At 44.2% G+C, this 71742-nt stretch overlaps 2 protein-coding genes across 2 annotated transcripts; one reads left to right on the top strand and one right to left on the bottom strand.

The window, feature by feature from the left end:
- Positions 1–695: 695 nt before the first annotated feature.
- On the bottom strand, positions 696–1184 carry LOC127210687 (40S ribosomal protein S23-like). The gene has a single exon (XM_051170414.1). The coding sequence runs from the start codon at positions 1182–1184 to the stop codon at positions 753–755; it is 432 nt and encodes a 143-aa protein (XP_051026371.1). The 3' UTR covers positions 696–752.
- Positions 1185–12617: 11433 nt separating this feature from the next.
- On the top strand, positions 12618–17445 carry Nkx6-1 (NK6 homeobox 1). The gene is made up of 3 exons (XM_051170804.1): positions 12618–13290; positions 14938–15110; positions 17194–17445. The coding sequence occupies exons 1-3, from the start codon at positions 12618–12620 to the stop codon at positions 17443–17445; spliced, it is 1098 nt and encodes a 365-aa protein (XP_051026761.1).
- Positions 17446–71742: the final 54297 nt, after the last annotated feature.

Below are 71742 nucleotides of genomic sequence, written 5' to 3'. Positions count from 1 at the left end.
GTGTGCCACCTTGCCTAGCTGTTTTCTTAGGTTTTTATTTGGTCCCAGGTCCCTCTCTACATGTATCTTTGTGCCCTGCCCTTCAAACTTCCTGGGCCACCCAGTCTCAGGTGAAGACAATAGTGTGTTCTGCTAACAGAACACACCTTAGTCTTGTATCTGTATGCTCAGTCCTTTTATGAAATCCCATTTCTCTCTCTCTCTCTCTCTCTCTATATATATATATATATATATATATATATATATATTTTTTTTTTTTTTTTTTTTTTTCTAGACAGGGTTTCCCTGTGTAGCCTTGGCTGTCCTAGACTCACTTTGTAGACCAGGCTAGCCTCAAACTCACAGTGATCTGTCTGTCTCTACCTCCCAAGTGCTGGGATTAAAATCATGCACCATTTTTTTTTTCATATTCCATAAAATTCTCCAATTACTAAGCACACAGTTCAGGAGCTTTTACTAAATTCACAGTTGTGCAATTATAACCCAATTGTCCTGTACCCCCAATAGAGAGTCACCCACAGCCCTCACCACGCCTCCCAGTAGCCACTAGTTAGTTGACATTAGAATCTTCCTCAGCCCCTCCTTTCTGATCTCTGGAAACATGGTTGGGTCACCATACCCACCCAGTATTTGTTTCTCTGGTCTTTGCTTGCACAGCAAATGTTTTAGTCACTGAGCATTTCCTTGGGCTTTCATTCTTTTTTTTTCTTTCAGAATATGAAAGTTTATTACTGTGTTTGCATTGTCAAAATTTATGATCTTGGTCTTTCCTTCTTGCCTTTGTACAAGGCCAAAAGAGACACATTGGCTACTTTAACAACCTTAAATCGGACTCCAGGAATATCACCTACAGCATGGCCTTTTCGACCAAATCCAGCACCCAGAACTTCATCGTTTTCCTCAATGAAGTTCAAGCAGCCATCACTGGGCACGAACGCCGTAATCTTCTTTCCATTCTTGATGAGCTGCACCCTCGCACACTTCCGGATAGCAGAATTTGGCTGCTTGGCTTCAACCCTTCCTTTTTCCAGCACAATTCCCTTAGCATGAGAGGCACCTCCAAAAGGATTGGCCTTCAGGGCTGTGCCCAAGTGGGCTTTCTTGTATTGCTTATCATGCTGCTTCGGGTCACATTGGTGACTGCGGAGCTTCCTGGCAGAACGGAGATCACGACACTTGGCCATCTTGCCGGCGCCACGGGCCCGAGAGAAAGAGAGAGGTGATGCAGGCGGGCTTTCATTCTTTTTTTTCTGAGTAATGTTGACTGCAGCTATATTCACATTGTATCTGTTCATGCATTGGTTCATGACTTCTCCGGCTGCTTCCACCTGTCTAGTCCATGCTATGAGCTGTCATGTGAGTTAGTCCACCTTCATTCCCAACGTTTGAGACAGATGGGTCTGTGAGATGACGAACATAGGCTGCGGTGACTTTGGGTTCACACATCAGTGGTTGGAGTTAAGTTTCTGAGTCAACGAAATGACTAATGATGTTCTTGTCACATGTTTTGGGAATTAAATAGGATGCTATGTGCTGCGGGGGGGGGGGGACTTAAAACTCTATGATATGAGATGTCTCAGTGAAAGCATGTGCTACTCTGAGGGTATATTTCCCTGCTCAGCTCGGTTAGGGCTGTATCAACAGTTAACAGTCAGAGTAATGGCCAGGAGACCAGATGTCTGCACTATATGTCCTACAAAAAAAGTGAACTTTTCAAGTTTGCCAGTGGACATTTATATATGGAGCAAACATTACTATTGAGCCCAGAATTTACTATTTTACATACAACCAGAGCTACATGGTTTTTATAAACATTGAACTATCCTGGCAAGTAACTTCAGTGTACATTAAGAACATTATGCACATTATTCATAGATGGTACCTCTCAGCTGGTGGCGTCCATCTTTGGATCTCCACAGCCAGCCAGCGTGAGTAGCTACAGTGTTTGTTGTGATGCTGCGGATGAGTGTAGCTAGTGCACACTTATGTATAGACCTGGGTGATATTACAGCTTGTCTTTCTGTTAGTGTTTCTCCAATAGTCGAGGCTCTCTATAGCTGTCTCTTCACTTTTATAGCAGTAGTTTGTATTACTATAAATGCCTATCAGGGGCCAAAGGACCCTTAGCACATATTCATTGTATAAAGGTGGCCTTCTGGGGCTGAGAACAACTTTTCTAGGCTGGTTTGGTCCTTGCTATCCTTATGTTTGCAGAACTCTCTGAACTCCATCGATACATACTCTCTGTTGTAGTGAAAACCACACAAATAGTGACTTCACACAGCCTAACAGTGCTCTTTCCTAAGGTAGAGAGAAGTGGACCTGACAGCCAACCTAGATGGCCTAAAAGGTTTTCCCTATAACATCCAGGTCCATATATAGAGACATTGGGTTCTTTTTTTGCTCTCCAGAAGAAACTACTAGACCGTGCTAGAACATTGACACAAGCCTTGCTAACAGCACAGGGGAAGCAATGTGGAAAATGAGCATCACCGGCTGAAATGAACTCCCTGTGAGGAGTTCTCCTTCCTAGATTAGGTTTTGCCTCTGCCTGCTACCTCACCCATTAGATCTCTACTGTGCAGAGCAACCTGGGAGTCCCGAGGTCCCAACTGAGAGAAAGAACAAAGGAGAGAGAATTGGTGGCTCTGTCTTTGAAGCATCTTCTTCCTTCCTGAGGACAGGCTCTATTACAGATGACAGGCACCAGGAAGTCTTGGTTCCTCTGAGAGAATTTCACCTTTTTATCATACAGGGGTCTTGTTTTTTTGTTTGATTTGTTTTGGGTTCTTGATTTTTCAAGACAGGATTCCTCTGTGTAGCCTTGACTGTCCTGGACTCACTTAGTAGACCAGTCTGGCCTCGAACTCACAGAGATCTGTCTGCCTCTGCCTCCCGAGTGCTGGGATTAAAGGCATGCACCACCACGCCCAGCCCACACAGGGGTCTTTCATAGCTCCCAGCCATCTCTGTGAAACAGCTCCACGCAAAGATACCGAAAGCAGAAAGCAAACATCTTTTCAGAAGAGCGGCTGACTTATTAGCCTGACAAAGTACTAATTTTAAACAGAGTAATTAACCCATCTGAGGTCACAGCTGGGAAGGTGTGCATCAGCAACAAGAAGCAGAAAGATTTCTTTCTACTTAAAACTTCAGGCAGGTAAACAGTATGTCTGGCTGGGCGTGTTGCACACCTGTGACCCTACGTAACAGTACATCTAGCTGGGCATGGTGCACACCTGTGACCTTCGGCAACAGTAGGTCTAGCTGGGCATGGTGCACACCTGTGATCTTAGTACTTAGCAGGCTGAGACAGGAGAAACACAAGTTTGACACAAGGCTTGTCTCCAAGACAAGTTTGACACTCTGAGTTCAAAGCCAGGCTGGGCTACATCAAAAGATGACATCTCAAAACAAGCCATCAGAAAACCAAACAAGACAGCCATGCATCTTTTTCAACAGCTAGGGAATCCCTTCCAGTTAGTGGATACGTGTGCAGGGCTCCTTTGGACTGGTTGATACTTGTGTAGAACTGACTGACAAATGGCTTCGATATGGTGCTTACTCAAATACTCATAACTCCATTGCCTGAAATGAGCAACTGAAGATCTTCTTGGTAATCAGTGGGTCACAGTGAATTTTTTTTTTTTTAAGGTTGATTATTTTGAAGGTACCTGACTCTTGAATGGCATTTTGAGAGCCAATCTAGATTCCTTAAGCAGCTCTATGATTAACTGTCCAGGTGGATTTAAAGAACAATGATTTGGGGGTGGACGGGAAGGGGCTCCCCTTTCCTGAGGAATAGGGGAGGGGGAGAGGGGAGAGGGAGGGCGGGCAGGTGTTACTGGGAGGAGAAGAGGGATGGGGCTACAGCCAGGACGTAAAGTGAATAAACAAACGAATAAACATTTTTAATTAAAAAAAGAAAAAAAGATGTGAATCTGGCTTGTGTGTATTTAGAAGGAAAACGGTTTAAAAGGGCCAGAAGTGGCAGTTCATACCTATGTTCTAGAACATAGGACGGTGAAGTAGGAAAACCACTGAGAACATCTGAGAGTTCAAGGCCAGCCTCAACTGCAGATGAGACCCTGTTTTTATTTTTATTTATTTATTTTTTTCAACTTAAAAAGTTATTTATTAAATAATTTAAATACAACTAAAAGTACATTTAAGGGCCGGGCGTGGTGGTGCACGCCTTTAATCCCAGCACTCGGGAGGCAGAGGCAGGCGGATCACTGTGAGTTCGAGGCCAGCCTGGTCTACAAAGTGAGTCCAGGAAAGTCAAGGCTACCCAGAGAAACCCTGTCTCAAAAAAACAAAAAAACAAAAAAGATAAAAGGACATTTAAAAGTCCAGCATTATTAGATCCCATTTGAAATGTTTATTCTGAGATCAAGAATTTAGCCAAACATTTGTGACAAGGGAAATGATAAAAACTGAATAGATATGAAAACATTTTTTTTTAAAAAACATAGAACCTGGTAAATTCAGAACAAAAAAAACCAAAGCCAAAACAAAACAAACCACAGAACTATTAAAATATGAAACCAAAGCACCGCACACCTGTCTTAAACTGCAGCTGGTAGACTCCGGTGTGGGCCAGATTCTCTATGTCCAAGCTAGTAAACAACAGAGAAACACACCTTTTCAAAATACTGAGGTTGCTCTATAGAGTAACTTTTGTTACTTGCTTTTTTGATAGGGAGTCTCATGCATCTCAGTCTGGTCTTCAATGATCCTCCTGTCTCTACCTCCCAAGTGCTGGGATGGCAGGCATGCTCCACCAAGCCTGGCTTATGTCCAGGGTCATTTTAGAAATAGTATATGTTTGTTGTGTGTAAATTATCCACATTCATCAGAACATATTTTTCATATGAAAACATCCACTTGCACTTAGCGGAGGCAAAACAAAGCGTAATTTAGACATCTTGGTTTGAGGATAAGGGTGGCTCTGACGGTTCTGCTACACCGCAACATCACGATCACCAAGTGTACTATCAAAAGATAGTTACTTTAAATTTTTTAAAAAATAATTTTGTTCAAAATGTTTTTATACTTTAGGGTAAAAGGAAATATAAGATTCTTGCCCATAAACGATGCTGCTTAGTTTCTATGCTAACACAAAAAGCAGGTGAGAGGGAGGAGTCCCACAGAAGAGCCCTCTGGGGTCCAGCAATTCCAAGTGGTGTCACTGAGCACTTCCTGGGAATGCTGGGCACTACAGATCTGGCAGTTGCTTCTGTTGAAAAATGCCCTTCTGCCCATGACAGCCAGCAAAGGCTCTCGAGCAGCTCACCTGACTTTGGCAGTCCATAGCAGGCCAGCAAGTGAATGAGTCTGCAGTAGAGATGAAGGCTTTTATAAAAAGAAGTCACTCTGTGTTTTCAGGAAGAATCGAGGGACGACGCGGTTCACCCAGAACCAAAATACGCATTGCTATTTAGATCCCAATTGTACAAATAACAGGAACCGAATGCAGAACTCCAGCTTACCCTAGTCTCTCCATAGTCCCTGCTTGTGAGACCCTATTTTTAAAATAATAAAAATTAAAAATAGATCTCTTGAAAGCCTGGACTGAGAACATAGCTTAGTGGGGAGGCAGAGGCAGGCGGATCACTGTGAGTTCGAGGCCAGCCTGGTCTACAAAGCAAGTCCAGGATAGTCAAGGCTACACAGAGAAACCCTGTCTTGAAAACCAAAACCAAAACAAAACAAAACAAAATTATGACAAAATTAAAATTATTTTAAAATTTAGACACTTGACTTGTGTATAAGTCAAAATCAGAGCTTATTTTCAGAGCTTAATTTCTTATTTTAGATGGTCCAAAATCTTTTTTCCTACATGAGACATGACAATTTGCAGTATTTAAGTTGCTTTCCCATGCCTTTTTAAAAAACATGACAATTTGCATGTTTCAAGCATTCAAGTTGTTTTCCCATGCTTTTTTTTTTAAAGCTGGGCATGGAGCCCAAGTCTTTGAGTGACAGGCTGGGTAAGTGTTCTACCTTTAAACTACAGCCCCGCATACATTTAGACTTATCCTTAAGGCAGAAAAACAGATAATATACCAATTACAACCATGGATGGTTCTGGAGGCAGATTGAAGTGTGTGTGTGTGTGTGTGTGTGTGTGTGTGTGTGTGTGTGTGTGTGTGCGCGTGCGCGCGCGAGAGAGAGAGAGAGAGAGAGAGAGAGAGAGAGAGAGAGAGAGAGTAAAAATTCCAGTATTCCTATTTAGCAATCTTGACAAGAATTCTTAAACATCTCTGTTCTACAAACTTCATTCCATATGCAGATGTTTATTTTGCCTAATTTGTAGACTTATTGAATTGGGGCCATAAAATACTTAGAACACTAAACACTTATTGCTGCTGTACCTGTTACTGTGTCACAGCGTGCTGAGGAGTAACAGTTAGTAGACGGGGTTGATGGTAAATGGAAAAAATCAAGAACGGGACCTGACACTGGAGTAATCACCAGACAAGATTACTTACTGTCTGCTAAAGTGAGCTGAGCCCAGGCCTTCCTAAGTCAGCTCTGACTCTGCTTCCACAAGTAAATAAAGGCAATAAAAATGAGCTTAAATGTGCAACTCTATCTACTGCTGTATGATCTCAGCAGTAAGACCAGAGAAGAAAACAAGGAAATATGCCGATCGCGGCGTTGCCTGCGAAGATAGGTTTGCGGCGTGCTGCGTTTGGCCGTATGTGCGCATGTATGTCCTCTGAGCTTTCCAAACGTGCCCAATGAACAGGTTAGAAAAGAAAAGCAGAAAGCCAACACAATTCTGATCAAGGTGATAATGAAGCCAAGTAGCAGCCAGGCGGTGGTGCAGGACTTTAATCGCAGCACTGGGGAGGCAGAGGCCTGCAGATCTCTAATTTTGAGGCCAGCCTGGTCTACAGAGCGAGCTTCAGGACAGCCAGGACTGCAGCAAGAAACCCTGTCTAGAAAAACCAACCAACCAAACAAGTAAATAAATGTTCATTCTCGATCGCTACACAGGGATACCTTGTATCTGAATTGAAGCTGACAAACTCATCCTTCACATCATGAATTTGGCGATTTATTTAGAAATGAAGCAAATACTAAGGAATAGCACAGTTACACACAGGCGGGCTGTGCCCCCTGAAAACCGAAGGGAATGGCCGCCTCTTCTTCCTTGGCGTTAGAGAAATGCTAAGAATTTTTTTTTCCACAAGAGGGCGATAACTGCACAGGGTTTCACAAGAGCCTGTAGGCCAAGCGGCTTTGCGGGAAAAATTAACTTTTTCCTCTTCCGTCTGGACCAAGGAGTAAGAAGCTGCACTGGGGAGACGCCGGCGGCGAGGACTAACACCCACCCACTCAGGCGCGCGCTCCCACGAGAGAAACCGGTTTACGGAGTCTATTAAAAAGCACGCTTCTTGCTCATACTTAAATATGAAAACTTGTCTATCATAACTGTTCACATCAGATCAAATTCGAGGCATCAGACAGGTCTAGCATTTTCTTCTGTGTGTTAACTCTGGAAACCAACAGACATTAAAAAAAAAAAAAAAAGCGTATGACTCTCCACCTGTTCCCATATTCCAGAAGATATACCAAGGTTGTGAACCAAGGGTTGCAAACAGGCGGGGGGGGGGGGGGGGGGGGCAAGAAGAGAGGTGATTTTCATTTGAAAAGTGATGTCTTTGCATTCCTACGTAAATCTACTTTGTCGCAGATACTTCTAGATACTTTGAGGTTTGATATTTCCCATCTTCTAGGGCTTTTTAGAATCCTTTCTTCGGGCGCTCCAGTTCTGGTTCTCAGGGGCTAGCGTGCTGCAGCTGTTTTGTAGGCTGTGGGTTGCCAGGAGGGTTGCCCCCTAGAAGGCTGAAGCAAGTCTGGGAGAGGAGTTCTGAGTGGTTTGGTAGAAACACACGCTGTGCATCTGCTGGCGCTTCCTCACAGGCGAGCACGGAGGGAGTGCTGAGTCCCCCCATCCCCCCCCCCCCCCCCCCCCCCCGCGCCCACCCCCCGCCAGGGCCTTCCGTCCTTCCTGGGCGAGGGTTGTCTGTTTCCCTTTTGCCAGAACTTCGGTCCAGCTCGGATTCCCACCTCTCAACACTTAGGCACAGCAAAGAGACCAATGTATATGGTTCCTCTTCCCAATCTGCTCCTGAGACGAGTCTGGACCAGCTTGGGGGACATTCCTGTATCTTCCTTGTATTTCTACGCAACCGGCTTTGTTAACATTGACTTAAAACTAATCGTCCTCTTATTCAGCCAGAACAGGCCTCAATCCTCAGCGAAGTGGAGTGGTTAAAGTCTTCCAGAGGGTTTGACAAAACAAATGCTGAAGACACTTTGTGTTGTTGTTGTTGTGTGTTTAAATTGTCGGTTGTTTGCTCGAAACACCCACACTCTCCCCTTTCTCCTCTCCCTCTTTTTATAGCTATATCCTTCCTACAGCACCCTCGAGCACCCCGACATTTGACACTAATATATCCGGGGCAGAACTAGTGGCTTCTTTGCCTAGTCTAAGTACAGTAGGCTGAGGTTTCGTTCTCATTCTTCCTGTTTGTCACCCTGGATTTAATGATGGTTCCTTTCTCTTACAGCAGAAGTATTAGTCGCGCATGGCGCGGGCTGCGTCAAATGTCAAGGAAGAGTTTGGAGTCCAGAGGACCCCACAAGCTGCAGAGGCCGGGAGCATGCTGCAACTGGAAGCTGGGTACCCGAGCGCCACTGTCTCTCAGGCTCAAAATTCAAGGGGTGCACCACCTTCCTCACAGCTATCCTGTAAACCCTTTCTGCAACCTCGGAGTTGCCAAACAGCTTGCATTTATTTTAAATTAAAATGCAAACCATTCGCTTTCAAGCACAGCCTTGCCCTTTCCGAGAAATATCTGTATACATATAGAAATATAGCGTTGCAACGTGCGGGGACATTGCTTCATCTGCTACTTGTTTGGAAAAGCCTGGCTTTATTAGGAAGTGTGCGAAAAGAACTTGGAAGCCCCGGGGAGAAAAAGGAATCTGGAATCCCCAGAGCATTTGAAAGCAGCAAACACTGAGCCAACCAGGCAGCCCAAGCACATCTGCTGACCCCCATCCAGGAGTGGAGGGCAGGGTGATCTCTACCCGATTGAGCCCAGCAGCTCATTCTCCTGGGATGCTAAGGGCATGTCCGGGACACAGCACTCCTCTTTTCAGAGGCCCGCAGAGTTAATCCGGAAAGCATGCGGCTGCAGCTAAAGGACGTGGGCACCTGGATTCACTCCTCAGGGATCAAGGTACATGGGCCCCATAATTTTTTATTGTTACAATTAAGAATCATACTATTTTAATCACTACAACATAAATGACACTTATAGACTCAACAGATGAGGTGGCTTTGCAACTACGGAACACAGTTGACCAATCTCTCTCTCTCTCTCTCTCTCTCTCTCTCTCTCTCTCTCTCTCTCTCTCTCTCTGTGTGTGTGTGTGTGTGTGTGTGTGTGTGTCCTTTTGTTTTTCTCTCCGGTCTCTTTTTAAAACTACCCCTCCAATACCAGATACTAAATTCTCAAATGAGAATATGATCAATTCTAAATGATCGATTCTAAAACTACCAACTCTTTCACAGTTACAGCATTTACAAAGGTAGATACTCTTGGAGCAGCGAACTTGGAAGACCAGTAGGTTAGTTTTCTCAGTTTCCTACCTATACCCTGAGAATGCCCTTCCCAGAGGACCTGAGCCGATTGCCCAAGGCCCAAAATTCAGTGCAAGCTGACCGTGTGCCACCAAAGAAATGCTGGGAGTATTTTGTGAGGGAGCCAGAGCCATCGAAATTCCAGCGCCAGAGACAGAGCCCGGGAACCACTGCTGCTGTCGCCTCTGAAGCCTCCCCACGAATTTGGCTGGCTGCTCTTCTTGGGTTTAGGCATCAGAGGCAGTCCCGGCTTGGAAGAGCAGACAGCACATCTGCTCTCTTTAGAGCCTAGAGGCTGGCTTAGCATATCTCTCATCCACGCAGGACCCCACCTTTCCTAGGGTCAGATCCTAAAGTCTATGAAAATGATGGTGTTAACTAAGTCTTGAAGTTAATAAAGGCTGGGAAAGCCAGAGGAAGACAAATACCATTTCCCCGACTCAGAGTGAATGAAAGGAGCAGAAGACGATTAACCCGTCAGCTTTGCTCCCACAGCTCAAACACAAGCCCAGGTTGCCACCCGTAAAACACTCACGCTTGGAAAGGTGAGCGGACAGGATTAAGGCCGCCTGCTTGGACGGCGCCTTGACATTCAGAGCCAAACTCCCCGGTGCTACTCAGTTTTCATTCTTGGGTCACTTACTGCGTCTATTTCTGTTTTCTGAACCTTACATTTGGACTCAATGATCTCATGCAAATCTTGTTCTGACACTTTCTACCCTCCGCACTGCTGTATCAACTGCTCGATTTCTCAAGGTGCAAGTTTTTTTGTTTTTTTCTGTTAGGTCAACCTTGACCAGAATTTAAAGACCAGACAGAGGGAGCAAATGCCTTTTGACTATTGCTCCTAATCCCAGCCTAGAAGTCGGGGCATCTCTAGCTTTCTCAACAACCCAGAGTTGAAAACTTGCCCAGACGCTCCTTGGCCAATTCCAACAGCTTCCTGTCTACCTCTGTCTAAAGTTTCCCGTGAATTTTAGTCATCCTGTCTCTTGGAAACCCAACTAATAATAATTGAGAAGGTTATTTTATTTTTTAAAATAATTACCTCAGTCCTCCTAGGTTTAGACACTAAGCAAGAGATAAATATTCTCATTAAGCTGGTTTCGTCGCCCAGAGCACTGAGACACCCCCCTCTCACAAGTGATAATGAGAGGGGAGGGCGGTGGGAGCGCGGAGAGGGCTCAGGAATGAAATCAAAATGAGAAGAAACAGAGAAAAGCAGGAGATGTAAAGATAGGAAAGAATGACCCTCAGGCCTGCGAAGGAATTTAAGGACATCTATAAGCTTCAGGAGCAACAAATTAATTGACACAATTCTGGAAGAGCCCAGGTGGCCTTTAATTAATCCCTTCAAAAGAAGAGACCCGGCCTGGGATGTGCCGCCTGCCTGTTCCATTAGCTCCTTTTCGCAAGGGTCTAGACGCTGTTCGAGGTGAGGCGCCTAGAGCTGGTGGGGGAAGTGTGGGAAGATGACGCGAGCTGGCGTGGGCGGAAGGGACGAACACTGTTTTTTCCATAAAAGGGCTGCCTTTTCATTATTCCTCTCTTTAAAAAGTAATACCCTCTTCGTCCCTGCTCCCTCCTCCTCCTCCTTTCCATCTTATTTTGCACAATTAATTGAACCCGGCCTCCGGCCGGGGGCTGGAACTAGTCTTTTCTCCAGGCCCCTCCCCTTTTAGTTCCGCCCAAGGGACGCTCTGAGGGCGGGGATTAGGCAGGCGCGGCCTCACGGCTCCCCAACCTCAACCAATCATAAAGCGTGGCGCCCCAGGATGGGCGTGCCCTCGGAGCGACGCCTTGCAGAAGCTGAGCTCTATTGGAGGCGGTGGTTGCGCCCTAGACCCGCGCCCCGCTCCTCAGTCCCGCCCCGCCGAGCCGCCCGGGAGTGACGTCCTGAAAGTTCTCATTTTGGCCCCCCACCGCCCCTCCCTTGCGTCCCCCAGCTAAAGAGCGGCAGGGAGGGGGGCAAATGTTTTATTACCTTTGAGAGCTTCATCCGAACTGTCAGGCCCGGAGGGAGAGGAGAGAAGGGAAGAGCCGCCGAGAGGGTCAGTTTGGCCAGAGGACAGGGCTTAGAAGAGCCAAGCCTGGAAAGCCAAGGAGAAATGCTAGAAAGGCCAGAGAAAGGCGGAGAGTGAGAGAAGGAAAGGGTTCCGGGGGGTGGGGCGGGGGTCTCCCGGTCTGCTTGCAGAAACGGACGGACGATCAGAGCCGGAACCTAACCGGCAGACTTTTCACACATAAGGTTTTTTTCTCCCCCTCTTTCTTCCTTTTCCTTACGGCTATTCCGGTGCCGCGTGGCCCAGAGGGGAAGCAGGCGCGTGGGCGCGCCAAGTCCCCAGCTGCCGGAGCGGTGGCACTGCCCTTTCTGGCGCAGTAGCAAGGGGCCCGCGGAGGTGGCGGGCTGTGCTCCGTGCCTCGAGTGGCGAGTGCGAATCAGCTGCGCAGCGTCCGAGAGGGCCAGGCGTCCGAGCGAGTTCAGAGGCGCGCACTCGGCGGAACGCGGCTCCCTTTGAAGCTCCCCAAAGCAAGCAAGCCAGCCCCTATTCTCCTACATCAAAGTGAACGCTCGGTGGCTCCCAACCTTGTTGCAAACTCTCGAGGGCTGTCCCGGGTTTGTTTTGCTGATTTCCCGCGGGGGTGGAGAAGATGAGAAGTAGTGCACTCTGAGCCGGGAGCGAGGGACAAGCACTGGGATCGAAGCCGGGACTCTCGGAGCCAAGGCAGCGCCGAATCCGCCCCGGCTCCCGCCGCCTCCCGCGGGGCGCTTGGACATTTCTGCTGCGCAGCTCCGACAGCGGCTCCCGGCGTCCGCTGCCCCGGCTCGATTGGCAGGTCCTCCGAGTAAGCAGAGCCGCACTTCGCTTGCGCGTCCCGGGTGTCTCGGGCTCTTCTGAGGCCCGGCGGGGCCACCGGCCTGCTCGGCTGCGGGTTCGGGCCTGGCTGTGGGATGTTAGCTGTGGGGGCGATGGAGGGCCCCCGGCAGAGCGCATTCCTGCTCAGCAGCCCGCCCCTGGCCGCCCTGCACAGCATGGCCGAGATGAAGACCCCGCTCTACCCTGCTGCCTATCCCCCGCTGCCCACCGGGCCCCCCTCCTCCTCGTCCTCGTCCTCCTCGTCCTCGTCGCCCTCCCCGCCTTTAGGAGCCCACAACCCAGGCGGTTTGAAGCCCCCGGCCGCGGGGGGCCTCTCGTCTCTGGGCAGCCCCCCACAGCAGCTTTCGGCCGCCACTCCGCACGGCATCAACGACATCCTGAGCCGGCCCTCCATGCCCGTGGCCTCGGGGGCCGCCCTCCCTTCCGCCTCGCCCTCGGGGTCCTCTTCCTCCTCTTCTTCGTCCGCCTCCGCCACCTCGGCCTCTGCGGCCGCCGCCGCCGCTGCTGCCGCCGCGGCCGCTGCCGCCTCGTCGCCCGCAGGGTTACTGGCCGGCCTGCCCCGCTTCAGCAGCTTGAGCCCGCCGCCGCCACCTCCTGGGCTCTACTTCAGCCCCAGCGCCGCGGCCGTGGCCGCCGTGGGCCGGTACCCCAAGCCCCTGGCCGAGCTGCCGGGTCGGACGCCCATCTTCTGGCCTGGGGTGATGCAGAGCCCACCCTGGAGGGACGCACGCCTTGCCTGTACCCCCCGTGAGTACTACCGCTAGCCCGGGTCCCTGCTTCCTAAGTCTGCTCTCGGGTAGCGGCCCCTAGTGTGCCTGCGGGTCCGGGTGGGTGCGTCCTCCTGACCGCTTTGGTAGTTTGGAAGTGCCAGAATAGCACGAGGTTGGCAGGGCCCTGGGCGTCTAGCGAGGGATTCAGTCTTTCCTGAGATCGCCGAGGCTCAGGCAGGCCTGTGCTCCGCCGGAAAGCATGTGTCTGGATAGAACACAGCTCAGTGGGCGAGTTTTTGTCTGGGCTGTTCTTGAGACTGACCGGGTTAGAGATATGGAAAGCGGGAAAAGGCCTCTGCACCCTGGCTTTCCTGGTTCTTTCGTGCTAACCAGCCCCACTCCCGAGCTTTCAGAGTCTGACCCGTGTTTTCCGCAAACCGGAGGGTAGGCAGGGTAGCTCCCCACCGTCCCAGGAAAAGCAGGCACACGCTCGCACACATCCTCCCTAGACGTCTTCAGCCCAATTTTTGACATCTCCCTCTCCCATCCCCGACCTTGTCCACAGCTAACAAGCCAGTGCCGAGGTCCTCAGAACTGGACGAGGAGCTTCAGGCCGCTTTCGCGGTAGACCTGGGCTTTCCTACTCCTGGGTCCCATGGTCTTGGGCATGTTGGAACTAGGTGTATTGAAGAGGCATTTTTAGCGCTTAATAGTCTAACGCAAGAAAGAGAGAGAGAGAGAGAGAGAGAGAGAGAGAGAGAGAGAGAGAGAGAGAGAGAGAGAGAGAGAGAGAGAGAGAGAAATAGGACATGTGACGGGACACAGACCAGCAAAATGTAGCGCCCAAAGACTTTGTCTGGGCCAACTCAGTTGTTCCAAGATCTGGCCAGTCTTCTGGTTAGTGAACCAAAGCTCCTAGAAGGCTCCTAGCCCCCAGATGGCGTTCAGGACCCAGCTCGGCTCCGTTTCTCGCTCTGTTTTTGCAGGTGACCAAATCCCTGAAGTTAGTCCGAGTCCCTGGACCTTTCTGCCCAAAGCTTAGCAGCATTAACTAAGCGAGGCTCTCGCATGAGGCGACTCTTGGGGCTATAGAGGTGTGAGGGAAACACTATCCTATCGGTTTTGATCGGTGTTGATCGTAGGGGTCGCTAAAGCCATTGTCCCTTTCCGCTTCTTCCTCAAGCCCGCAGCGGCCTCAGACCAGGGATGAATTAGCTCTCAAGCGTGCAAAACACAAGGAGCCTTTTGTTGCCCAAAACGGGTTAGGGAAGTGGCCAAGGAAAACAAAACGAAATACAATATAAAAATTTAAAAGTTAGTTACCTTCATGTCAAACTACGTGTCTTCCATCCGCACAGGGACTGACCCTGGAGGTGAGCTAGGGTGACCTTTCTCACGCATTCCTGCCTAGTCTAACAGGGTGTCCCATTTCTGCCGTGTACTCTTTAGCAGTGGTCTAACTAGCTATTTGGCAGAAAGTATTTACTGCTGTTCCAGCTGCACCTGGCTTTGACAAAAGTAGCTGGCAAAAGAAAGCGAGGGGTGCTCTCTGGCGCGCAGGCCACAGATCACAGCTCTTTTTACTATCAAGGCATAGCTTTGCTAAGTCGCTCCCAGCTCCCGCCCCCAGCTGAGCACTGTAACGGATTGTTTCTTCCTTCCTTTTGTTATTATCCTCTCTCAGATCAAGGATCCATTTTGTTGGACAAAGATGGGAAGAGAAAACACACCAGACCCACATTTTCTGGCCAACAGATCTTTGCCCTGGAGAAGACTTTCGAACAAACGAAGTACTTGGCAGGACCGGAGAGAGCCCGCTTGGCCTATTCTTTGGGGATGACAGAGAGTCAGGTCAAGGTGAGTGGACCTTTGACACCTCCAGGGATGGCTTACCCGGACCTGCGTGTGTATCCACGCACACGCGCCTGTATATTCTCCCTCTCCAAACTAAGAAACCAGGTGGAGGTGGGGGTGCGCTCCGCGGAGCCTGGGGAGAAGTGGAGAGCAAAGGAGAGGGGTGGAGGTTGCACAGGCCCTGGGGTCTTCTGGAGGCAAACTGTTGATGAACAAAAGAAATCAAGTCCCCGCCTTAGAAATTAGGCTAATCTAGACAGCAGCCTGTGCTGGGGGGACTCGCTTTTTATCAGAGAATAAAAGCATTTAAGGAAATATCTCGGAGAACAGATCGAGCCGATTAGAAAGCTTGGTTTATTTTATTTGTAAAGACACTCAAGCTTTTGTTTGTCCATTCAGGCTCCACTAGATATAAAATTCCCTAATGGGGAGCAGCAGTATAGTGTTTCTATATTAATTTGTAGATAAAGAAAAGTAAATGAATCCAGAGGAATTTAACGCCGATAAAAACTTGCTGTGGGCTTAGATAAGGATGATCATTTTGAAACAGTACTTTTCCAAAGGAGCTGACAAGATTATGTATTATAAGACTAAATTCTGTTTAAAGCAAGTTTGTCTGCAGAATTAAACTGTTGCACTTTATGACAACAATTTATAATTAAGATGTCACTTTGCTTATAATTGAGTTGCATTTCTAGGGAATCAAATTTTAGAAATCTCTCCCTGAAAATAAAAGGATTGAGCCAGCTGGGTAAATTTAAGCTAAGCTGATGGTTTCCTAGTTTTCTCTGTTCTCTACCGTGGATTTCAGTTTGTTACATTTGTTCCTTTTGCATGTGGGTGGGTGGATGGGGGGGCTGTGCCTTTAGTTAAGTCGTGTGTTGCTCATTAAGGAGCAATTTTATTAAATCTTCTACTAAAGGTTTACTTTCCTGCTAGCCAAGCACTACACAATATATTTTGGCCGAGATTTTTCACCTGGCCATTAGAAAACCATCACATTTGAAATTATTTTTGCAGTGGGTGGCAAGAGAGCCGACCACCTTAATCTGGAGGTCTTCATTTGTCACCATAAATATGCCCCTCTGGCCAGAAGTGAATTATGATAGCAATATAAAGAAAATCACGTTCTTAACAATTCTGGTTCTCTGGATAAAATACAGAACAGATGAGAAACATAAGCAGAGGGCAATTCAACATCTTTGGAACGTGTTTACTGCTGTTCTTCAGATTAAAATCCATGTGCCAGACCCATTTCAAACATCACAGGTTGAACATATGTGTATTTCAAATGAACGTCTTAGGCGGGAGCAATATTAAGCTAATATTTGAAAGAATAGGCAATATAGTAATAAAAAAATAACGTAAATGGCAACCTTTTGATTTAAAAGCAGCAAATGGTGATATTTCACCTTGGGTTTCATGAACAACCTTGAGGGTGGAGATGAAAGAAGCTCAAAGCGCTAGCCCCACCGTGGTAACAATTCTGACTGAGCTGTTAAATATTTCCATGCCCTTGTATCATCACGTCAGTGGGGTGAGGCTTTTATTATATCAGAATACTTTAGATCATGTGTTTTAACTGCTGTGGAGAGGAAACGGGGATTTACCAAGGAAGGGTTCGGGCCTGAAATGAGCGAAGAGTCAGGTGTCCAAAAATGAGAAACAGAGATAATCAGATTTCATGTTGTGCTCTCCCGTAAAATCACAAGGCACTGTAGTTGTTTTAAAACTTTTTAATCTACGAGTACAATTAAAGACTGAACCCCACCGCAACAGGAAAACAAAGCAAGTTTTCCGTTTCCAGTTGGGACATAAGAAAAGCAAGTTTATTTTTTAGGAAAACTCGTTCCAAGTCTTGTTTTTACTCTGTCCTAGAAATGCTTTACTGGTGGCCTCAATGCTCTTGTGTTACTATCGCTATGGTAACGGCGGTAGGTTAGTGAGGCCACCAGACTGACTTTGACGCCGCCGCCTGGACCAGAGAGGCCCGCGAGGGAGGGTGGCGAGGTGGGAGCCAGGGGCTTCCAGCACTCAATTCTTCCTCGCCTGCTTCTCCCTTCCCCTTCCCTCTTTCGTCTCTCAGGTCTGGTTCCAGAACCGTCGGACCAAGTGGCGGAAGAAGCACGCCGCCGAAATGGCCACAGCCAAGAAAAAGCAGGACTCGGAGACCGAGCGGCTCAAGGGAACTTCGGAGAATGAGGAGGAAGACGACGATTACAACAAGCCTCTGGACCCGAACTCTGATGACGAGAAAATCACCCAGTTGCTGAAAAAGCACAAGTCCAGCAGCGGCGGCCTCCTGCTGCACGCGTCGGAGGCTGAGGGCTCGTCCTGAGCGCGGCCGGCACCCGGGTGATCCCGGTCACCCCGACCGAGCCCCACAGCCGGTCCCCCCAAGCCCCTGCTGTTCGCCGGGCCTTTACTATTTTCTAAGATGTACATATCTATTTTTTTAACCTAGAAATTGTGGCGGGGGGTAGGGTGGGTGGGGGCGGAAAGGCGCGTTGATGAAGAGGAAGGGAGCCCCCCAAGTGTATGGCGCAAAACAAAAACAAACATACAAACAAAAAATAAAACAAACCCGCAGCCGAACCCACATCTCCGTGGCTCCCCAGTACCCTTCCCACCCTTGATGTCAGGGTCCTCCCGCCCCCAGGCTTGGTCCCTTGCTCTGCTGTCCCTGAGCGAGCTCCAAGTCCTGTTTCTGAAAGGTCTTCAGCCACTGCCTGGTGGGAATCTCTGGGCCACGAGGGCATCCTCCACCTAGGGAAAAGGGACGCTCCCCACGCCCAACTACTCTACGGACCAAGTAACCTGTTGAACGCTCTATGTAAATAAATCGTGAGTCACACTGACTAGAAGTTACTTTATTGTGAATATTTAAAATGTCAAATGCTTTTTGGAATTTGGTATAAAGAGATGGACCTTTTCTCCCGTTGGTTTAAGATATATCCACACCACTTGGCCGCCTTTCATTTTAACTTGGAAATCTCAGAAAATAACACCACCATCATCACCCTCTTGAGACACCTCCCGACACTTCTGAGACACCTCAGGCTCTGGATCGTTCTGAACCGCTTTTCTCCTTCACTGATTCTCGCAGTGACGGCAGATCTTGCTGGGCCCCCCGGGCACCCCCAGCCACCACCCCACCCTCCCCGCCCCAGGACTAGAAGCCTGAGATCCCGGGACCCGTCAGCATCTCACACTAGCCTCTGGGGTCCCCTCCGAAATTGCACAGTCGTTTGTTGCTATTTATTAGTGATTTGAAGGAAATATTGGGGAGGGAGGGGCTACAATGTCTTGTATTTAATTTAACTCCTTTCTGATAAAAGTGCGTGTTAAAAGTAGATGGTGGGAATTGTTACAAGCGCTCTGGCTCCGAACATAAAAATTTCATTTAGTTGCTGTAATTGAATTCGAAGTGTTTTGTATCATAAGAATACTATAGAATATGTAAATTGTTTTCTTTTAAAGCTAATAACGGTGATATATTAGACTCTTTAACATTTATTAATTTATACGAGAAATTCGGTTTGTAAAGAAAAGGCAGCCCCTTTGTGACACCCATGAAATGTAATGCACTTTCTGTTTCAAAGGATAAAACGAATTAAAAAAGGCAGCAACAACAACAAAATAGTTTGAAGTCTGTTGCCTCGAATGAATGGGTACAGGTCACCTGACTTCATCAGATCTCAAATAAAATTCAAGAGTGCACACACACGTTAAATCAGCTTCCTGGTGAAAGAGCTGTTGCTCCTCCTCCTCCTCCTCCTCCTCCTCCTCCTCCTCCTCCTCCTCATCATCATCATCATCATCATCTCCATCACTTATATGAAGTCACACCTATCCCCTCAGCGTGGAAGAATGAAGAGACAGCCATGTTCTCAGTGCTTAACTGGGACTGTCTAGCGGGGAGCTCCTGATTTCTCTGCTAAATTCCACCCACCCCCTCGCCCCCTTTGCTAGGAAGCCCCTGGGGGGATCTAGGAAGACCTCGCCTCCTGCTATTGGAGGCAATAGCTCGGCCAACCCCTGATTTAATTAGCTTAGGAGAGGCTGGGAGCTGGGAGCAGCCCCTTTGCATTTGACCAGAGCACTTTCTACAGTCACCTAGCGGACTGTAGAAAAGTCAGGAGGCCCGAATTTGGCAGACACTACAATGAATGCAAAAGAAAGCTTCCTTAAAGTATCCTGGCAGCCTTTCCCGTTCCAGACACAATGCCCTGAGCTTCTCCAGTGAGAAAGTGTGTTAAGGGTTAGAGTTTGGGGAGTTACTTCCTTGACTTTTTGAAAGGGTGTGTGTGTGTGGGGGGGTATAATCTGTATTTTGTTTTCACTCAGTTATAGGTCCAAGGACATACATTTTCTCCTTAGTGGTGCAGGTTAATGAGTTTGAGTCCAAAGAAGACAGATCAGTGAAACCCCATTCTTTAGTGCAGGGAAAGCAAGTGTGGGAGTTGTTTGGTTTCCTGGAGAATGCATGTTTTAAACACTATTTCCCCCTTCCAGAATGGAATAGCTAACAGGAATTCTTGTGGCGTATATTCCTGATGGCAGGGTTCATTGGAAAAGAAAGAAGGAAATCATTTCCATTTGTTGTCTCCAGTTTGCAAAGTTCTCTTCAAGTTTCAAATCCATTTTGGTTACTGTGTTCATAGCGAGACTGAAGCATTCCTCTGGTAGAGAGGCAGCTGGATTGCTGAGAACACTTTATTCTGTGGGAGGGACAGAAGCTTAATACTGAGAGCAAGCAGGAACCCTTTTCTCTTCTTTTCAGTATTCTTCCTTCTTTCTTCCTTTATGCTTTCTCCCTACTCCACTCTTTCTTCTTCTTTCTGTATTTTCCCCCTCTCTAACCTATCAATTTCCCCTCCTCTGTCGATTTCCCTCCCTCCTTTCTTTCTCCCCTCTTCCTCAACCTCCTTTACTCTTTTCTTTTTGAAAAAGGGCACACGCTTGCTACTTTGCAACTTTATTACAACAAATAAAAACCCCCTTTCCACTTTACTCTTGTCAACTTTTAACCTTTCTGCTGCCCTTTGGAAAAGCCAGGAAAGAAAAAGGAGAGAGAGAGAGAGAGAGAGAGAGAGAGAGAGAGAGAGAGAGAGAGAGAGAGAGAGAAAATCACGCTACAACTAAAAACATTGTTTCTGAATAATGATTATAACAGTAACTAATACTGGGAGAAATGACATATTAATCAGAGCCATAGAAAACTTTTGAGTAAGATGGAATGTGTTTCTCAGGAAGTAAATCACCTGAAGGCTGACAGTGTTTATTTCAGGTTAGACATGTGGAGAGAGGCCTGCCAGATCCTTTAGAAAGCTTTCTCTCTGTGCTCTGGTCCTTAAGTTGTGAACACATGGAGGGGGCTATGGCCTCCATTGCGCCCCCACCCTCCAAGTTGGCTGTGGTGGCAAGGAGGTTCTTCAGGGAGCTGAGCAGGCAGCCCTAGGCTCTGGGGCCAAGCCACACCAGCATACACTCTTTTTTTTTTTTTTTTTCCAGTTGACTGCAGCAGTGACTTCAGGTTTCCAGTTAATTTACTTCCATCCCAAACTCCAGCTGGCCACCAGTTACCACTGGCCCCATACAGCTGGTAGGAAGGGAGAAGTGGCTAGGAAGGTACCTCTTCTAAGTCCCTTTGTCCCTTTGTGGGTTTGGGTTCTTTCTAAGTCTGCAAAAACACCAGCTCTTCCTAACAGCCTGATGGGGAAGCTGAGGAGGCACTTTCTTGCAAAGCAGCTAAGGAGAAGAATCATTTGGGGTTTATGTTCGGCTTGTTTTTGTTTTTGTTTTTTTCATCTTGGCTTAATCTTTTTTTTTTTTTAAATAAACATCTGATGAAGGCTGCCAAACTAGCCTTTACAGCAAGAGTTTCATGATTGAAAGGAAAAAAAAAAGTCACAAGAGACTTGACAGACCACCACTTTTATAACTGAAAAAAAAAAAAAAAAAAGAGGTGTGTGTGTGTTGTGCTTGAAAGAGATGGAATGGCGTTTTGATTTTGTTGTGGGTGTGTTTCTTTGCCTAAAAAGAAAGGCAATGAAGAGGCCCGAGGGATGGGGACACGAAAGGGAAAGGAATAAGCCATGCTCCAGGATTCACTGCTCTTGCTACATTCTCTGCCACAAGAGCTCACTTTTACCATGCAGTGATGAATTTTCCCCTTTGGTACACATTCAGGATTCTGAAGTCAAGCCCATATGCTTTCCTTCCAGAAGCTGGGGGTGGGGGTTATTGGATGTTTCCAAGCTTGTGAACATTTGAATCCACGTTTCTTTTCCCTACTTGAGGACAGTGGGGAAGACAGAGGACTCAGGGTACAGGCAGTTTGTTCTGGAGGTCCTGCCCTTTTTGGATGTGCTCTATGCTCTGTGTCGCAGAGACTAAGGGATGGCACTGAAATCTTCTGTGGTCTAGGGTCAAGAGATGAGGGTGGCGTGAAGCCTGCACTAACTTCCTCCCCTTTAGGGTGGTGGAGAGGACTAGCAACACACACACACACACACACGAGAGAGAGAAGAGAGAGTAGAGAGATTAGAGAGAGAGAGAGAGACAGAGAGAGACACAGAGTTAGAGACAGAGACAGGGAGAGACAGAGGAGCTGATGAGAGAGAGAGAAGAGGAGAGGAGAAGAGAGAGAGAGAGAGAGAGAGAGAGAGAGAGAGAGAGAGAGAGAGAGAGAGAGAGAGAGGAGAAGAGAAGAGAAATTCCACTTGGGAACTCCTAGCACTGAATAGCTTAAAGAGACAGTGGCTCCTTTGTTAATGCTCAACAATGGGATGGTGTAACAACAGAGGTAAGTGTTGATTTCATCTATAAACTCTATTTTAGACTAATTTGAACAGCTTTCTCTGCTTTCAACACTCCCTCCCCCTTTAACACACACACACACACACACACACACACACACACGTGCAAGGAATCCTTATCCCCCTTCCTCTGAAACATTTTTTTTTCCTTTTAAGCCTAGTCTTCAGTGTATTTCTTCCCTTTTCCTCAGGAAAGTGGTATTTTGTTCTGAAGCTTTTAGATGGCTACTTCAGAGAGCTGATGCATCTTCTCTGGTAAGAGATTTCTCCCCTCCCCACCCCACTACCCCCTGCTTTCCCCTCATCTGTACAACCCTTCCCTTCCCTATTTCTTTTGCTTCTCTCCTAACTTCCCCTCTTTTCACAGTCTAGTCCCTCCCGACCTTCCCTCCCCCTCCTTTCTCCTTCCTTTCCTTTGAGGCCCTCTTCCGCTGGTCTCAAACTGGAGATTCTCTGGTCCCCCTCCACAGGAGTGCCCGCCCCTCTTAAAACACAGTGCCACAACCCTGCCTCGTTTATTAATGGACAGTTAATGGAGAGAAAGGGAGCTGTGGCCAGCACGAATGACTGCCGGGTTAGGAGGGGCTGAGACTGGCTTGAAGTTGATCTGCAAACTGGGGAGTTGGTCATGGTGTCTGAGCCCACTCTCTGCCTTCCCATCCAGCCCCAGGGACCGGAAGGTGAGCTGTCTAGATGTGCACCTGTTTGCTTTGAGGCGGTTGGAGCAGGACTGAGTAGCACACTGAAGACTCTGAAAAGCATCACCTTCTCATGGTGTTTGGTATGTGCTGAAGCTCACCTGAAGTAGGAGCCAGGATATCCGCTTTGATCTGAAGGGCTAGTCTAGTTCAGAGGAGGATTCATTGAAGGTCAGATCCTTTCTCCTTTGCAGGGGGAGTTAGCTACCATGCAGTGTAGACGGGTGAATATTATCGTCGCTATAGACTCTATAATGTAGAAGATGCCTAAGATTTCTGTAATGCTACTGCCTTCACATTGCCCGAGAAGGAAATGTTGAGGCATGACTACACTATTTGGCACATACAGAAAGTTCAGAAAGAAAGGCGGTGAAGAAGCGCTTCTCATCTCTGTGCACAGAGTTTTGTTTGGTCAGGGTACATAAATAGTGAGAAGGGGAAGTCAGGTATTGTGGTGGGGGAGGGGTGTGGGGGGGAGACAAACGTTCTTGTATTACCAGAATGTTAAAGTTCCTGGGAGTTCATTCACTTAGTTGTTTTTTTTTTGTTTGTTTTTGTTTTTGTTTTTGTTTTTGTTTTTTTTTAACCATAATGCATAGGGAAGGCATAGTCATCTTCAGGCAAATGCCCTTGATGAGCTTTGGGTCTCTCTTTGGAGCCTCACACACTGTTGCCCCTCAGTCGTGTCCCTAATCACCAGTGGCAGTTTTGGTTTTTGTACTTGATGGTATGAGTAAACCACCTCTTCCCTGGGGTTTCCTTCACTTGATCTACAAGGGGTTGTCAAGTTTTCTCCCCAAATCCAATGAATTCAAGAGACTGGACGGGGCGTATGCTAAGAGCTTTCTTTTTTTCTTCTTCTTCTTTTTTTTTTAAATCTTTGCCACAACCACAGGATTATACACTGTATGAAAGTCTGGTTAGGGGCGAATCTTATCACAGACGGCTGCTACTCTGACTGGTTGTACAGTATTGTTTAAATGATTTGTACTTTCCTTCCCTGTGCCTCAGTGTTCTTGACTCTACAATAGGGGTGACGATTGCACCATCCTCCTAGAGCTGTTGGGAGAATGAAATGTGTCAGTTGATAGGAAGCTTGCACTTGCGACAGAGCCTGACACAGGTAAGCCAAGGAAGCCAAACACTTATCATCACGGACCTCACCATTTTCATCACCAGAAGCAGCTGCGGCAGCACCAAGAACTGTGTGGCCCACGGTGACTTTTGATGATCTAGGATTCTGTCTTGAGGCAGGACCTCCATGGAGTTTAGCCTGACTCTCCTGCTTTTCTGCTTCCTAATGCTAGGAATACAGACCAGCACCACAAAATGCTTTATGCAAGTTTGAGAATCAAACCCTGACTGGCAGGCAAGCCCTCTACCAGCTACATCTTCATGCCAGTGCTAAGGCCCAGCCCATAATAGTTATAAGGAGTATAGCCCCTCCAGCTCAGGGACAGCCAACATCTGGATAGCAGTGCTCTTTGAGCCCCCAGGTCCTGGATTCCTGACCCACAGACAGTATGCCAGACAATAAAGGCTTATTGTTTTAATCCATGATTTTTTTTTTTTTTTTTGGGTAGTTTGTTATACAGCACAGATAACTAAGTGTCTGGCAGATTTATTTTTTGTTCTTTAGATAAAAAGGAGAATCTTGAAAGAAAAGACTTGGGGCATCATGACCACTTAAAGCTGTTTGAGCTGCAGAATGGGGTGAAAAGGAAGAACCGCTTAATTTCACTACAACAGCATTGGAGAGCCAGGGATCTTTATTTCCTTTTCTTTGCTTTTTTGAAAAAAAATATTTATTTTATGTGTATGTGCGTGAACCTGAGTGTATCTACAGATGTCATCACATCCAATCTCTCTTTTTTTCCTCCCTGCACAAGAATGGCCTCACAATGTTGTGAAACTTCACTACGTTGCTTCCTGTAATACTGTGTGCAGTCTGGCTATGTGCAGGATAACATTTTCATCACGAGAGCCCAGGCACGGAAAGAAGCAGGCTGGCTTTGTAAGCTTGGGGTTATAGGAAAAGATCAAAGATATATTTTCATGGGCTGGAGAGATGGCTCAGAGGTTAAGAGCACTGTCTGTTCTTCGAAAGGTCCTGAGTTCAATTCCCAGCAACCACATGGTGGCTCACAACCATCCATAATGAGATCTGGTGCCCTCTTCTGGTATGTAGGCACATGCAGGCAGAGCACTGTATAAATAACAAAAAATTTTTTTAAAAGAATGTTTAAAAAAGAGATATATTTTCATTTATTCTTGCTTGGTTAGAATCTGAGGAACACACACACACACACACACACACACACACACACACACACACACACACGAAAATAAGCCTGACTTTTAAGTTGGGACTCAATGTTTGCAAGTCCCCCACTCCCTTACCTTGCTTTCCTAAGTAGAGGGCAATGAGGAGAGAGAAGAGTGGGAGAGCCTTGTTTCCTGAGAAGAAGTGAAGGGAGGGAGGCAGCAAACTCCCAGGAGAACAAAAGACCTAGCTGTGAGGCTGGAGAGATGGCTCAGAGGTTAAGAGCACTGTCTGCTCTTCCAAAGGTCCTGAGTTCAATTCCCAGCAACCACATGGTGGCTCACAACCATCTGTAATGTGATCTGATGCCCTCTTCTGGTGTGTAGGCACATGCAGGTAGAATACTGTATAAATAATAAATTAATCTAAAAAAAAAAAAAAAAAAGAACACAAGTCTCTCTAATGCTCCCTCCTTTTACAGGAGCACTAACTTGTCTACTTGTTGCTGATTGGCTCTACTTTGTAATTTGATTTTTAAAAAGTGTAAAAATAAAAGAAAACAAATTGATAAAATTATTCATGATGCGTTCTTGCTAAGTGGCCCAAACTAGGCTGAACTCAGGAGTCTCCTGCCTCAGCCTCTGGAAGGGCCTAGCTCATACACTCTAGAGCTACACTCCACTCCCAACAAAACAAGCATTGAGCAGTATGTATGGGGGAGGGGGTGGGGGGGGCTAGGAAAAGAGTAATGCCAGCAAGGCACAGCTAAGGGCTTGCCTTCATCAAAGAAGCAGTCCCTGTATCTGCCCAGGGAGTCTGTGGAAGATGATTACACTGAGAAAGGGGTCTAGAGGGGTAAATATGATACCAGCACGTGGTCATGATCCTCTATTAGACAGACTGCAAGGCACAAGTGTGAGTGCAAGGGTCACAATCAGGGCCCTTGCTTTCAGCACACTTAAGGTGACCGACAGCCAAAGATTCATGCTCCACCTGAAAGGGGTTTGATGGCTTCCGGGTGGACAGGGTTTTAGTTTTACGTTTTCAGTTTATCTGTGTGTTACCTCACTAGGGAGACAAATGTGCCTCAGACTAGAAAGGTCACAGTGTGTAGCAGCTTGGGTGGCACAGAAACATCAGTACCCACTTGGAAAACAGAAACCTGGAGTCGTCACTCTGCCAGGACAGGGGATTATATGGTGCTTGTTGACTATTGTGTGGGTCTCATGTACTTCGGGTTGGTTTCAAACTTGCTATGGGGGTCTCCCTGCCTCCACTTGCCTAGGGCGCACCCCACATCCAGTTTTATGTGATGTTGGGACTAAGTCTAGGGCCTACACAAGCACCCACTAACTGAGCTACATCCTCAACCCAAGGAACATATCTTGATCTTGTATACACACACACACACACACACACACACACACACACACACAATCACACACACACACAACACTCACACAATCACACACACCCTCACACACATATTATGTACTCACACGCACAATCATACACACACACACTTATACACATATACTTACACATATACTCACACACACACACACACAGACACACATGCACGTGTGCACCCCGACCCCTACCCCCACACACTGGGATGAAAAGTCACAAGGAGTGTTGCATTCTCCTGAAGGTTTTAGAGAAAATGAGAGAAACTTTAGTGCAGCTCTCGTCCCTCCCATCCTGGGAAGGAAGTACCATTCAGGCCCCTGAAGTCTCTTCTACAGCTTACTGCATTTATACATAGCAGACGAGTTATTGTAAAAAATGAGACGAGGTAATGAGTTCATTGTGAAGGTGTTCCCAGGGAGAAATGGAAGATCAAGAAATGGGACTTTGACTCATTCAGAGTTACTTTAAAATAAAAGTTGCAGCAGGGCCATTTTGTAGTATATTTAGTACTCTTCAAGTCACATGGGTTATGATTGCACAAAGGACAACAAGGCAGAAGGAGGAAGCCCCCCACTCCCACAACCCCCCCCCCACTGTGAGAGCCATGTCTCACTTGGTGACCCAGGAGAGTGTTTGAAAGGGCAAACTTTGATTTCCTGTAATATTTTCTTTTTCGGACCAAAAGCTGGAATACTAAACAGTAGCACACCTAACTAATCTCTGCAAGTTCTAACTACAGGTCCCAATTCCTGCTGAATCTTCGCTGGGGACATTTATCTAAGCCACCCTCCGAGTCGGCCACAGGCAGTTCTAGTGCCTAGAAATACCAGGAAGCTGTGGAGAGCTCTGTGGAAGACTCATATGTTGAAGGATTCTTGAGGCTCAGGAGACCTGAACTCAGAGGCAGTCCTGGTAGGCAGCTGAAGATGACTCCCTTCAACCTGCTGGCCAATGTCCCAACACTAGAAAGGCCCACAGCATCATTCTCTGGCCTTCAGGTAAACTTAAGAGTAACTGTGCCCACACAGGGTGTGTGTTTTCCCACACGTGATGGATTAATCTTTCAGTTATTTTTCCTTAGGCACATTTCTATCAAGCTAGCTTACGGTAACAGCCACCTTGCTCTGGAGGGAAGCCGAGAAAAAAAAGAAAGAAAGCCCTGAGATAGAAAGGTCAGGAGGAAGCTGAGAGCCTGGCTCTCTAACAGACCATAAAGGAAATGAGTGCTGGTGTGTCTTCCTGGCTCACTCACACAACTAGAATCAGGGCTGTCACCTTCCTTTAAAGAAGTTGTTTCCCTATCCTGTTCCTCTGACCAGAGATTGTCATGAATAAAGCCAAGAGGGATAAAAAAAGCAAAGAAAGGGAAATCATTTCCTTTGGTCCAACAGAGGGGCTGGCGTATCTCATGTGGGAGGACTCCCTCCATCATTGCTTTCATAATTTGGGGTATCTCTTGATGTCTCAAGGACAGGGGTGCCAACACACTTTCTCTGGTGGCTGAGGACGGATGCTGGACCTTTTCTTCCAGGGAACAGAGAACTGGGAAGGCTCTATGCCATGCTGGGAAGGCGCAATAGGTTGAGCCTGGCCCAAGCAAGTCTGGGATTCTACCCAGAGCCCCATCTGGCAGCATCTGGTTGCACGGATTCACAGAGAAAAGGGGATTAGAGTGGCCAGAGTAGAACTGGGTACAGTAAACCACCTTCCTTGGTTTAGCCTTACACCCCAGCACTCCCTTTGGATTCAGGGCGCGCCCCCTGCAGGCCTGGAGGACAGTGCAGTTACCTGAGTCTGGAGCCCTTCTAGTGCCTGCTGTGCACACTGAGGCCGCGGGTGTCCACACTGTTCCCTCTAGATCAAGGTCTAAATCGCACCCTCGACATGGCCACCTCCCATGCCATCGTCCCTGCCTATCTCTGGGAAGGATTAGTGCTCTGGAACTTCCCAAGGTCCCGCAGCTCTGGCTTGGGGACCACCGCTGCGCATCTTCAAGTACCAGACCCTAGCCGGTGTTCCGTGAGCTGCTGCGACACAATACATCCACGTGTCCGCGCGCTCCTTGAGGAGTTTCTAGCCTTCCCCTCCCCCCCTTTTGCTTGTTTCTACACCGGGTAGTAAGGGCGAGATCAGCTAAACTGGCTCCTACCGTTTCTCACGCCGTAAATGACACAGAGGAGTGTGTACACAGAACACGCTTGTTAATTCGTCCTCTGTGGGGTCCTTCCTTCTCCTCTGCAGCTCCCACCAGGTTTGTTTTTAGAACAGATGCATGTTGCTGGCGCCGTCCACCAGCTGTCGCGAACATAAGTTACAAATCTCCGAGAGGGACAAAAAAACATCTGCTCTGAGGGGGTTGGGACTCGAGGCGAGGCGTTCGGTATCCAGCAAGACCCGCCCGCGCCGCACTTTGGGTGCTGGGTCGCAGGTGCCTGCGTCAAGCCCAGAGGCTCAACCTCGGTCCTCAACCTCACTCCTTTTCTTAGGTTCAGGAGGAGGACTTGTGCCTCCAATCTCTTTTTTCCCCTGCTGTGTGACCATTTGCCTCTGTGGCTATAGCGGACGCAGCCGGCTGGCGCGTGAGGAAGAGACAGGCATCGAGCGACGGCGCGCTACTTGCGTCTCTACCTGAGAAACCCGCGAGCCAAGACCCAGAGCCGGAGGAAGCGAGTCTGGGCGGCCTTCAACTTTTAATCAATTCAGTGTTTCTGTTTATTTTAGGTAGGTCGTGTACATAGTGGGGATACATACAGTAGGATGCACACAAAGCGGGCGTTTGCAATCCGCAGGGGCTTTACCTAAAGTCTCACCCTCCGAGCTAGGTATACACAGTCCCTAGTGCATCCCCAAGTTATCCACGCCGCCGCTCAGCGCTTGGCACGCAGTTTGAGGGTGGGGAGGAGATAGACTTTCCTGTCCACTTCAAGTCGCATGTAGCCAACTAGAGGTTTGCTGGTATCAAATGCTCATTATGACTACCTTCAAATTTAATGTGGATGAGGGTATATAGTAGGGCCTCATTTTTCTTTTCAATTCTCGATCCCATTTACAGCTAACGTTACTAATGGTTAATAAACTGTGGTTTGCGATCGTAATATCGGTTCAGCGTGGTCACAATAAATGTCATCATATGCAAGACAGCAAAAGTACCTTACGGTTGTGCGCCGAACTATATCGTTCCGGGCTTTAGCCCCGGGTGCACTAAAATAACCTGTTGACACACCAAAGTGCATCCCTGTAATAACCTTCTCCGTCATTTATTAAAAGTCGTGTCAAGCAGGCTCGTATAATTCATCTCTATGCAAATACATCAATGTCAGGCCATTAGTGTATTGCTCAGGTTTTTATTAAAGTGCATTCTTTTTAATTCAGCCCCGTAAAATACGAGCCCCATTGCTCAAGAATTATAGCAACTATTAGAGTAACATATGGGCGACACGCACTCAGAAAATAAAAGGCAACAGATAAAGTGGCAGGGTCACACTGCGGAGCAAACACTTAACAAAATGGCAATAGGTAATAGATTTTGTTTCCTCCGGGGCCTTTGGTGAGAGGGTGTCATAGGCACGGACACCTCCTCCGAAAAGGCAGACTTCAAGTCATTTTTTCTCTTCCGGTTTAATCCCAGAGCCTGCCAGCAAGGAATCCGGATCCTGTGAGCAAGCCAGGGAAGCAGTAACTAACTTAACTAACTTTCTCTCTGTGGATTGCTTTTCGTTCTTACCCGAGATTTCCGAACCCACCAGAGAATACTTCTGTGTTTCTTAAAGGAAGAAAAAAAAAAAAAAAAAGCAAAAACAAACAAAAAAACAAACAAACAAACAAAAAAACACAAAACCCTCCAGATTTCAGTGCTCAATCTGCAGGAGACACCTTTGCTCTCTAACCACTCCGAAATCTCGTCTTTAAGGTGGCAAAACCTTCTGGAGAGGCTCTGGGATTTCCCTCCCCACCTGCACTGCGGAAAGAGACGGAAAGAGGATGCCCCAATGAGCTTTCCTGTAAATGTTTCTCTCCTGTGTTGAAGGCCCGAGTAAGGGGTGGGGGTAGGGTGGGGTGGTGGTGTTCCACGGGAATTACTCACCTATAGTTGAAAAAGAAGCCTGTGTTTTAGCTACCTGCCCTCTGCCTGTTTTCCCTCCGTGCTCCAGGCCAACCCAGGTGTCATCAATGAGGAGAAAGCACCTGGTCCTAGAGCAGTGAGGTTATTTTACATACTAAGGTCAAAGGAAGGCTGCTGTATAGGATTGGAGGGGGGGGCTGGGCCCCATTTTAGCCTGCTCTGGGGTGGGGGAGGAGGGGATAAGGAAGAAAGGGGGGGGAGGGAAGAGGAGAGGGAGATGGAAAGAGCAAGAGGTCACTACAAGTTAAAAAAAAAATTTAAATTGTGATTACAGCAGTTTTCAAAACCTTTCCACCAATGCCACTTAAATTCAAAAACTGCACAGAGCACACCCAGAAAAACTCCCGAAGAACAATCTTCCAGATTTAATGAGAGAGGCCCACACCCTCATCACCCCAGCATGGTAATTGAGCAGATCTATTAACTTGTTACACTAGATTTGTTTAAAGAGACTATTACACAGTCATTTAATCAATTTGTTACACTGGAGGTCCTGACTTATGAGACACTTGCCTTATGATTCCTTAATGACTGAATTAATTTGTTTTAATAAAACCAACATTGTGTACAAGCACATTTCTAGAAATGTAATTTTGGAGATGGAGCAGTCCAATGCTTCATCCGATTAGGTCCCTCTCTATGCTTTATCGGAGTCTGTACTTTCTGACATAGCTGTGTGTGTGGAGTATTTTTCTTCTTTATAGCGCCATTAATTTAATATGGATCATTAGTTCTTTATACACATGCATGTTCTGACAAATGTACCCAATGAATAATGCAGCTAATGTGCTTAGGCCCAAATGCATCACATCATAAACAGAGGCCTCTGTAAAAATAACAACAATGAAATAAAGCCCAGGCTGCAGGCTCGGTGGTCATCGTCTGGGTAGCATTCTGAGTTACATTAACGTCTTGTTTTGCAGAACAAGACATACTTGGCCCCAGGATTATATCAACATCACCAACTGGGCCTAACTACGCTAGTGAACACAAATAGATTTATGGTGAATTAAGGTTGTCCTGAGAGCAGACACAAGACAAGAAAATCGGTTTGGCTCTTGATGGAAACTGACGTGTGTGGAATAAAATGTAAATAAACAGAAAGTCTCCCAGAAAAAAAGGCCTTGATGTTATTGATTATGTAGAATAATTAGGACATTACAAATGGTGATGCTCTCCAAATAACTGGCCTTTAAAACTTCATTTCTACAAGAAGAAACGGCCAAGGATCTGAGACAGCACAGGAAGAATGGGGCATGGTCCAGGGCAATCAAAAATTAATAACAGAGTGGCTGGCATGATCAGCTTGTAAGCAGTAAGTAATATAAATGGTAACAGAATAAGCCAACAGTGGAGTCAAACATTTGAATGTGGAGAAATATAAGCCAGAGTGATGGCCTTTCCTGAGAACTAGTGGCCTCAACGTAGGCACAAAAGCTAAGTATTGATTAAGTAAGTAGCTTAACAATTATTACGGGGAAAGGGGGAGAGCTGCAGATATTTTCAATAAAAAGAGGCCTTTCACATATTTCTTAACAATGTCGGACAGGCAGGCATTTGAGCTTGATTTCAGCACGAGGAAAGACTTCAGACTGTGCACACATTAACAGTGCAGCTGAGTGCTTTGGTGCTTCCCATGTGCCTCTCAACTGGAAATAAACATGTGGTTTTGATGAATGCAATTTATAGATTAAAAAGATATGGCTACCTCTGTATCAGAAACAATTAAATTCTAACATGCCAGTGAGGCTCGCACAGAAAAAATTCATAAAGTAATAACAAACAAACAGACCCACAATCTACCAAGACTGCAATGGAAGGCGCAGAAATCAGGTGGGCTGTGTCTTGGCCACGGTTAAAGTCATGCAGTGTTATTTATGGTTGTGACTCTGTTTTGAATCGAATCTCTCAAACATGGTTCTGTTGATAAAATAGGCCTGGTCATTCATCCTAAAGTCTGAATAGCATGAAAGATATCGCTGGAGTTTTGGGTTTTGAAGTGCGAACATTTTAATACGAGAAGGAGTTTTTTTTTTTTTTTTTAGGAATCAGACAGTCACTCAGTCCTGGCGTTTCTACATTCTGCATTTATCTTTTCCGTGTTGTCCTGGCTCGGTGATTTCTCTGCCTGGGACAGGGATACTGACGATGATAAATCAGTGCTGCTTAATTAGATCTGCCTTTACTTTGTTTTAATGTGAGCTGGAAATGTATTTCTTTAGTTTATAAAAAGGAATAATTTAATCTCTTCATAGAATAACATAAGTGGTGTGAAATCAAAGATCAAGGCTAGACCCCTTTAAAAAATTAAAAAAAATTTTTTTATCTTACCCTAAAACATTTGTGTAATCTCTTACCTTCTTGTTTTGGCAAATGAATTATATGCACTTCTTCTTATTTATAAGTAGCGAATGCCAAACGTGTTGTCTATTTATTGCTAAGTAAATGAATTTGACCCTTTGCCCATTTCTCCAGATGCTATTTTTGACCATCCTAAAAAGCCCATTTAAAGTCAACAACATTAAGCATTTGAGGTGGCAAGACCCACTCAAGGTCACCTTAATACTGGCAAAAGGTTAATTAGACACTGTGTTCAGCAGGGATGACTTTCTTACTCAGGCCATCAGAGTAAGCAGGGACACTTTCCGAACTTTCCAACTTTCTTTCTTCTATCTTTTTTTTTAAATTAAAGATTTATTTATTTATTATTTATACAGTGGTACTCATATACACCTGCAGGCCAGAAGGGGGCATCAGGCTACATTATAGATGGTTGTGAGCCAACCCTGTGGTTGCTGGGGATTGAACTCAGGACCTCTGGAAGAGCAGTCAGTGCTCTTAACCTCTGAGCCATCTCTTCACCCCCCTTTCCAACTTTCTAGGTTTCTTTATTTCTTAAAACAAAACAACAACAACAAAACCCCCAAAGTTTTGTAAATATAAATTAATTTCAGCTTTGAGCTTCTTCCTACCAATTTTAGTAATACTTTCCATTGATTTGGTGCTTGCCATGCTTCACGTGTCATGTAATATGCTTCACAGCATCTCATGGGACCTCTCAGCAGGCTCCTGAGATAACCATGTTCCCACTCTGCACACGGGGCTCCCGAGGCTCCAGGCCAGCAGAGGCATTGCTCAGATGTACATTCAGGCCCGAACTGCTGTCCTGTGCTGCCGCCTTCGTGAAACCTGGCACACACGGCATGAAAGAGCATAACTACCGTTTCACCTTATTTTCCAGTTGCTGTTTCCCACAGTTATTTGTTTTTATTTTTGATATTTTCAGTATGGGAGCGATCTAGTGCATGCTAGACAATCATTTTTACCATTGAGCTATACTTCCAGCCCTTCTGTAGTTTCACGTGATGGAAGAAAGGTGGCCTAGGAAATATTCGCAGCTATGTACCTTGGTTCTCAGAAAAATGAAGTGAAGATGTGTACTCACCCAATGCTAGACTTCAATACGTATTGAAAACAATGATAAAAAGCACTGCTAATGACAACTGGTCCATGGTGTGTATGGCAGCAAACACAGTCTTCAATCTCCATGGTTAAATCAAGACAATCCTCTCAGCAACTAGGAAGCCTAAGGACACAGGCTGGCTGTCTCTTAGCCCCTGGAAAAGGTAATTTGGGACATAATCCCTAGTGGCTCCTGAACATAACCAATTATGCTCAAGGATGGTGTCTCACCAGGCGCCGCCATTTCTAGAGTCCTTCCTCCTTGTATATGGGACTGATGGCTCTGAGGACCGCAGAACAGCTCCTGTGGGTGGATTCAAGATGTCGCTCTGGAAGCTTTGGAACTAGGAGTCTCCAGCTGAGTCCCTTGGGGAGTTATTATTGGTCCTGGGTCTGGGGAATTTGCTCCTCAGTGCCGTGTATTGTGTTATGTGTGGGTCAGTTTGCTTTTCCACACCGCCTGCCTCCCCTGCGCAGGCTGAACTAATAGTCTCTCTGTCTCTGTTTGCCTGTCTCTGTCTCTCTCTCTCTCTTTTTCTGCGTGCATGTGTGTGCATGTACCTCACCCATGCACACTGGCGTACATGCTTTGGAAGGAGTGCAAGGTTAAAAGAATGGCCAGCAAGTTGGCCACCTGAGTTATACTTTCAGCAATGTTCCTTCTTGGTTTTTTCCTTTTTTCTGTTTTCCTTCCTCCTTCTTTTTCTTCTTTTCGTGTGTGTGTGTGTGTGTGATACCTCTCCTTCTCCTCCTCCTTTTCCTTCTCATTCTCTGAGACAGAGTTGCTGCATAGCCCAGCTTGACTCAGACTTGCTATGTAGCCCATGCAAACCTCTAACTTAAGCCCCTCCTTCCTCGGTTTCCTGGTTGGTTATAGGGCCTTTCTGGACTAAATCTTTAGAAGCAGAGACAAATGCCCTGTTCTAGTCTAGTCTTTCTTTACCTACACTGTATTTTCAGCTTGTCTCTGAAAAAAAAATTTTTTTTTTTAGCCCTTGCCAGGCACAGATTTCAAGGACAACCTTCATAGACTGTTTCTATTTCCGGGGTGCTGAATATTCATCAGGTATTATAGGATACTTTTTACTGCAATGAACTTGGGATCAGAGGTCAATGGAGGTTCTCTCTTCTGCTTCTCAAACAGCTTCAGTGCTGGACACTCTCTGGGACAGGATCACAAGGAACACGGAGGAGGAGACAAGCTGAGTCAGCCAGGGAGCAACCGAGTCAGGCCCTGGTGCTGTTGATGGAACCCAAGGCCTTGATCACACAGCAGGCAGTTGACCACTGGGTTACTTCCTTCTGTTAAAATGCAAACCAGGCAGCTGACCACTGGGTTACTTCCTTCTGTTAAAATGCAAACTAAAGATAATGAACACGCCTATGACTGATATTCTGAAACTCTCACGGTGTCCAACAGACAGCTTAGTTCTCATTCGTCAGCTATGGCTATCGCTAAAGTGCATTCTGTATAGGGCTCCCACACAGAAGCCATAGCCTTCTGCCACTCTGGGAACCGAAGAATGTGCTCCTTGGTCTGCCCCACCACAAAAGCAGCAGATTTCTTTTCTTAGGTCCGTATGTTCAGACTGTGTAAGCTGGGTCCTCGGCCCACTGCTCTCCAGCCTGGTGGAGATGAGCTGCCAGGCATGGTGCTCCAGCTGAGAACTACAGGGTAGAACTGGCTCCTAAAGGGGTCCTCTCCTGGCTTGCCTGCTCCTTCTGCTTTGGGGCCTAGGCCTGCTCCTGTGCTATTTTCGTGGGCTCTTATGAATCACTATATCCTACCGTACAGTATGCAGACTGGAAGCAAGATCTACACTGCATGGAAATGTGGCACCTTTGGTCCTTATGTTTTATGGCACGGCTGAATCAAATGGCACAACATGCGCCATGTTTGCCACAATGCCTGGCAAACAGTACATGCACACTGACTGGGTAGTCCTGTGGCTTTTCCATTGTTGGCAATAATGCCCTGTTTCCGTGGTGACAACGGCAACTATAATCCTAGTCAGCTTCATCCTGAGAGGGACCTCTGAATTCTGAAGTGTCTTGCTCTGAGTATGGTGGAGGGGCTGGCATTTAATTTCGGTACTCCACAGACGCAGGAGTCAGTTTGAAGATGGGTTACTCGCCCCCCCCCCCCCACCACAACACACATTCATTTTATAGGGTAGCAATAAACATGGCTGTATCTCATTAAATTTAATGAGCCTTCATAAAATACCTATCACATTCTGAAGGTAATGAAAGAATAGCTTTGATGGTTAGTAAATAAACTGCCATGGGCAGTCTCATCACATTCTAAGGCTATAATTAGGTACAGGAGACATAGGAAGGGGCTGTGGCTTTGCGTGTATGTGTGTGTGTATACATGTGTATGTGTGTGTGTGTGTATGTGTGTGTGTATATGTGTGTATGTGTGTGTATGTGTGTGTATGTGTGTGTGTGTGTGTATGCGTGTGTATGTGTGTGTGTATATGTGTGTATGTATGTGTGTGTGTGTGTGTGTGTGTGTGTGTGTGTGTGTGTGTGTGTGTGTATTAAAGGCAAGGCAAGGCATGGCTAGCTTTGATGCTTATGAGGGCCCATGATGCAGTGCTTCTCATTTAGGCCCGGCTATCCTCGCTACATCTTCGTCATGAGACGTGATTCAACTGATTGGCTTAAAACTTGCTAAACAATTTTACATATATCATGTCACTTATACTGAATTTGAAAACTATTTATTGTACTAGGTTAGATGGAATAATTTATCTTATAACCATAGAGGTAGAGCAGATTGAAAAGAGCATGCAAATTTATGTAAATAGTCCTACAAATTGAAACTCTTCTGATCCAAGAGCCTCAGTAGTTTATGAACAGGGTGGTGACATTGTAAACCAGAAGTTGTTAGTCTGTGCCCCACCACCTAGAGGGTCTTGGATATGTGAAAAGTGCATGTATGTATTTTTCTAGGCAGAGTCCCTAGTAGTCAGTAGCTTCTCAAAGGTGTTCACTACTGAAGTAAGACTTGTAGCACAGAACATGCGATAGTGTAGAGATAGCCATATTAAATAAATAGGAAGGATGCCTGTTTTTCACAAAGTACTACTTTATTAGAATAAAAAATTGCTATCCATTTCATAATCTGGTTAAAACAGTAAGTTTTTTGAGAATTTTTTGCTTCTGTTGTGTATGTTTTACACATATGGAAATTTCTCTTTTAACATTAAGGTATTCTTTAGTGTACAAAAACACAAACATCCTGACCTCGCTCACATCTCCCTCTGCTATCCTCTCTGCTCCCTTTTCTCCCCGCAGTGCCTGCTGCCTCGCCCCAAACTTCCCCCTGGTTTTTTCTGCTTTTACACCACACTCACACACAAGGACAGGTTGTCTCTTTCCGCTTAAGAAAGAAAACACACACTTTACATCACACGCACATGCATATGTGCACACTTAAATCTAGATTATGAATATGAAAGAAAATGCGCTATTTATCTTTCTTGGACTAACTTATATCATTTAACTTGATGACCCCCAGTGCTATCCACTTTCCTGGAAATGGCATAGCTTCAGTCTTCATGGCTGCATAAAAATCCATTGGAGATATGTATATCCCATATCTTAATCCATTCATCTGTTGATGGGCATCTAGGCTAGTTGCTCATCTTGGCAACTGGGACAATAAACTGCGGCAATAAACACCGATGTGTGAGGACCTATGGCCTTCAGTCTTAGAAGAATCCTTCAGGTACATACCTAGGAGTTACACTGGAGCTTTTCTACATTGTTTTCCCTCCTCAGATCAGTCTTTTGCTCTCAGGAGCCTTTTTTAAAGATTAATTTTATTTATATCCATGGGCATGTGTGTGTGCGTGTGTGCTCACAGATGAATTGGGTCCCCTGGAACTGGAGTTATGGGTAGTTGTAAGTCACCACACATGGGCGACGGGAACTGACCTCAGGCCCTCTGCTCCAGCAGGAGCACTCCTAACTCAGCCATCTCTCCAGCCCTACTCTCAGCAGGCTTTTCAGCCATCACTTTCAATCTGTATGCTTTGCAGGGCTAGATATTCAACCTGGGTCTTGTATAAGCCACCTGAGCATGCTACCAATGAGCCAAATCCCAACCTTTTTAGTTAGTTAGTTAGTTTTTTAAAACAAGGTTTCTCTGTGTCCTGGAACTTATTCTGTAGACTAGGTTAGCCTGGAACTCAGAGATCTGCCTGCTTCTCTGAGTGCTGGGATTAAAGGCATGGACCATACTGCCAGGCCTTCACCCAGCACCCCCACATGAACACACACACACACACACACACACACACACACACACACACACATACACACCATCTCAATTGCAGCTTCTCCTCCTTCCTCCTCTTCCAGTCTCTCCATCTCACCTCACCTCCTCCTCATCAGGACACTGTTCAATTTGGCCATTTGTGTTCTCTGTCTCTGTCTCTTTCTTTTTTTAATCTATCTTTCTTATCTATCTATCTATCTATCTATCTATCTATCTATCTATCTATCACCTATCTACTTAAGATCTATCCAATATCTGTCATCATCTTTGCTGGCTGGTCTTATGTCAATTTGACACACAAACTAGAATTATTTGAAAGGAAGAAACCTTAACTGAGAAAACGCCTCCATGAGATCTGGCTGTAGGCATTTTCTTAATTAGCTATTGGTAAGGGAGGGCCATCCCATATTAGGTGATTTCATCCTTGGTGGTGCCAGGTTCTGTAAGAAAGCAGGCCGAGCAAGCCACGAAGAGCAAGCCAGTAAGCAGCGCCCCTCCATGGCCTCTGCATCAGCTCCTGCCTCCAGGTTCCTGTCCTGTTGGTGTTCCTGCCCTGCTCTCCTTCAGTGATGAACATGATGTGGATGGTATAAGGCAAAGAAACTCTTTGCTCTTCACCTTTCTTTTTGGTCATGGTGGTTTTTTGGTTTTTTGTTTTTTTTTTCAGCAACAGAAACACTATCTAAGACACCATCTACTTAGCTTTCATCCAGCTATCCAATTTCAGTCCCACTTATTTACATGCATGTGCACATATATGAGCTTTATTAATATAAGAATATAGAGGTCAAATTATATAAAGTCCTGTCTGATATAGTTGTCACGAATCATTTCCTTTTTTGGATGATAACCAACCTATTTTTAAATTATTATTATTATTATTATTTTTTTTATGTGTATGGGTGTTTCACCTGTATGTATGTCTGGGCACCATGTAGGTACCTGTGCATATAGAACAGAGCACCTGATCCCCTGGAATTGGAATTACAGGTGATTGTGAGCAGCCATGTGGGTGCTGGGAATTGATTCTGGGTCCTTTGGAAGAGCAGCCAGTGCTCTTAACCACTGGAATATATCTCTAATCCTGAAAACAACTTTTTAAAAAAAAATTAAGAAAAGTCTTCTTAATATAATATTACCAAATTATTCTCAAAATGAGGCTATCTGTTCTTAATTTCAAATTAGGTCGATATTCTCAAAATGAAGATATTTGGGTTCAGTCATATCACGGGGAGTCGGGGTTTAACTAGAATTGATAAAAGTAGTTTTTATTGTGTTAAAAACTATAAACTTACTGGGCAAAGCAGAAAAATAGAGGGTCTTTCTCTTTTTACCCCTTTCTTCCTCTGCCTGCCTATTTGACAATTTCATCATGACTGGTTGTCCATCCTGGTACCAATAAGTGGATGGTATTACTTGAGAAAATTCTCTTCCTTCCTCCCAGTGCATTGGGCCAGCATCGTCCTCCCACCTCCCAGTGCACAGGGCCAGCAGCATCCTCTCCTTAGGAGGCAGAGATTCTAAATAATTGAACCTATGGGTTTATATTTTCCATATGCCCTCACTTCTTATAGCTCCAAATGAAAGCCTCACTTGCCAGTTGGAGGCAGAGTATGGCCGTGATTACAGTTGTATCCGAAGGCTCAGCTGGAGTAGACATACTGGATCCCGTCTGGACAGAAACTTCAGTCTCTTCTTTGTGGCTGGGTCTACTTAACGAAGCCATGGAAGGACCCAAGTGTTCTATGCTTTTTTCTCTGACCATCAGTCTACCTGTTGGATGGCTCCTGCCTTGAAACAATGCGTGCATTAATTTTTCAACTGTCTTTGACCAGATGGACAGACCCATAATTCGACCATCACATTAGTAATTGAAAGATGAAAGAAAAAATATGTTTTCCTCATGAGTTTTGTTTTCTGAATCCTAATGACTCAAAACGGGCTAAGCAAAGATTACTGCTTTGCCTTAGTATTTCCTGTTCCATAAAGAACAAAATAGAACAAAACAAAAAACACCCAGAGTTGTCTATCTTTGTAGTAGGTACAGAGGTGAGTCCACTCCGGGTCCACACTCCTCTCTTGCACCAGTAAACTGATATGTGAGAAATGGTCAGAGACTGTAACGTCAAAGTGTGTGTGCGTGCTGCAAACTATTAGTTATGTATAAAATAATTATTAGTTTATTGTGGCAAGGTTATAATTTTTGTTATATTATAAATATCACAGATTCATTTTTTTTTTTACTACCACAGCAGTTTCTGAAGACGTGTAAGCCCATAGTGTTATTACTCTCTAATCTAGTTGAGGTGATGAAATAGTGCCAAAACTCTCATTGCAATTTCATTAGCATATTCATGAGTCGCACTTTTGCAGTGTTGCAGAAACAACACAAATTGGTTTGCGGATTGTGAACTCCCCTTCTCTCTTCTCCTCTCTGGGAGCTCAGGCTGCAGATTAGCAAATCAAGTTGGCTTACTAACTTCTAAGCACTAAATTGCACAACTTTTGTGGGTGCCACCATGCCCTGCTTCTTTATTTCCATATTTTATGATTCTTTTATTGAATTCCATGTGAGTGGACATAACTGTCTAATGCAAATGCAAGAACTGGGGTTTGAAAGATTTGAAAATAAATGAAAGTTCTGGAAAAGTCATACTAAATTGTTCTGCTGGCAGAAGAGAACATTTTCCTTCTTTCCTTCCTTCCTTTTTTCCCTCCCTCCCTCCCTTTCTCCTTCCCTCCCTTCCTCCCTTCCTTCCTCCTTCCCTCCCTCCCTCCTTCCCTCCTTGCATCCTTCCATTCCTCCCTCCCTCCCTCCCTGCATCTTTCCCTCTCTCCCTCCTTCCCTCCCTCCCTTTCTCCTTCCCTCCCTCCCTCTCTTTTTCTCTCCCTCTTTCCCCTCACTTTCTTCCTTCTGCTTTCCTTTCTTTCTTCTCTTTGTCTTTTCTCCCCCAACTCCCCTCTTCTTTTTGCCTAAATGGGTTTTAAGTGTGGCATGCGCCTCCTGAGGAGTCCTCTTCTTCCACTGTTATGGAAGTTCTGGGACTCACACTTTAGGTAATTTGGCTTACTCAGCAAGTGCCTACACCCCTTGAACTGCCTGTAAGTCCAAGAGTGCTCTTAGAGTTGGCCAAGACAAGGCTTGTGGCTCACCATGCCAGGTTCAGGTTTCCACTTAATTCCACAACCCCTTCTGCATCCAGATACAATTATGGGACTAAGTTTAAGCCAATGCAAAGTATATGGAATTAGCAGAGTGCGTTGTATCTGCACCTGAGTCACAAACACTGACAAAACACTCCCTCCAACTGTAGCTTCTGGTCAGATGTCAAACCCTTGGGGGTAACTTTGAAAGCCACCATTGAAGATGACAAAATCTTTCAGTGTCCAGAGCCCTGAATGGCCCTGTGGAATTCCTGCCCCACCTCTTCTCTCCGAACATAAATAAAATAATAAACACTGTCTGTGATTTTCTACTGATACTTCCGGTTTTAAGCTTTGAAAACATCTAGCGTTATGAAATTAATATGGTGACATTTTCAAAACAAGGTTTATTTCAGTTATGTATAGGTAAGTGTGGATCTCTGTGTGGGTGTGTGCAGGTGCATACAAGTGTGTGTGTGTGTGTGTGTGTGTGTGTGTGAGAGAGAGAGAGAGAGAGAGCACAGGATCCCCTGGAACTGGGGTGACCAGAGGCTGTGAACACCTGTCATGGGTGCTAGAAACAGAGGAGGGGTCCTCTGCAAGAGCAGACAGTGCTCCTAACTGCTGAGTCCTGTCTGCAGCCCCTTCAGTGTATCTTTGTTATATAGATTCCACACTGTTTAAGGAATTTGATAATATTATTGAACACTTTATTTGACATGAGGAATGGACCTTTGAGCTTTAAGCCACACGCTTCTGCTGCAGCTCCTTTGGCTGTGTTCCTGTGTTTAGCTTCATTTCACCCACTTTTATGAGTTACTTACCATAAGGGAGCATCCTATAACGAAACAAACCCTGTTCTTCAGTCTTTCCTAGTAAATTAAACATTCAGGAGAATGTTTTGGAGCTTATTGAAGCCACGAGTACTAGGCTGAGTATTAGAGCCTACCATTTTGTTAACTAGAAAACCAGAAAAGCCAGCTTTTCACAGAACACATTTTAGAAGACGAACATTGGGAATATGAATAATTTCTATAGCTTTTGTGGCGCGTTTGGCTTTTCTAGTTACTCCAGCCTTCATAGGAGTGTGCAACCCAGTGTGTGTTTTCTCGGTGCTTTGAAAGCTTTTGATAGATTTTTTTTTTCTGAAGAGGAAGCTCACTTTTTAAGAGGGAAAATTTTTTGTATTGTATCACAGGGAAAAAAAAAAAAAAAAAAAAACCAGATCACTATTAACACATTGAAAAATTCATCTTCTCCTAACCTTAGCAGGCAGTTAAGGAAAGTCCCCAAGGTGACCACCTTTTTTATGCTATACTGTTGCTGATATATATATATATATATGTGTGTGTGTGTGTGTGTGTGTGTGTGTCTGTCTGTCTGTCTGTCTGTCTGTCTATCTATCTATCTATCTCTATGATACCACCAGAATTGGTGTTGGGGACTGGTGGGGGATAATGAGATAAACTGAAGAGTTATTACTGAAAACACATGTGGATATCTGGTGTAAAAGTTGGAGCTGAATCCCAGAGGGAAGCTAATTCTGGGGTTTTCTAGTTTATTTGAAAGACTTACCCCAGGGAATCAGGATGAAGCTTACAGACGCTGTACAGTGTCCTTGGCATCACCTCCCTCCTGCCAAAACAGACCTCATTACGTTTAGAGTTTAGAGCTATTCTGAGCAGGCAAGTCAAGCACGAGGTAGCTCATGCTTTTACACATTTGGATTATAAATTGTTCCATGGGAAGACTGGCATAGGCACACGCTGTTCACATGATATAATGCAACATATCTGATTTAATTAGAGCTTGTTTCTTGGATGCCAACCTCTTTATACTGGAGGAAGATGGAAGAAAACCCTCAGAAGTGTTTTCTTTCTTTCTTTCTTTCTTTCTTTCTTTCTTTCTTTCTTTCTTTCTTTTTTCTTTTTAAACAATTTAATCAACAGCTGTAGAGTACATTCCCTTTGCTTTCTTTCAGGCTTTAATCGATTGCCCAGTTTAAGTATGGGAATACTGCTTGTTAAACTCCCTGACACACGAGTTCTATAACAAAACATCAGCACACCCACCGCTTGCATTCCTAATGTTGTTGTTTTTTTTTTTTTTTTTTTGTCCAGGGTGCAGCAAATCCAAACAGCTGCTTCCTCGTTTGTGCAGTTCTGCCAAGAGACCACACTGGTTTTCTTTAAATCGGCGGCTTTGGTAAAGTTTTAATTTTCTTTTCTTGGGTAGATGAGGCCTGGATTACTTGATAGAAATAATACTGTTGAATCTGTGGCGTGGAAGAGTGCGGTTCACAGTCACAGCTGCCGCCGCCTTTGGGATCAGGAAGGTAGTGACCTCTGAACCTTCAAGGAATAATGTGGAGAGGTCTGATGTGAGAAATCATGGAGACTCATAAGGGAGTGTTCACATCCTCTTGGAGAAAGATGCCTTGAAGGGGAAGAAACCGTTTTAGTTGACAGTTCCACCCGTACTGAGACAAACCCAAAACGGAAGGGATATATGAGCTTAAAGCTTTCATCTTTAAAACTGTGTGGGAAGTTACAGAACCATGAGAAAAACAAAGGGGTTAATTTCCTCTCTTTGCCGTTACCATTTTTCATTTTGATACCGACTAATGTTAAGTATGAGGGACTTCACATCGTTTCCTGTCCCAGTCACTGTGACATGTCACTATACCACCTAATAGGCCCTTCTCGTGCACATTCAACATGTACTAAGTAAGGAAGGACCATGTTTACAGGTTGTAAATAGGTGTGGTGATGTAGCCGCTCCTTGTTGGTGTAATACGGCATATGTACATGCAGAGTTCTAAGAATGACTCTAAATGGCGCTTGTAGACTCCTCTCTCTTTTAAGCCCGGTGAGACCTCTATATATGGTTAAATAGCACTCTGATTATTTCTATAGCAGATTCTGTAAAACAGAGCTTTCCTCTTCTTTTTTTTTTCTACTTATTTTTTTTTTATTAATTTATTCTTGTTACATCCCTTGTATCCTCCCATTCTTCCCTCCCTCCCATTTTCCCCTTATTCCCCTCCCCTATGACTGTTCCTGAGGGGGACTTCCTCCCCCTGTATATGCTCATAGGGTATCAAGTCTCTTCTTGGTAATCTGCTATTCTTCCTCTGAGTGCCGCCAGGTCTCCCCCTCCAGGGGACATGGTCAAATGTGAGGCACCAGAGTACATGAGAAAGTCATATCCCACTCTCCACTCAACTGTGGAGAATGTTCTGACCATTGGCTAGATCTGGGTAGGGGTTTAAAGTTTACCGCCTGTATTGTCCTTGGCTGGTGCCTTCGTTTGAGTGGGACCCCTGGGCCCAAATCTGCCTATCATAATGTTCTACTTGTAGGTTTCTAGGACCCTCTGGATCCTTCAACTTTGCTATTCTCCCATGCTTCTCTCATCTAGAGTCCCAATAGGATGTCCTCCCCTCTGTCCCAGTTTCCTGGTAAGTGAAGGCTTTCATGGGACATGCCCCTTGGGCTAGTATGCAGATATAATTGAGTATATACCATTTGAGTCTTTCTGCTTCTGGGTTAACTCACTCATTATGATCATTTCTAGCTCAATCCATTTATCCACAAATTTTGGGAATTCCTTGTTTTTAATAGCTGAGTAGTATTCCATAGTGTATATGTACTACAGTTTCTTTATCCATCCTTCTACTGAGGGACACTTAGGCTGTTTCCATGTTCTGGCTATTATAAATAAGGCTGCTATGAACATGGTTGAACAAATTTTCTTGTGTGCTGGAGCATCTTCTGGGGTATATTCCAAGGAGTGGAATAGCTGGGTCTTGAGGAAGCCCTATTCCCATTTTTCTGAGATAGCACCAGATAGATTTCCAAAGTGGCTGTACTAGTTTGCATTCCCACCAGCAATGAAGGAGTGTTCCTCTCTCCCTACATCCTTGCCAGCATGTGGTGTTGCTGAATTTTTGATCTTAGCCACTCTGATGGGTGTAAGATGGAATCTCAGAGTTGTTTTGATTTGCATTTCCCTGATGAGAGCTTTCCTCTTCTGATGAGCAGAAGACCTTTGAGAGACTCAGAGGCTGACTCTTATTTGGGGGAGACCCTGCCCTCCTCCTGCTGTGACCTGCTATGGACTGGTCTCCTCAGAAGGAACGTGAGCAGTTACAGAAGAGCAACTGGCAAGTAGGAAGAACAGACGACTTACCGCTATGGCCTTAACAAAACCTATCCTCAACAGGAACATGAGCTGTGTATAATGAATATGCATTGCCATAAGTCACAAAGTTTAGGGAAATTTTGCTATATGGCATCAGAGCCCTGACAATGACTGAGAACCAACAGAAGTCCCAGTTGCTTAGATAGCTTCATAATAATCTATACCACAGGTGCCAATTCTCCCATTTTCAGATTTCCCATCTACATTAGCTTCAGGGAGATAAAAGTCCAAACAGACCGAATTTCAAAATTATAGAAATGTAGTTATTTAATCATTTAAGTGTATTTGCTGAATGCTGTCGTGTACCAATTACTGTTCTTGGAACGGAGGATAAACCTGTAAACACAGAAGACAAAAACATAGGCAGCCAGCTTTTTAAAGGGGGAACAGGGGAATTAATAGGCATAATAATAAACAACTACATAGTCACATAAGGTACTAAGAATTTTCTCAAATTTTACTCAAATTTTTAATTAATAAATTAGTTGTACATATTGATGGAATTTAGTGTATTTGCTTACATGCATAGAGTTTTTCTGTTTCTCACAGAAACTGATTTTTTTCTATTAGATATGCATTTCTGTTGTTCTTTTGCTGTCTTTTAAAGTGAGTATGCGGGCTGGAGAGATGGCTCAAAGGTTAAGAGAAATGGCTGTTCTTCCAAATGTCCTGAGTTCAACTCCCAGCATCCACATGGAGGCTCACAAACATCTATAATGAGATCTGGTACCTTCTTCTGGTGTACAGGCACATACAGGCAGAACACTGTATACATAATAAATCTTAAAAAAAAATGAGTATGCAAACCCACATTTCTGCTCTGAAGACTAAGGGATCCCACAAGCTCACTGAGATGCTAATGCAAAAGTTAGGATTAGTGCTTTATCATCATCATCATCATCATCATCGTCATCATCATCTTAAAATCCTAACCTCTAGCCCTAAGGAGCCAAGATTCAAGTCCTGAGAGAAGGACTCCAAGGTCCTTATTCTTAGTCACCGAGGAAGCTTATCCCCAAGTCAAGCTTCCTATGCCTACTGTGCTTGCTGACCAGAGAGGTGAACAGAAAACATACATTTATACCATCTGTGTGGTCTTTCAGTGTTTATGCATATTTTGAAAAAAATTTTTTTGAGTCAGAGTCTCACAGTGTAGCCCTGGTTGGCCAAGAACTTGCTTTGTGGACCAGTCTGGCCTTGAACTCATAGAGATCTGACTGTTTCTGTCTCCAGAGTGCTGAGATTAAAAGTGTGTGCCACTATGCTCTGTAAACAGTTTCTTTTCTTTAAACTATTAAAAAATTATGAGCTTGCACGTATGTATGTATGTATGTGTTCCACATCTATGCCTGGTACCTGTAGGTCAGAAGGACACTATAGGTCTCCTCAAACTGGAGTTATAGAAGATTGTTAGCTGACAGGTGGTACTAGGAATTGAACGGGGGTCCTCTGCAAGAGCAGCAAGTACTCTTAACTGCAAAGACCTCTCTCCAGCCTCAGTACTTTGAATACTTGCTTATTAGTATTAGTTCCCCCACCCTCTGTCTCTCTTGGTTTCTTTTCCTCTGTCTGTCTGTCTGTCTGTCTCTCTGTCATGGGTACCCCCTCCTTTTCTCTCCACTTCCCCCCTTTTCCCACAATAAATCTCATTTCATACCAGATCTGTTGTGTGGCATATATATATATGAACAGAGCTAACTGGGAATGACAGGGCTCTTGAAACCTCAAAGCTCACTCTCAGTGACACACCTCCTCCAACAAGGCCACGCCTTTTAATCCTTTCCAAATAGTTCCCATCAACTAAGGACCAAACATTCATGTGTACGAACCTGTGGGAACCACTCTCATCAAACCAACACAGACTCCATCTCAAGTACATCTTGTGCTGGTCATCACAGCTTTGGAGAGATCAAGAGAACAACAGTGGTGTCACACTCTGATGAGAGGAATGCCGTACCTCACTCTACTCCTCGCCCCAGTTCTTTATGTCCTTTCTACCCCATTTTCCATGACGTTTGCTGAGTCTTTGGATGTTGTGGTGCAGGTACAGAAGCTCCGTCCGTGGCTGCTGAGCATTCAACCTTCCTGTTGTCCTGGCACAATAGCCAGTGAAGAATCTGTAATTATCCCGGGGCTCACTGCCCAAACTGGGCTTCTCTGATGGCGATTTAGCATGTTACATGCATTTCTGCTGTCCTAACAGCCTGCTTTGAATGGTTGCTGATGTCTGGATCTGTGTCTTATGTCTTGTAGAGAGAATTCTCTCACATCTAGCCGTGTTCTAGATACAACTTGGTTTATCATTAATATGATAAAGCCAATTTATCTGAAAATGTCTTAAAATTGCACATGCGCACGCACATGAGACATGAGGAGAGAGAGAGAGAGAGAGAGAGAGAGAGAGAGAGAGAGAGAGAGAGAGAGAGAGAGAGAGAGAGAGAAGGGGGGTGTTCCCCCCAGGTTGGTTCACTTTTTGAAAGCAAGGATTTCCATATTAGCGATCTTCTTTCCACTGCTATAAAAAAAAAAAAAAAAAAAAAAAAAAAAACTCTTTCCAATTTCAATTGGTACCCTGGTGTCCTAGGGTTTGATTAATGAGTCCACTCAAGCTGTCTACTCCATTTAAAATGATAATAAGTTTGATTGTGTTCCCTTCAACCTTTGTCACTAAAACTAAACAATTTCACTTTAAGAAAGTTAACCTCAAGGCTGTGCTGGCAACTGCCTCTTCACCATCCCTGAAATCATCTTCCTTTAGAGCTTTTATTCTGTGTGTGTTGGGGTATAATTTATGGATTGATAAAAAGCCACACAGTCCTTCCTTGCTTTATTTACCTTGCCCTTTGGGTAGATGTTAATATTCTTATACTCCTGACTGTGCAGGGCCCTGGGAAGGGTTTGCAATGATCTGATCCATTTCTTGAGCAGTGACACTTTGCTTTCTGATGGACTCACCAGTTTATAATTAAATGATTACCCATATCCGTATCAATACCTTTTATGGTTATGTATAAATTTTTGATGCAAAGCCTTGCATGTAGCCCAGGATAATATGGAACTTACAATCCTTCCATCTCAGCCCCTAGGGAAATGGCTGGTGTTAGAACCCTGTGACACACGCACAGGGTTATAGATTTTCAAAGTCTGCTTTAGTTTATATTAATTTTTCTTCTGTTTACTCTTTATTGGATAAAAATCTTTCTATTGCTTTGTTTTCAATTTATATCATTATATTTAACTTAAGACTTCCAGACAGCATATAATTTTGCCTTGTATTTTTTTTAAAGACCATTCTGCCAAGATTTATTTTTAATTAGAATGTTTGGTGTATTCATTTTCAATGACATTATTGACATGATTGAATTTTCATCCACCATTTATTATTTGGTTCACATCTATCCTATCTCTTACACTCTTCTGCCTCATCTTTGTTGCTTTCTTTTGCACTTGTTACTGATATACATGTATTTATTACATATATGTGTAACATACATTGTTGTGTTTAAGATTACTTACTAGCTTTTTAGTTATATAGGTTTTTAAATGTACTTGGACTTATTGCACTACTTTTCCTTAAAAATAGCAACTTCTTGGTGGCAGAAATCCACACACTACACTTTCAGCTTTATACTATGGTTCTAAAGTATCTTATATATAATATCATATAACTAATAATTTTTCTTTGGACACGGACGTATAATACCATGGCATCAAGAGCGAAGATGCAGCTCAGTGTGTCTTATTAATGCTACTTAAGTTTCAGGGATCTTGTCAAGGCATCACTTGCTCACTCATTTTTTTTCCTATTCCCTTTTCCTTCTTCGTCCATTGTGGGACTCTAAACTCTTATTTGGTCACAGACTCTGAGATGCTGTTGAAACACCCTCAATTGTGTGTCTGCTATTCAGATCATCTGATTTCTCCTGGTATGTCCACCTTCAACCACACCGATTATTTCCTTCATCATCTTCAATTTACTATAAATGCACCATGGATTTCTTTGTATGTTAGATAGCCTATCTTTTTAAATTATGGAGTGTTGATTTTTTTTTTAATCAGTTCTGTTTTTCTTGTAGGACAGACTACCATTTAATTTGTTATAAGCATATGTTGTGACTTTGATATATACTTTATATATTTTTATGACTTTGAATGTAGTTATATAACTGCTTTGAAACCTTCATCTGTTAGTTTCAGTAGAAATAATAAGCTGCTGGGACATCTTATGATTGTTCTAGTTTTTCCTCCTGACAAGGCATCATATCTTTTAAAGGTTTTTGTATGTTGAGTGATTTTTGTATTGGTTTTGAATATTATAAATTATATATTATAGGATTTTTAGAGTCTGTTACAGTCTTCTGGAGAACATTTAATACTTTTCAGGCAGTTTATTTAAGTCAGGCTCAATTTCCACTTTTTCTTTCTCTAAGTAGCAAATTAGGTTCACATTTGTGTTTTTAGCCTTATGTGGGTTCCCGATGCATGTGTGTTATAGGTGTCTTCGCCTTACATAGGTTCCTGACCCATGCTCATTATAAGTGTCTTAGCCTTATGTGGGTTCTGGACACATGCGTATTGTAGGTATCTGCCAGATATTCGTCAATGACTTCATCAGAACTGAGAACTTAGAGACCTTATTGATTCTCACTTTTTTTGGGATTTCTTTCACAACTTGCACTTTTTTTTTTTTGAGCCAGTGTGACTCTACTTTTTCATAATAGTTTTAGCATTTCTGCAAGGTAAATATTAGGTTTATTTTCAAGTTAAAATAATAATAAAAGAAAAAGAAAAGAATAATAAAAGAAACCTGACTTCCTTTCTCTTCGTGCCTGTTCAATGCCTCCAGGTAGTTGCTAAAAATGTTTTTATCTATAACTTATAGACAGTATCTTTAGAGGGTGCTCTGTCAGTGACTACCTTATCAGAGACAGAAAACATTGATAATTGACAAAAAAAAATTTAGTGATCATGTTTTCTAGAGCTCATAACATTAAAATAAAATCTTAGTGTAGATTAACAGTGGGATGGGGAGCAGCCAAGACACGCTTTATTATGTTTGAAGGGAAAACATTGTTCGAAAAGAGGCTTCGCTATGTTAAAGAGGCACACCTTCCGTGTGAAGCACCAGCAGACACAGAACCGAGAGGCTGATCTAACAGGTCAGCCTTGAAGAAGAGATGAAATCTTAAAGTGAACCCAACCAAAGTGGAAGAAAAGTAGTGATGGGACGAAGACGTGAGATCATTGAGCAGGATAAAGACGCAAGAGGCTTCATTCAAATTCACCTTATCGATAATCAACTAAGGAGGAAATGGTTTACATATTCCAATTAAAATGCCAGAGACTCACTTCTATGCTAGTGGCGTAAACTGCATTGGACAAGACGAACAGAGCAAGCTCAGGATAAGAAAGGGAGGACGCAATGCTAACCCTAGGCAGAAGGGAGCCGAGGATCCTCCCGTCAGAAGTAAAGGAGGATGCTTCATAACGATGAACGGGCCAGTTTGTGAAGAAGCCACAACAAGTTGTGCACTCAACTAACACACTGGAAGTAGGATGAGGCAGTCAGTGATTGTAGCTGATAGGAGAAGGTGGGTTTCAGTAAATCACATAGGAAAGAACAAATTAATGTTTGCTGAGGGCTGAACGTGCATAGACCAAAGGATCTGGCGCGGGGGTGGGGGTGGGGAGCGGGGAAGGCCGCCATTTTGGAATTACAAGAGTGTTAGATTGTGGTTAAGAGAGAATACGTGCCTCTGAAAGGGCATCAAAAGGTATATTTAAATTGGGTACATTTTGTAAATTGTAGTTCAGTAAAGATGATCTAGCATGTTTTACATTTGGTTGGGGACATAGCTGAGGGTGTGGGGTAGGGGGTGGGGGAAGGTTTTATGTCTAGCAATCCAAGCAACAGACAATTGTGGGGAGCAAAATGAGTGAAGTCCTCATCGAGCATTTGCGTTTGCTGTTGAAATGCCACGTCAAGAACCCCACAGTGCGCCAACCCAGTGGAGGGAGCAAGTCTTCTCGGTCCATATGTGCATGTTGACAGTGTGTGCACCCAGTGTTTACCATAGTTCTCTCCCTGAGCTATTTATGGCCTGAAGATTGCTCTCCTGCAGAGGTGGCTCCTACTGACGTTAGCTAATCCTGCCCTCTTGTTCGGTTGTATGCAATAATCCCACCTATGTTCAACTGTGTGTAAGGAATATACACAGATTTCAGGGTGCTGCGGTTTCTCCATCAGAGAACCCAGTCTGCCCAGCCCTGGCTTTTCCATGTTTCTGTCGTTTTTCATTCCCTCAGCAAACAGTGAGAAGCATGTACTTTGTTCCGTCAAAGAAGGATTTATGTCCTGGGACTTTAGGATAGATTGGTTTGAAAATTTTTGTTAGGAATTAGCAAGAAACAAGCAAGTATAGTATCTCCTCAACATATCACATAGTGTGCAAGACTTATGATCCTTGCGGGGGGGGGGGGGGGAAACAATGTCTTCTTTGATGAGCGTTTTTGAGAAACAGTGCTCTATAATCTCTACTTGAGAAGCAACATGCTCTTCCAGCCTCTAGTAAATTCTGCAGAGAACTTCCTTAACTCTACGTAAACTGGTGTTTCTGAAACTGCCAGGCACACCAGTCACCCATCAGGATATCAGGAGGATGTTGCACAGGAGCCATTTAGATATTGCCGGAGTGTCTAGTGCTCATCTAAGCCAGACAACAATGGCTAGAAAGAGACTCTGTCAGGGTCATTTCCTTATATACCCTGACCACATGACCATATAGGAGCTGGAATTTATGGGAAACAATGGGTGGTTCAGATTTAGGAATTTCAAGGTAAGAATAAGTAAAAGCTAGGAGGAGACACTTGAGAAGCTGTGCTAGCAACAGCAGCAGGAAAGCTGGGCATCTTTTTATGAATATGGAGAGCAAATTTGGCAGACAGTGGTGAGCAAGAGACGTAAAAGGTGGGCAGAGAATCCTGAGAGGTTTAGTTTATAAAACTCTTTTTTTTTTCCCCTCCAGATTTCACTGGGTTTGCTAAATGTTGGCATTGTTCAGAAGAGACAACCAAAGATCATTTCCAGATTATGAAGACTGTCATGAAATCATTTCGTTTTTATGTGTGCAGGCTTGTGGATGTAAGTGGAGGTGCCCATGAGGGCAGAGATGTCAGATCCATTGGGAGCTGGAGTTAGAGGCAGCTGTGAGGCCTCTGTCATGGGTGCTGAGAACAGAGCTTGAGTCCCATGTAAGAGTGCTGTGGGCTTTGAACTGCTGAGCCATCGCTCCGGCCCCTGAGGAATCTTGTTCTCACAGAGACAGTAGATCAGATGGTTTGCGATGAGTTCATTGTTGCCATGTCTTCAGCAAAGAGGGGACCAAGTGACAAGGAGTCCACGAAGGCTGACAGCCAACCTTAAATTATTTTGCAATGTACTATCTTCGCATCTATAGACTGGTGACAATTGCTCATTGCTCACATTGATTCACACCGGGCGGTGCAGTGAACATACAATTAATAGCTGACTCCATTGGCGGCCAGCTGTTACTGCCATAATTTACTATGAGAATGGTTTGGTCTAGGATGAACAAGAATTATACTGGGAACTGTATTTTTTAGCATTTTAAAGGTCAAACTCAACCCTTATTAATTTAGTCAGAGGTTTAGTTTCATTTAAAAGAGGGTTTTTTTTTTTTTTTTTTGCTGACACAGAGTCTCTCATATGCTAATGTGAGGCTAAGCTTAGCAAAAATCTCCTTTATCTTTGACTTTAAAGTTGCTTTTGATTTTAATGGCTAATGAAAGCCCGATTTGGAATAGGCACACACTATGTTAGAACACGCTTGGAGAAGTTGCAGAGTCTCAGACAGTAGGGCAGGCAGTGGTCACTTTGGTTGGCATATTTTAAAAATGTTTATTTTTTTAAGCAATAAGTATTTTATTCTTCTTTGAAGAAATACATAAGGCTACGCCCAAGAGATGATCACAGCATAGTTGTAGGTAAATTAAACATCAGAAGGTTTGCTGTTGCCACGTCAGTACTCAGAAGGATGAGGCAGGAGGATTGGAAGTCCAAAGCCAGTCTGGGTTACATAAGGAGACCCAAATAAGAGAACAGAAGGGAGGAAAGAGAAGGGGGAATGATGTAACTATAATCTCAAAAAGCTAATTAAAAAAGGTAAAAGTAATGAAAAAAAAAAGACAAGATAGAATACTAACAACAACAAAAGCCTAAAACAAACAATTGGACACACACACACACACACACACACACTCACACTCACAACCATAGGATAAACACATTCCCCTGTCCATCCCCCCACCCCCCTTGCCTACGCTGTATTGGCATTAACAAGAAAACATATCATGGGACTGGAGAGACGGCTTAGTGTAAGAACATTTTCTAACCTGGGTTTGAATCCCAGGCCCCCCCAAGCACGGATAGAGGACAGCTTTGGGAACCTATTACTTTCTTCCACTCTGTGGTCCTAGGGCTGATCTCAGGTCATCATGCTTGTAGGCAAGTGGCCGCAGCAAGCCATCTCTTGGCATGCTCCCGCCCTCGGATTGGTTATATGGCAGGAAACTGAAATGTTTAAGAGCGTATCATCGTGCTAGGTGCAAGCTATAGGTTTTCTGATATTTTGCGCTTCAGCAGACAGAACCTCACTTCATGCCAACACCGTCAAATTGCACAAGCTTATTCTAATTGTGAGAGAGCACCAGGCAAAAGCCAAGGTGAGTTGGCTTTAAGGGAATTAGTCAGTTCTCTTAAGTACGGCCAGAGTAATGGAAAGAAAATACAGGCAGATGAACTATTATAGATCAATTGAGATTAAAAAGCCATTGCAATCAACTGCAATGCACGATGGATAATGATTTATTTCTTGGAAAGGATATTTTTGAGATAATTGGTAAAATATGAAGGGTTCGACAGAGATCACATTCACAGTGTGTCTGTGTTGCATTCTGGGTTTTGGTTATTGATTACAGTACAGAATGCCTTTGATTGAGGAAATATGCACGTTGGGATTTAGAAGCAGCAACACGTCAGGTCTGCAGTCACTCTTGAAGGGTTCAGGAGGATATCTCTTACACATGTAGGCACACCCTCTTACACAATGCTCTCACGCGCAGGGAAAAGTAAATAAGTGTGGTAATGTCATAATTGGGAGTCCGGGTGTCTAGAAATCAGTTGTATTGTTATTTCTAAGCATTTTCTGTAAGCTTGACACCATTTCAAAATAAAAAGTTAAAATCATTCATAGATAGTTTTAAGTAAGCAGAGTCAATGAATTCCCTAGTACGTTTTTGTCTTTTTTAGTACTTTTTTTTTTTGTTGTTGTTGTTTTTTGAGACAGGGTTTCTCTGCATAGCCTTGGCTGTCCTGGACTAACTTTGTAGTCCAGGCTGGCCTCGAACTCACAGCGAACCGCCTGCCCCTGCCTCCCGAGTGCTGGGATTAAAGGCGTGCGCCACCACGCCCGGCTTTGGTACATTTTTATTTTTATGACTTTCCTCATTTACTAGCTAAGAATTCATTTACACATTCAGCGTCTTCCAATGTAATAAGCTTATCCTGAACATGGTTTCATGAAAGATGCTAGTGTATTTCACTCGGGCCAATCCCGTTTTTATACTAAAGCCGAAGGCAATTGCAGCTGTGTTAGAGGCCACGGAAACTGTACCGCGCGTGCTCCACAGAATCGCTACTGTGAACTCTTCTGTCATGACCACACCCATTTCTCCCAGACTCCTGAGCTGCAGTAAGGGCCTAAGGTCCGGCCTTTTCTTTACTTTGCTCTTTGATCATGTTGTGACTTGCATTTGGCCAATGGGGTGTTAACAGGTAAGACAGGCCCTATCCAGAGGCCAAGGTTTCCCAGAGTGTTTGCCTAGGTCTCAAAGTACATGCTCTTCCCTATAAAGACACTGTCCCTTTAGAGAGGCTGTGGACTCCGAAACCAAAATTCTTCTAAAGCATCTCTTTTGGAATCTTCTCAAGAAATGTTTCAGGAAGAGAAATGAAGTTCCTAAGATGCAAAAGTTAATTTGCAAAATGAGCAGCATCATTTTTTGAGATTTTTGAATACACATTTCCTTCCTAAATAGAATAACTGCCACCAATGTAAAGAATAACCTTTTCACTTCACCTACCCCACCACATAACAAACATTTCAGCAAGAGGCAAGCTCTGTGCTAAGCCCTAACAGTGAATGGACAAGTGAGTCAGTAACAGGGCAGCGGATGCCTCTAAAGGACTCCAGGCACAGGACAGAAACCACGAAAAGTGTAGCCACCTCCACTTAGAGATGGGAGAAAGGTACTGGGGTGGGGGAGGGGTGACCAGGCTTCAATAAAGATAGAGATAAAAATAAATCAATAATGAACAAATGAATAAATGAGTAAATAAACAAATAAACAAATAAATGTGGCTTGGCCCAGATTAGGGGTTCCCATGCCTCGTTAACTCTGAGGACCACTGCTATCTCTGCCTGCAGGACTCCTCTCCCAGACCTGTCCCTGCTTGGGTAACTTATTACCATATAGTCCCCTGCCCAAAGGGCTTTTCAGAGAACACCCTGCTTAATGATGTAATTCACCGGTTTATTTTCTATGTATCTGGAATGCATGAGCGCATGTATTCCCCTCCCCTGCCCCCATCTTCTTGTTTCTTGTGCATGCTAGATACTGAACCAGTGTGTATACTCAGTGTGCGTTCTACCACTGGGCTGCGTCGTGAGCCCCTACTATTGCCATGCTAGAATGTAAGTGTTCAGAGGACAGGGTTGGATCTACCCTCCCCCTGGTACCCTGACCCCTGGAAGAGTGTCTACCACTGATAAATATTTACTGAGGGGAGGAACAAGGTCAGAGAAGGAAAGACATGCATTTGTCTACTCTGGTGAGGAATGTGGACTTTATCCCACAGTCATCAACGGTCGTTTGGGAACTTTAAAGAGGAGCATTCGGCCCAAGAAGAACCACTCAGGCTGTGGTGTGGAAAACAGGCCAGACGGCATGCAGAACGGGTTGGAAGGAGACTGGTAACCCAGAGGCTGACCACGATGGCTTGAATTTGGGAAGTGGCAACGGAGATGAAAAGAAATTGGTGTGACCTGAAACTCTTTTGGGGTAAACAACACAGATATAATGCCTACGTGGTTTGGATTCTGGGGAAGCTGAGGAGGAGGTTCTGGTAAGTGGCCCTTTAAGTTGTCAGTCACTTGTCAGTTTTCATGGTATGGATACCACCAGGCCCAACTTCAAGATGCCAACATGACATCACAAAATGTACAGTTGATGAGTTTTGGGAGAAATCCACCCCAATTTCCCTTTTCTTTCTTTTTTTAAGACACGGTCTCGCATGTAGCCCAGGCTACCCTTGAATTCACAGCTCTTAATGTTTCTGTTTCCCACAGCTCCCAGCTGCTGGGATCGGGGGCGTGCCTGGCTCTACCTTGCTTTACTCAAGTGCCTTTTCCAAGCTACTTTTAACTGTTTTCAGCCCATTAATGGGTTAGTGGCATCCATGATGGTGCCTACATTTCTGGTTTGAGCAAGAAAATAGATGGCATTGCCACTCATGATGTGCGTGTGTGTGTGTGTGTGAACTGTTTTGAGGAATACAGTCAAAGAGTAGATGCTAAGACTTATTTGTATAATGCTGTACTTAACCTCCAATATTTTGTAGACGTTGTTCTTGACTTAAGGAGAAACACCAGTAAGGAATCGGGGCTGGGATGTAGCTCACTTATGGCACCCGTGCTTGGCTTGTGTGAAGCTCTTATCTGATCTGCAGCATGGAAAAAAACCTCTGTGTTAATCTTCAGTAGCATTAGGGATGGCACGAGATGGGGCTGTGGGAGCAGAGGCTGGAGTTAGCCAGATTAGGCCAGTTGGAGACAACAGCAGAGGGTGGGACTTCCTGGGCAGCAAGAAGAACGTGGAAGCAAATGGAATGGGGAGCTAGCGGCCTTTGTGAATTTGAGCTTTTAAAAGATTTACTTATTTATTATGTATACAGTTCTCTGCCTGCATGTACACCTGCAGACCAGAAGAGGGCACTAGACATCATTATAGATGGCTGTGAGCCACCATGCGGTTGCTGGGAATTGAACTGAGGACCTCTGGAAGAGTAGCCATCTCTCCAGTCCTGAGTTCCCAGTCTTAAAGGGCAGTGGACAACATCATCATTCTCTCATAGTTGAGGCTGTTTCCTGAGGACCTGGACCTGTGGTGCTGCTTGGGTGGGAGGGTAGAAGCCTTAGTTCTTGTGAAGGCAACTAGTGTGGAACACTACTCCTTATTTCTATATTGGGTGGTATCAAGATAAGGTAATAAAAAAAAAAGCCCAGAAGATTTTTATAGTTTTCCACATTTCAAAGATGTGCTGCTTTTGTTGGATAGATGTAAAAGTCACACAAGAAATGGAACAGCGTAGGTAGCATGCAAACAGTTGTCAGAGGGGCTTTTTATTTTATTTATTTTTATTGTATATGCATTGGTGTTTTGCCTGCATGTGTGTCTGTGTGAGGGTGTCAGATCTTGGAGTTACAGACAGTTGTGAGCTGCCATGTGGGTGCTGGGAATTGAACCCGGGTCCTTTGGAAGAGCAGTCAGTGCTCTTAACTGCTGAGCCATCTCTCCAGCCCCAGAGGGGCTTTCTTACAAGAGGACCAGGACTAACATCACATCCTGGACTGCCTATTCCAGGCACCAAGGAGAGGCTGACAGAAGGTAGGAATACATAAAAGGGAAAATTCCCATTATTACTCATCCAGAAATAGTTATGACATAAGGCAAAAGTCAGGCATTTTATTTCAAATTGCCTTCTCATTCCACCATTCTTGCTATTACATTTCCTTTTAGATTTTATTTATTTATTCAGAGTTTTTGAGCCAAGGTCTCAAGGATGTAGCTCTGGCTGGCCTAGAACTCACTATGTAGGTCAGGCTTGCTTCAAACTCACAGATTGGCCTCTGCTTCATGATTGCTGGGACTGAAGACATGGACCACCGGGCTTATAGCCTAATTTTTTAAAATTATTTTTTAATCTTCGAAAACGGGATCTCATGTAGGTCAGGCCTCAGACTCACTGTGGAGCTGAGAATGACCTTGAACTATGTGTTCTCTGTGTGCAACCTTGCTTACTCTTGGAGAATGTTGATAAGGGGAATGCCTGGTTAATGGGAAGCTGACCTGGGACTCACCGGCTTGAGTTAGTGAGATGAAGGTTGCAATACTTTCTGTGTGGCTCGGTTCTTTCTAGCAACCACCATAAACCCAAGGGCCAACATCATCCTTAGCCTGCGATAGTGACACACTTCGTGCTAGGAAGGTGCCAGGCCAGAAAGAGAGATCGAAATACCGGGAGCTACAGCCAGTTTGCGAAGACTCCTTCCAATCGCCAGATAGATGCAAATTCTAAGGCGGGTATTTGGTTCTCAGTCATGCCTTGTTAAGTAACAGTTCTTCTCCTCAGAAATAAACTCAACGACACAGTGCCTTCGATCATAAACTCACCACACCTCGTTCTTTCTTTTTTGGTAGCATCAGTGCAGAGTGGCATGGTCTTTCTCAGGATTCCCATGTTAAGCAAACACGGACCAGGCAGAGCTCCAGCGAGCAGGTACCCCTGTGGCTGAAGCTGTGTGTTTATGCATCTCCATTGATTGGATCATGACTTAGCATATGTCAGGCATCTTGCCTGACAGTCTGTTGGTTCCAGGTTAAATAAATGGCACGAAAAACTACTGTCAGCAAATAGATTGGTGCTTTGTACTTTTTATTTAAAAAAAAAAAAAAAAGATCGTAGTTTGGTGTTACTAGGTAGTGTCATTCCTACAGTTTTTATATTTCAGATTGCTGTGTATCGTTTTCCCCATTATGTTCTGTAGCTATGCTGTTTGTGTTTAGGGAATACTAATTTGTGTGCCTGTGTGTTTGTATCTAGCTAGTATAAAAGATGCATCTTTTTTTTTTTAACTTTTATTGATTGTGTGTATGTGAATGTGTGTGTGTGTGTGTGTGTGTGTGTGTGTGTGTGTGTGCAGGCCCACAGTGAGCCTGTGGAGGTAGAAGGCAACTTTCAGGAGTTGATTATTTCCTTCTACCTCAGAAATGTTGACAAGCGCCTTATATAGAGTCATTTCACTGGTCCCAAATGTATCTCCTCCTCAATTAATTTTATTCAGTTTCGTATTTATGAATGGTATAAATTATTTTGTTTCCCCTCTATCCCCTTTCAAATGGTTATGCTACTTTCTTTTTTAAAATATGTATTTTATTAATTTATTCTTATCACATCTCAATTTTTATCCCATCCCTTGTATCCTCCCATTCCTCCCTCCCTCTTGCTTTCCCCTCCTCCCCTCCCCTATGACTGTGACTGAGGGGCACCTCCTCCCCCTAAATATGCTTATAGGGTATCAAGTCTCTTCTTGGTAGCCTGCTATCCTTCCTCTGAGTGCTGCCAGGCCTCCCCATCCAGGGGACACGGTCAAATATGGGGCAACAGAGTTCTTGTGAAAGTCAGTCCCCACTCTCCACTTAATTGTGGAGAATGTCCTGTCCATTGGCTAGATCTGGGTATAGGTTCGATGTTTACTGCACGTATTGTCCTTGGCTCATGCCATAATTTGAGCAGGACCCCTGGGCCCAGATCCATCATCATAATGTTCTTCTTGTAGGTTTCTAGGACCCTCTGGATCCTTCTATTTCCTCATTCTCCCATGCTTCTCTTACCTAGAGTCCCAATAGGAAGTCTTCCCCTCTGTCCCACTTTCCTGGTAAGTGAAGACTTTCGTGGGACATGCCCCTTGGGCTAGTGTCCAGATATAAGTGAGTATATACCATTTGACTCTTTCTGCTTCTGGGTGAACTCACTCATTATGATCATTTCTAGTTCAATCCATTTGTCCACAAATTTCAGGAATTCCTTGTTTTTAATAGCTGAGTAGTATTCCATAGTGTAAATGTAACACACACACACACACACACACACACACACACACACACGCACACACACACGCACTTATGCATGCACACACATATGCATGCACACACACAAATACAAATAGATCTTTAAACGCATTCTATAAAATGCACTTTCTTTTCTTTTAAAATATGAATATTTCCTTGCATTCTTAAATATTAAAAACCCTTTATTTTCTAATATTTAAAATAAAATTACATTACAAATCTTTTGAAAAAGATTTATGTAATCTGCTTCCCTGCAGCCGGTCCTGGAAGTCTGTCCTTCCACTTATGTATTTTATGTATATGAGTCAGATTCTATGAGAGATGGTTGTGAGCCACATGTGGTTCCTGGGACTTGAACTCAGGACCTCTGAAAGAGCAGCTAGTGCTCTTATCCACCGAGCTATCTTTCCAGTCCCCAGTAATATGGAGCCATTTTGTTTATAATTTATTTATTTAAAGACTTTTTAAAGAGACAGGGTTCTGCTCTGTGGCCCACATAGGCTGGCCTTAAACTCTCTGTGTAGCTCAAGATAACCTTAAGTGTGAGATGCTCCTTTCTCAGCCTCCCTCTGAGTGCTAGGGTTATAGGTACGCACCATCATGCCCAGAGGTTGAGCCATTTCTAAGCTGACTTCTTGTAGTTCTTGTAATATACCTGATCATGACTTTGACTGTTCTCCACTTTTGTTTTACTGCTTAGTACTAGTTCTTTTTAAAAATAAATTTATTTTTTTATCAATTTAAAATATGAATATGTGTGTGTCTCTGTATATATATTCATGTATGTGTGCAGGTGCCTGCAGAAGACAGTAGGGGGTGTCAGATCTTCTGGAGCTAGAGTTGCAGGTAGTGTGAGCTACCTGATGTGGGTGCCATTGCTCCAGCCACAGGTGCTAGCTTCTTTATATTAGGCAATAGACACATTGTCTGACATATGAATTAAGAAGGTAGTTTTTCCTATTTGTCATTTGTCTTTCACCTCCTTTATTTTCTTATTGTCATACTTTACTGTCCATATTTAGAATTCACTTCTTTCTCAGAGCTATCAACTCTTTGTCATTTTTACGACTCTGGTGCCAGTCTTTTACTTTTAGCTATCATCAGATTATAACTAAAGCTTTGCTCATCTTGATATTATCAGAGAAGTTCGATCACATTTTCTTCTAGTAATTTTTATGACTCAATGCTTACGTCTTTGGTTGCTGACTGTTTCTTTATCTCTGGCTCCTAACTGTTGAGTAAAGCAACAAACAAGTTTGTTGCAGCTATTTTACCAGTAAGGCCTAGTAATGTTTATTATCAGTCCTATAATTATTATTGTGGAAGTATTTTATAACCTGTTAGCAATCAATCAACACACAGACACCTGTTATATTTTAAAACAGCCTTAGTTAACCTGGGCCCCAATCACATGTCATTTGGTTCTAATAATGTCCATCAAGCTACCTCCATTCATAATCCCATATACTTGCTAATGTTCTTTATCCGGGCCAAGTCTCCATCCATGCTGGCCATGTGCTTCTACTCCACTTAATCCATGGTGATGCAGCCTCTTTCTCCCTTCTCCTCTGGTCTCTCCCAGCCCTGGAACCTTAGTCACACCTGTCCCATTTGCCCTATCCAGGTGTGAAGGCCTTTTATTGGTCAAACAGGTTAGGCTCTTAGGCCTAAAGGTACAGATGGATCACAGAGACAGCAAGCAGTAGTTAGCATCAAAATACATTAGACCAACCTCCAACACAAGTTTATTAGAAAAACAGGAAAATGGATTGTGGAAATGTGAAAGTGTAGGCTCAATTTTTTTTTTGGTGGTTTTTCGAGACAGGCTTTCTCTGTGTAGCCGTGGCCATCCTGGACTCACTTTGTAGACTAGGCTGGCCTCGAACTCACAGCAATCCGCCTGCCTCTGCCTCCCGAGTGCTGGGATTAAAGGCATGCGCCACCACGCCCGGCCCAGGCTCAATTTTCTTAACCAATATATTTTATTAACAACTTAGTGACTTATAACCCGACTAACCAAACAATAGCAAATGAGGATTAATGGACACAATAACAAAACCGTAAGGATATCTGTTCCGAGGAACGATTCTCCTGGCACAATCTGCAGGATTTTTTTCTGCTGGAACCTAGAGTAACCAGAACCCAGAACCTCAGCAGGAGCCAGAGCCCCGAAGCCTTCCCTCAAGCAGTTCTCTCTAGGAGCGTCTTGAAGTGCAGCGATGAACAGCCAAAACTATCCCAAGTCTCCAAAAAGCCCTGCCTCCAGTTCTGGGCTCATTTATATATCTCCTCCCAGAGTCTGTTCACGGAATCTTTTCAGCTGGCAACAATTAAGCTCCTACACAAGGTGGTTGCTCTTCTAGTGTATTAACCTCACCTGTTCTCTCACGAGACTGTTTCAGTCCTACACTTGGGACCCTAAAAAACAGGTTTATCTCTCCTTCATGAAAGGGCTAGAGAAGTTACACCTTTGTATTTCTGGGAGGGGGGGAAAGCATATAACCAAACTACAAGAAGTTCAGAATATGGGTATGCTGCAGGTAATTTGGGGAGGGCTAACTTTAGCATTATCTTGGTGTCACTGATCAGGACTTGCATCCAGCTTCTAATGTCATACAGTGAATTTCCTGATCACAGCTATAAAACTCCATGTGAGAGAGTTTCTCAAGAATTCTGTAAGTGATGAGGACACATCATCAGTTTGAGACCAGGACAGCTACTCCTATTTCTAAAGCATATTGTTTGTTCTTTGAGTATCTTTGATATAAATGAAAAGTGAAGTGGACAACTCCCATTTTAGTCCTTTGTCTGGCCTGGTAGGTCACTTCTAAGGGGGAAATTCGGCTATGCCCCTCTTTAGAAGTTTCTTTCAGCAATCTAGGCATATTTGTGAGTCAAGGAGAGCAAGGCAGGATAGCAGCTTTCTTAGAAAGGACTGGAGAGCAGCACTGTGTGGCCAAACAGATTTTAGGACTGGGATAGGACACAGAAGGAGAAGTGAAAGCGGAGCTGTTACTTCTGTCTCCTGGTCCATCTGGACTGAAACTGTGGAAGGATGTGGCACTCGCCAATATGCTCTGAAGCTGTCTGGGAAAAGGGCTGCTTTGGGTGCCTCCTTGTTTCCTCTGGTTTCTCAGTCATAAAACAAAACAGAACCCCTGTTGCTCATAGAAGAATGGATAAATAAAACATGTCATACACTCACAATGGATTTTTTTCCATCCAAAAGAACAAAACTATGTCATTTTCAGGAAGATAATTTTTTTTTCCTCTTTTGTGTATGTGGCATGACAATATAGCAAAACTGTCAAGGTAAACAAAGGGGGCTGATGGGAAAGGAGGAAGAGAGACAGAGAAGAGGCTATACGTGGGACCATGTTCAACACTCAACATTATATACATAAAAACCCTAAAAACATACATTTAATAAAACTTTGTTTGTGTGTGATTTGGTGAGGGTTTCTACTTTGTTGACAAACATTTACTTTCTTATTTTTAGCAATAAATTCTATAATGTTTATTTTTCCACAGTTTTCCTCAGAGTAGCTTTTGGAATGCTTCTTGTGTTCAAGTCTGTATGGCTCTTGAAAGTAGCACAGGATACGACATAGAGACTCGGGGTGTTTGGATTATGTAAAGGAGGAAACTGACTGTCACTTAGGTGTGCAAATGAAGGCTGGCGATGTGTGGATGCTTTGTTCAGTGATAAAAAAATGATCTCGAATTGTAGGATTTTGCTCAGAAGCTCCCGCTGTCCAGAAGTCCTCCCCCTAACTCACTCTTTCTGGTGTTTCTCCATGAGACTGTTGGATCCCAGAGGTCTTGGGCGGGGGGGGGGGGGGGGGGAATCACTAGCTACTTTGCAGCCTCATGGAGAGCTCCAGAGGGAAGGGGTGTGAATTCACCAAAGTAAGCTGATGGTGATCAATACTTTGTCATTAATGCAGGGTCGTGTTCTCCCATCTTTCTGTATTGATGCGGGACCACGCTCAGGACACGGAGAGATGGATGAACCTCTTATTCGCTCCTCTTGCAGATGTCATAGATATTTCTAGTACAAAGCAATATGTACATGTGGGATTCACCATGAGCTTACAGAGTGGGGTAACAGTATCCATGCTATCCCTGCGAGTCACCTTCACCCCCAGTTTCTTCATCTTCCACACACTCATCTGATGTATCACTGACTCCCTTAAAAAGATTAATTTATTTATATTTATATGCATTTGTATTTTGTCTGCATGTATGTGTGTGAGAGGGAGCCACATCCCCTGGAACTCCATGTGGGTGCTGGGAATTGAATGCTGGTTCTCTGGGAAAGCAGTCAGTGCTCTTAACTTTGGAGCCATCTCTATAGACTGCATCACTGACTCTTATCAGCTCCACTTCGAAAACATCCCTGGAACCATCTGCATTATCTTTGTTGTTTAAAAATTTTTTTTGTTGTGAGACAGGCTCTTTCTCTGTAGTTAAGGAAGGACTTTTAGTTTTCCCATGTTTACCTCCAAAGGACAGGAGGAGCTTGTAGACACATGACAATGTATACATGTGCCTAGATACTTTTTTTCTCCTATACACTGCAATAATTTAAGTCCAAAAACACCCTCATGTCTCATATTGGCACAGACTTCTGTTGTCTTTCAAATTACATATTCATCCCGCTACCGTTCCTTTGGTACTTAGCTGTTTCTGCAAATCATCTTTTTTTGTTGTTTTGTTTTTTGGGTTTTTTGTTTTTCGAGACAGGGTCTCTCTGTGTAGCCTTGGCTGTCCTGGATTCACTTTGTAGACCAGGCTGGCCTCGAACTCACAGTGATCCACCTGCCTCTGCCTCCCGAGTGCTGGGATTAAAGGCGTGCGCCATCACTCCCGGCTTCTGAGAGTCATCTTTTAAAAACACAAGTGATCACATAGTCCCCTACCTTTAAGATTCAAAGTGATTTCTCACTGCTTTCCAGATGAAGCCAAGCTTTGAGGATCCTGGGTGCTCTGGCTATTGTTTGCCTTCACAGTTAGGTTTTCCATTTCCACCTGATTTTACTGATGCACTCTTCCACCTTTCTAGAAGGTTCTCTGGGGGCACCAAATCTTCCCATGCCATAAAGCTCCTCCTGCATGCTTTCCCTGCGGCTTCTTCTCTTCGCTGGGAAGCTTCTCCTTACACTTCACTTTCAGCAACAAATAAGTAAACTGTAAAAACCTGACAGATACTCAGAGTTTTGTTCTGACCTTCAAGTGCAAATTTACCTCCACTGGGGCGGTCTCATTACCCGGTTCTCTTCACAGTTCTTACTGTGATTTGTAAGCACACTTAGCATTTTACTTACTTTCCTTAATTCCTTTCTCCTCTTCTGGAGTATAAACTAGTGAGGGCAGGTGAACCATTTTGCTCGCTCGTGTTAGAGAATGAATGCAGTAGTGGTTGGTAAACATGTGGGCTCAGATGTGTCCTGGATCACGTTTGCTGAATGATGGGTAAGAGAGAAAACAAGAGACACTTAGGTAGAGTTGGGAAGGAATAGTGTCTTGTCAGTGACAAGCAGGCAGCTCCATGTATGTATCTGCAGAGTAGTTTTTGACATATCTTCAGGTTCTGATGGTCATATTCCCTTGTCTTTATTTAAAGGTTGATAGGGTCTTTACTATGTGGCCCAGGTTGGTGTGGAACTTGTGATCCTTCTGCCTCCGCTGCTGAGTGACTGCAGGGATGCACGACTGATCTATGCCACTCTTCAGATACCTTTGGAGAGACCTGTGTGACAGAGGATGCTTTTAAGCACCTTTTCCTGAGACTTTTATGGCAATAGGTCCAGGCTCATGATCTTCGGGTAGGATTTTTTTTGGAGATCAAGGGGTATATTATTAAGGCCAGGACTCGAGATTTCTGCATATATCTTCTTTCAATTCTCTAGAGTTTGTAAGAAAAAGATGCTTTTCTGGGCTCCTCAGAAATCATGAACAAGAATAATTAAACATTCTAATGGAACGGAGGGTTGATTACAAGTTTGGCACCTTCTTGACTGTCCTTCTAAGTACCCATCTGGAGGATTTGGAATTCATTAAATTTAAAGCAGTTTTGCTTGCCTAATGTGGACTTCAAATGAAGGGAGGACAGAGCCTTCTCCAGCATTCTTGGAGGAGGTATAGTTTATACTTGCTCTCGCTAGACACTGTCTATTTGACATAGCAACTCCAAGGTAATATTCGGGGAGTATCTTTATACAGAGTAATGTCTTAGGAGTGCTATAAAGGCTTCTGCAACACAGATTCCAAGAGTTGATAAACTCCTGGCAAACAAATTGGGTTGATGGTAAGTAATTTCACATACTCTTGTGGCAATATTACCTAATGACATTTTACCGTAACTTTAGGTCAATTGGCAAGGAACTGGGATGGTATATAAAAGCAGGGCCAAATATTTAGTTACTCATTATTTGCTCATCTGTTATTCCACATGTCTTAATGCTCTTTAATAATGTAATTGTAATGAGTTAGAAATTTCTTAAGGTCCCACAGCAGGTTACAGTCTCCTGATTAGATCTCAATGTAATGGATGACTTCATTCTTCTGATCCTACCTTAAAAGAAGACACCGAGGTAAAGAGAAGAGATGTGTCTTTGTCTTTAATGTCAATAATAGGGTTTGGTAGAAGTTACAGCCAGCAGAGCATTGGGTGGTTGGCTCACTCTTGCTAGACATGGTCTGTTTGACACATAGCAAAGAGTCAGCCATCTCAGTTGGTAGATTATTGATCTTATTTGTGGTCTTTTTGTTCAATAATAGATAGAAATAAAAATAAATAACCTAACAGGGGAACACATTCTTCAAGGGACTTATTAGAAGAAGAATAAAGCAGCTCTGGGAAGGGTAGACAGCAGTGAAAGACCAAGAGTGAGGAGGGTGAAGGAACACTGGTGCTCTGTTTCAAGTAGCCAAGACGAATCTCAGAGGCAGAAGGTCCATCGTGAGGTTTGACTTTTCTGTGTTGCAGCAAAAGAGGCTCGGCTCAGTTGTTCCAATGCACACACACTCATCTGTTAGACCTGGTGGTGGCCTCTTCACCTATTCCTTACTTGTTCCAGCAAGTTTACCTGTTTAGTGAATAAACATGTGTCTAGGCTCAACATTATGCAGATGCCAAACACTTGCTGAATTACAGGCAAGAGAAGAGTCTGGGAGCAAACTCAAGGCTAAAAGAACCCTTAGTAGGTCCTTTGGATATGATGCAATAAAATTAGACACACTCAATCTACTTGAGAAAAAACTACTTCTCATCCATCAGGGTGACTATTAAACGCATGTGATTCTTTTTTTTTTTTTTTTGGTATACATTGTATCTAGTTATGTAAAGGTACAATCAAGAGAAGACTAAGGGTCAATGAGGATGTGGAGAAACTGGATCTCCAGTGTGCTGCTGGTGGGTTAAGTGGTTCAGGCACTATGGAAAAAAGTATAGTGATTTCTTAAAAGTAAAAAAAAGGAATTTCCATATTACCCCTTAGTTTCACTCCTGGCACCCACCTAAAGTAACTGAGAAATGGTTTTCAATAGGTATAGGCATGCATCTTTCTTCATTGGAGCATTAGTCACAGTGGCCAAAAGATGGAATCAACTCAACTGGCCACTGGCCGAGGAGCAGCTAAATAAAATATAGTATATAAGGAAATATTATTTGGCCTTAAGCAATGTTCTTCACTTGCTATGATGTGAATGGACCATCCATAATGGACGTTCTGCTAAGTGAAATAAGCCAGTCACAAAAAGATGAGTGTCCTGATTCTGTTTGTATGTGTTCCTTACAGGAGTCAAATACTCCGAGTCGAGAAATACAGCAGTGGCTGGCAGAGGTTGGAGGCCGAGAACAGGAAGCTCTCAATGATACAAAGCCAGTCTCAGAAGGTAAGGTCTCCTGGAGACACCGAAGCAACTACATGACAATGTGGGTATATCTAATATCTTGGGAAGATGAATATGATGGCTAGTTAATATTTTACAATATTAATATAGCCACCGTATTATTAAAAACAAAAACAAACTGAAGAGGATAAAAGTAGAAGGTGTAAAAGTGTTGCTTATGTGTCCCTTGTAGGTTATATGTCATGGTCTTCAGGGTGGCAAGGGATGGTTCGTGTTCTAGAGGGGTCTGCCTAAGGTTTGGGAAGAAAAGCTGTGCCCTGAGAAAGGGTGTGTCTACAGAGTGGTCTTCTTACTTTAGGCATGCAAGTGTCACACACGCGATGGCAAAACCCCTGCCTTGTGCACTTGAAATTCACCACAGCATTCAAACCCTCCACGATGCCCTGTGCTCTGACAGAATCTCCCTCATCCTTAGAGAAAGTGGACGTTTTATACCTTTTGTTTTCTTTGTTTCTTCCCCCCTCTTTCATTTGCCAACAAAAGAGTTGTCAAAAGTAATGTTTATAATAATTTAACGGATTATTTGCTTATTAGATATTAATCATTCTGCCGTGCCCAGGGACCACGCTGGTGCTCTACTGCTAGAACAGCGATTCTGATCTCAATTAGATTATGTCTCTCTCCTTTACCTCCCCATAAATCATTCCAGCAAACTGAAATTAACAGCTACTGGAGCGCATTAATAATCTGCCTCACACATTGGAAAATGCATTAGCCGGAACCCTCCCATCGCTCTGACTGTTAAGCACATCATTTTGTTTATGAAATATAAACATTTCATGGAAGAGCTCTCCCACATTTCTCTGGGCCTGTGACAGCTAAAATGATTGCACACAATTGCCAGTCAGTCATGCGCCCAAATAAAGTTTGTTTAAAGTCATGGTTCTGTGACCGCCCCATTTTCTCAGCCATTTAAAAACCTACATTAAAAAAAAAAAGTCTCCTGTGGTCATGAAAATAATAATAATCCCTTAAAAACGATACCTCACCTGAATACACTTCTTTGCAAAGCTTTCAAAGTGCCTTTACTCTGTACCTGTCCCTGGGATACTGGGGTGTCATGATTACTCACACTTTATTTTCTCCCAATAAAGAAACTAAGGCTGAGGGCTGAAATTGGTAGAGGGCACACAGCATGTGGTGGAGGGAGGACTCACTGCGGGATTTGGCTCTGCACTTTTTTGCTTCTTCCAGGGCTCTGAATTCTGTAGGGCAAAGCAGGATCTCCCAGCATCTGTGCTCCTCCTCTTCCTGTGTATTAAAATGCCTACACGCCCAGCCAGGCGTCCTTCATAGACGGATTAGTTGACCTGTCTTTATTCTAGTGGGGTGACTGCAAAGCTGAGAGAAGTCAGAGGTAAACACTCATTTTCGTTGTTCTCATTACTGCGCTTGCTCATCACAGTCATTATGCTGGGCTGTGTAGTAGCTTAGCAGCGATGTGCACAGAGGGGGTGAAATGAGACTTCATACAGCAGAGCATCTTCTCATTGCTCTGTGGACGATGTCGCTCTACGATGCAAGTTCTTAAGCATCCGCTTCCCTCACAAGAGCGAATGTCTCAGTCTTGATGGCAGAAAAGGCCAGACGGCGGCGACTTGTCTGTGGTTGTGGTGGTGATGCCCACACAGTCTCAACAATGAAGCTTACGAGAATTGCTGTGCCATCTGTAGCACTCAGAGGTGCGGACTGTAGCACCTAACAACGGCCCCAGTTACTGACTAGGATAAGCAAAAGCCGGATTTGTTAAAATGCTTTAATAAAAGATTAATTGACAATCACAACTTCAGAAAAATGTTGCTAATGTGCACGGATACCATCTCTTATTGTTCCTGTCTCTGTCTAGCACTGGGATTGTGCCTCTCGAAACTTCGGCTGGTAGGAAAACAAGGATAAAACTCATTCCATTCCTACTTCAGAATTTCCAGGAAGATCCAGAAATGTGAAATGTGAAAAGACATCATCAGAAAATTCTTAAGATTTTAATCAACTGTGGTATCATCAAGCTATCCGATGTATTCTTTTAAAGGGTGTTTTCCCAAGTTCAGAGACCTCAGGCCTCTCTTGACCGATCACAATGTCACAAGCGCTTTTCCCTTTGTCCCTCCCACCCAAGACTCACCCTCTCTTTCGTTGTCTGTGACAGTAACTGACAAGTCCCAGAAGAGAGAGAGAGAGAGAGAGAGACACCTGGTGAAATCTGAATGGATTAAAAACAAACAAACAAACAAAACTTTGTCCATTTTAGACCGCCAGTACTTTGACGTCACGGCTGGTACCACTGTGATCACACCTGCTAGTGCCACTGTGATCACACTTGGTGTGAGTATGTGGCCTGCAACAGTGGCCACTGAGTGTTTGCTTTGTGTTATCAGGGCCCGCCACTGGTTTCAGTCGGTTTCCATTGCACAGAATCTTTCTCTGTGCCTCTGTTTTCTTAGTGTCGCTCTCAGCGGGGGCTATGAGAGAAAACAACCACTCTTGACTTTTTTCCAAGGAGCCTGTTTAGATGATAGAAATCTGTGTGCTCAGAAGTGTGTCTTGCAGCAACTGGGGGTATTCTTGTGGCACTAGGAGAAACTACAGGGGTAATTCCTGTAAATGTTTCTTAAACAGTATTCTGATTTTCATTATTTTCTTCTATGTCTTTGGACTTTGCTAAAATAAAAAAAATCATAGTTGCCATTTCCCAAGGTGGAGAGGTTCCTAGAGGCTTTTAGCCAATATTCATTTGGAGGTAAATAATTACTTTTTTGAATGATGCATGAAATTAAGTAATTTTTGCACAGTCTATGCTACTCTTCAAGAAATTTTTTAATGAGTGCAATATAATAAAGCAGTAACTGAATTGGTAATATATTTGTCATTTCTGTTAAAAGCTTTTTCCTCAGCACAGCAATAGAAAAAGGGTCATTTTGCAAGTGGGCATTACGCATGCGTGGGACATACGCTATTGCGCAGTGCGGCCAAGTACCCTTTGGAGCAGCAGCCTCGATGCATGGGTAATAACCAATTTTTAAATGTCAAAGTTGCAGCCTTTTAAAGAAAGAAATCCATATTTTGGACTAAATGTCATTTCAGATAACCAAGCTATTTGAAAGCTTCACGAAGGTTTAAAATAAAAATAAAAAAGCAAAGAAGCCAGGGCCCCCTAAGATTTGACTTCGTTATTTTTGCATTTCCATAACTTGATAACGACCAAACCAAACCTTCCCAGAAAACCCAGCGCCAAATTGTGCTTTCAGCTGAGGCCTGCTGAGTCTTACTTCACTCTGGAGAAAATCTTCAGTTTAGTTATAAATCCCTGAGAATCAGGTT

This window comes from Acomys russatus, chromosome 28 (assembly GCF_903995435.1).
Source record: "Acomys russatus chromosome 28, mAcoRus1.1, whole genome shotgun sequence".
NCBI lineage: Eukaryota > Metazoa > Chordata > Mammalia > Rodentia > Muridae > Acomys > Acomys russatus.
Note: the sequence above shows the minus strand (reverse complement) of the source record. Positions and strands in the feature narration are given on the sequence as shown.

Excerpts from the sequence above, each read along its gene's own strand:
- Nkx6-1 (XM_051170804.1), top strand. The coding sequence starts at position 12,618 with ATGTTAGCTGTGGGGGCGATGGAGGGCCCCCGGCAGAGCGCATTCCTG. Across the intron at positions 13,291-14,937 it reads ACGCCTTGCCTGTACCCCCC|ATCAAGGATCCATTTTGTTG; the intron begins GTGAGTACTACC and ends ATCCTCTCTCAG. Across the intron at positions 15,111-17,193 it reads TGACAGAGAGTCAGGTCAAG|GTCTGGTTCCAGAACCGTCG; the intron begins GTGAGTGGACCT and ends TTCGTCTCTCAG.
- LOC127210687 (XM_051170414.1), bottom strand. The coding sequence starts at position 1,184 with ATGGCCAAGTGTCGTGATCTCCGTTCTGCCAGGAAGCTCCGCAGTCAC.